Source organism: Podarcis liolepis (genome assembly GCF_965112155.1).
Source record: "Podarcis liolepis genome assembly, chromosome: 3".
Classification (NCBI taxonomy): Eukaryota; Metazoa; Chordata; class Lepidosauria; order Squamata; family Lacertidae; genus Podarcis; species Podarcis liolepis.
This window is the reverse complement of record NC_139557.1, coordinates 82,416,703-82,488,791: the sequence shown is the minus strand read 5'-3', so window position 1 is coordinate 82,488,791 and position 72,089 is coordinate 82,416,703.

Genomic DNA, 72,089 nt, shown 5'->3' with positions numbered 1-72,089 from the left:
ATCCTAGCAAGGACCAGTGATGTCCAATCAGGCATTAGATGAGTGCTGCTGCCCCACCACACTGTCTTCTACTGATAATTACCATTATAAATTCTATGCATTTGATATGACATTAAATAACTGAAGTGCTAGCCCTCCATCATTTTTATTTGAAATTAATTTGTTACATTATTCAAAAACATTGACAAAAACATTTGAAAATAGAATTGACCGTTATTGCAATTTGCAATTTTACAGTGGTGCCCCGCAAGACGAAATTAATTCGTTCCGCAATTTTTGTCGTCTAGCGAATTTTTCGTCTTGCGAATCACGAAATCCCATAGGAATGCATTGAAAATCAATTAATGCGTTCCTATGGTCAAAAAAAGTCCAAACAAAGCCAAATTTGGTACAACAACAGTTTATTAACTGCTCTTTAAAGTCACACATACTGTAAAGAGCAGTTCAAAAATTTAAGGGAAAATAAATTAACTTTATAAACAAAACATGTCTTTGTTTTTAGACAAAGAAAAAAAAGTCGCGAGACGTTTTCGTCTTGCGAAGCAAGCCCATAGGGAAATTTGTCTTGCGAGGCAAATCGAAAACGGAAAAACCTTTCGTCTAGCGAGTTTTTTGTCTTGCGAGGCATTCGTCTTGCGAGGTACCACTGTATCTTCAACGCATCCAAGTTTGGGCTTTTAGATCATGGATAAAAACCTTCACACACCCACACATGGAAAACCTCTAAAATTGCATTCCTGCTCTCTTTTATTCCAGTGACATCGTGGAGGGACTCACCACTAGTTTCACCGAAACAAAGTGCTTGTTGAATTGTCTCTGCTGTAAAAGAACAGCATTCAAAAGTGCTGTTGAGAATGAATGCTTGTGGAAGAACAATGGGGGGTTGGGAGAGAGGCATTCCCACAGTGACTGGAGTAATTTATAAGGTATCAGTTTGGATAATGTGCCTGCCATAGTGAACTTTTGCTTAGTTCTTTATTGTTTGTAATATTACGCAGTCATTTTGTTTTCCATTTTGGGAGGTGGGTTTCTTGTCTTAGTTCCTAGGTGCTTGATCTTATAAGGTGGCCTTGATACAGTGCGCATAACGGCAACCTGGTAGAATGGACAGCAGCAGTAAAACATAGTTACCTCAGGATAAGGTCATATTGGAGGTAGTGTCACTCTGTACATTAAAGTGGGCAAGCTGGAAATCCCAAGAGACAGACACCTCCACAGAATCATTGTGGGTGGTGATAGTGGCCCCCAAGAGGAATTTAGTACAGTTGTACCTTGAATCCCAAACGCCTTGCTACTCGGACATTTTGGCTCCCAAATGCAGAAAACCTGGAAGTGAGTGTTCCGGTTTGCGAACGTTCTTTGGAACCCGAACGTCCGACGGGGCTTCCACAGCTTCCAATTGGCCGCAGGAGCTTCCTGCAGCCAATCAGAAGCCGCGCTTTGGTTTCCGAACATTTTGGAAGTCAAATGGACTTCCAGAACAGATTCCGTTTGACTTCCAAGGCACAACTGTACTGGGGAAGTGCTATTGTGCTCCTTATCAAAATGCTCAGGGAGATCTTGAGATGAAGAATGAAATCAAGGAAGCATCCCAAAGAGAATATATTCTAGTAATGGGTGACTTCAACGACCTCCACATAGATTGGCTATGTATGTGTTCCTGTCATGATTAAAAGGAAAACTGTCTAGATACCCTAAATGAATGTGGCCTTGAATAGTTTTGGTCTTAGGACCAACCAGAGGAGTGGCGACCCTGGACTTCATCTTGAGTGGTGCCCAGAACCTATTGTGAGATGCAAGTTTTGTTGAGTCACTTGGGAGTAATGACCATAGTCGTACATGTAAATGGTCCTGGATTACAAGAGATTCAAAGGTGTGCTAAAGGAGGACAAGGATATTTCCATCACTGTGAGAAGCAAAGCTACAGGGAACCAGGCAGAGGGCCTTCTCAATAGTGGCGCCCGCCCTGTGGAATGCCCTCCTACCAGATGTCAAAGAGATAAACAACTACCTGACATTTAGAAGACATCTGAAGGCAGCCCTGTTCAGGGAAGTTTTTAATGTGTGGCATTTTAATGTATTTTTAATCTTTGTTGGAAGCCGTCCAGAGTGGCTGGGGGAACCCAGCCAGATGGGCGGGGTACAAATTATTATTATCATTATTTCAGAAACGTTCAATGAATTATATACATCAGCAAAAGATGTGGGGCAGATCCCAGTGCCTGATCTAACAAGAAATCCAGTTCTAGGCCTAATAGATAAAATAAAATTGATAAATCACAAGGTTGAAGCATTTGGTACTAACATTATGTGTGGCATGTAGAAAGTGACTAGAGAAAAGATTTTCTCCCTCTCTCATAATAGTAGAACTCCTGTACTTCCAATGAAGCTGCATTCTAGAAGATTCAAGATGGATAAAAGAAAGTTAAACTATGGAACTCACTCCCACAAGATGCAATGATGACCATCAACTTGGAGGACCTTAGAAGAGGATTAGACAAATTCATGGAGGATGAAGATACTGATGGATACTAGCTACGATAGCCGTGTTAAACCTCCCCTGCCAGAGGCAGCATCCGTCTGAACACTAATTGCTGTGAATCGCAGGTGGACAGAGTGTTGTTGTGCTCGGGTTCTGTTTCTATGCTTCCCACAGGCATCTGATTGGCCACTGCAAAAACTGGATGCTGGACTAGATGGGTCATTGGCCTGATCCAGCTGGCTCTTCTTATGTTCTTATGTCCATGCCTCTTCTCCCCGTTCCCCTTTTATTCTTGAATCTCCCTTTCCTTTTGTTCATGGGCCATTACATGTGATGTAGTGTTTATCAAATAGCAGTCTGGTTCAATTCGGTCTGACAAAGCCATTTCCGACCTGGGAGGAGGTGGGGTTGCGGGCAGAAATCCCTCCCACATCCCACGCGGGGGCTGGCCATTGCCCCCGCGAGACTAGGGAATCCCCGGGCGTGTCAGCGACCCGGCCCGCCAATTGGCGGACCGGGGAGGCGGGGCCTAGCCTATTTAAGACTAGGCACGCCCGGGGACCGCCCTCTTTGCCCCTTGCCAGCTGAGCAGTTTTTTCCCAAATTAGGTTTTAGGTAGCTTTGACCTTGCTATGGACTTCGGTTGGTCGCCGCAAGGGGCCATTTTTCCAAGTTGGCACACTTCGAGCCTTTTGGTTTTTTCGCCTACCTCGTAGCAAAGTCACAACTTTTCGGTGTTGGCGGTTAGGCATTGGCAAGGGTCTATTGTTATGCAAATGAAGGGGGAAGGAAATGCCATCACCTTCCCCAAAAAGAAATGGGTAGTCCGGTAGAGGACTCCGGGGGGCGTTGCCTTGTCCGAAACCTAGGGAGGTAAGGGCCTCCGGAACGCCCCAGAGCGGTGACACCCGTTGGGATCCTAGTTGGCGTACTTCAACAGGACTTCCACGGCTTGTGGACAACCCTTCCCGGTCCCCATGCCGGGTAGTTGATAGGAGCCAATGCCTAAGGCCAATACCTTCCAATTCTATAATCAATAAAGTTGTGGCCTTTTATGCCCATTAACCTTAAATACTGTGTCCAGTGTCTTCATTTCACATGGGGGAGGGGACTTGCCACGCAAATGCTGATACTGTGGCACTTTCTGAGTGACTCTTTAAATTCATGGTATGACAACATGAAAAGAAAGCTGTCTCAATGGTTTCTCAGGCAGTGCACAAACAATGGATAAAATTATGGATTCCCTAAAGTCACTGGCAAAGCGCTCGTGGATTTAAGGACGCCAATACTTTCCACTGTTTGGCCTCCTTACTCATCTGAATTTCTGCAGCACACAGAGTTTCACTCATCCAAGCAAGTTACATGAAAACTGGTAGGCTGTGGCATTCACAGGTGGCAATCTGTTATCTGTAAGACTTTAAAATGTACTCTATCAATGGAACTTGTTCCAGCTGAGATTCACACACAACCCCTGACACATTTTAGAACCTCGATTGTGCATGTATGGGGTGGGATTGTCCACAAATCGAGGAGACACTCAGATAGTCGCCCTCACAAATTGGACAGTGGCAACAGGGGGTAGAGATAGTTCACTTAACCCTAGTGCTCCCTTCACACAACAACGTAATGCCTCATTGTAATGCCTTTAGAGAGCTTTAGAACCCTGCATGATCAGGGCTTTAAATCACACAGGGAGCCTACATCAGTTTTCTTAAATCTTGGGTCTCCAGATTTTGTTGTATTACACATCCCATCCTCCCCCACTAGGGGTGGGGAAGAAATTTGTTTCCTTTTTAATGTGAGGCTACCCAGTTTGCAGTTACGGAACATTTGAATTGGCATTGTGGATCCACTGGAAAGTTACAGGTTCGCTTTGGGCACTGAATTTCAGATCTGGGGAAGTTATTTTAACAGTGGGCCACTGTTAAAATATTGGTCAGATATCGTTGTTGTGCTGTTTTCCTGCAGCATCAATAAAACAGCACAATATTGATAGGTTAGGATTGGTAGATCCTGGAGAGGAATATTTATTATCACAAAGGAAGATGGAATACAATTTGATACTTTTTCTAGCAAAGGACAAATGATGCGGACAACTATTGAACAAACAACCGGAGTGTGTGTTATACATCATTTAGCAGCAGGAAAGGAAGAGATACAGAAATTGTCATGTGGGAAGTCATAAAGATTATTTGCAGTTGCAGGAGCCAAGAGCAGAATGCTCATTTGATAACAGAACTTTGAAATACAGACCATAAATATTTGACGCATTTTTTTATAGACTTCTCCCCCTCCCTACCATTCCCCAACTTGGTTGTGATTATGGTTTTGACTATTGTTGGAACCAGAGCTGTAATTTTTCAAAGGTGCTTAATCTGTTTTGCAGAGCAAATAAAAGAAATGAAGGAAACATGAATGCTCATTGAGGTATGCTGTTAGCAAATGCTAATGTTTGCGACCTCTTCCATCTGGCGAAAATAAAGAAATAAGGATCCTCTCAATGCAAAGTTTTAGCTTCTGAAACTACACTCCCCATGTCTTGAAACTGCCAACACAGCTGCAACACACAGTGAGCCAGAATGATATAGGGATTAAAATGTTGGATTAGAACAGAGGTGAAGAACTTTTTTTTCAACCAAAGGACCACATTCTCTCCATGGCAGTCTTTTGGGGGCTGCATAACAGTGCAATGAGGATGCAAACAGACCTAGTAAGGGATGTGGCTATGGCGGGAGCATGGTCTGGAGAGAGTCACCAAGGCCAGATAGAGAGCATGACATATGGGCCTTGGGTCTGATGTTTCCCATCCATGGAATCAGACTTGAGAGGCCAGGTTCAAATTCCCATTCAGTCCTGAAGCCTACTGCATGATATCGGGTCAATTATTCTTTCTCAGTTTAAGCTACTATCTGGCTTTAGCGTTAAAATAGGATTGTGATGTGCCCCACCTCTCCCATTGTGAATGTGGCATTTATGTAAATAGTATTTGGGGGACAAACAGAACCTCGTGGGTTGGGAGAGCTTGGGTTCTGATCCAGTTTAGGAGAATAATCCAGACCTTAAAAAGAAAAGCAAGATTAAGCAGTGTGCTTTGACTCTTAGCAAGGGGGAAAGCTTGTGTGTCCTCCTCATCAACACAACACAACACAACAGACTTCTGATCAGGCTATAACGCTGCAATTCTGCAGGTGTGCTTGAAAGTAATTAGCAGCCACTGAAATTAGCAACTTGATCTAAAATCATGTCCTTTTTTATCAGATCCATTGGGTAACATTACTCAACAAAGATTTCTTAAATCAGGTTGCAGCCCTCATTGTCAATGTAGAATATCCTTATGTCGGCATGTTTTAAGTTTTCATGGAAGATTTTGTCTGCAAATTTAAAACTCTCACCATTTCCCACACATTTCCTATTCTTCCACAAGGAATGTAGCAGAAAGGCTGTGTACAGGAAAGAGTCTGTTGTGTTTGTGTATAATGCCAACAATAACCCAAGGAATTGTGTGGACTTTGCTAAGTTAATGAAATGCATCTCCCTTTGGATGAAAGCTGAATAATCCTGAATCCAGCTGTTTTGAATCTCAGTTCTGAAGACACTAAGCTGATTAGGAAGCATGTCTGAGCTTCTTAGCAGTAGTATTTTCCTTTGCAGTTGGAAACTGAGTTAAATATGGCCTGCTGAGTGCCACTTCACACTTTACAAGCTAAATTGGTGATTGAGTTAACCCTTGTGCAGTGGAGAGCTCCTTAAACAATGGTAGAAAGAACTGGCAATCTGAATACTGAGAGAAGCAGCAGCTATTTATTCAGTTACAAAAATTGCCATATTTTTGTACCACCTTTCATTAAAAAAAATTCAAACATGTTTACAGTTAAAACACAAAAAAGGAAGGAACAGTTCAATAAATGCACAAAACAGCACAGTAAGCAGGCATTGTTAAGACTGGTATCGGGGCCAGGAAATGTTTGGGCAAATAAATATGTTTTCAACAGCCAGCAAAAGCACATTATAGTTGGTGCCAGCTGTTGTGTGAGTCTGTGGAACAGTTAGTCTGTTAATGTGGGGGGGGGGGGACAATGAGAAACAGGAGGGAATTGAGAGGCACTGCTGAGATGGTGGCTAGCCATGGAAGATAAAGAGTTGGATTCATGCTTTACAGAAGAACAGGGGTGAGGGAACATGTGGGCCTCCCACTATCTCTAACAATTGGCCACAGTGGCTAGGGATGACGGAAATTGGAATCCAACATCTGGAGAGATGCAAGTTTCCAACTGCTGGAGCAGAGCTATTGAAATCAGAGGGACTTAAAGAGTGTTGGGTGGATTTGGAAGGTAGGACAGGATATAATATTTCTTATTTATCCTTCCTCTTACTCACTTGTGAAAGTTTAGCATCTAGTTAGCAAAGTTTAAAATTGCCATCTCTTTGCAGCATAAAATGTGGAAACTTCTGGGACTGTGTTGCTTAACCTTATTAATAATTATCTAGGATGTATTATCAAACTAGATCTTCCCCTTTCAACCCCCTTAATAAAGGAATCACACAACAGTCTGTAATGTAAGAATAAAAATATTTTTTACTCACATATATTCTCATATTTGATCCCAGCAGAAAACAGCAGTGTAAACAAGACAGGAAGAATTTACGTCTATGTTGCAAACTACATGGTTGATACTCAAATTTCCTCTCTTGACCAGACTTTCTTCCTTATCAGTTACAGAGAGGGGAGAGAGAGAGAGAGAGAGAGAGAGAGAGAGAGAGAGAGAGAGAGAGAGAGAGAGAGAACACTGGTCTCTGACAGGGGGAAGTAGTAAGGATTATTTTCCTTTTGTTATATTTCCCTCCAGGAAAGGTAGGGGATATGACCTCACAGACTACCTCTTTAGGAGTTTACAAAGGAACACCATGTGTCTTAACCCTTTGCTTATCTAGCAAACATGAAATTGTGTTTTGACTGCAACATTATTTCCCACAAAGAGGAACAGCTGGGAAGAAGCAACTTGCTGCAATCAGCATGAGATAACAGTTATATGAAGTGTGATTTACAGTATGCAATCATCTAAACAGATTATTTTCCCCTTTCCCTTCCCTCAGAAGCTCATTGTGTCTCATGTCTTTTAAAGGTTGTTAGAAGGTAGGCTGAGACTTTTCTTTTTTCCTATTTTTGCATAGCACATACTGTATATTAGGCACTTCCTTACTAAGTAAAGATGGGATGTGGGTGGCGCTGTGGTGTAAACCACTGAGCCTCTTGGGCTTGCCGATCAGAAGGTCAGCGGTTTGAATCCCCGCAACGGTGTGAGCTCCTGTTGCTTGGTCCCTGCTCCTGCCAACCTAGCAGTTTGAAAGCACACCAAAAGTGCAAGTAGATGAATAGGTACTGCTCCGGTAGGAAGGTAAACGGCGTTTCCGTTCGCTGCTCTGGTTGCTCCAGAAGCGGCTTAGTCATGCTGGCCACATGACCCAGAAAAACTGTCTGTGGAGCAGACAAACACCGGCTCCTTTGGCCTGTAAAGCGAAATGAGTGCCGCAACCCTAGAGTCATCTGCAACTGGACTTAACTGTCAGGGGTCCTTTACCTTTATCTTTTACTAAATAAAACTGGTGATGTTTTAATTATCCCTTGGAAAACCTGTCTGAAAGTTAATTTGGCTCTTTGCATTCCCAACAACTGTGCTATACCAACATAAATACATACTTTTCCTTTTTGTTTTACCCCATATACAAATATTTTATTATTGTTTTACATTGATGGCCTTGTGAATATTGTCTATATGCCCAGCTCAGGAAGGCTTTGTCTTAGAGGTTGGAGCTCTAAGGCATCTGTTGCTTCAGCAGTGACACAGCTCATGTTGACAACCTATATAAGAACTAGAGGCTCCACCCCTTCCTGGCTCTCAGCCTGTTCCAGGCAGCTGCTAACCCGCTTCCATCTTCCCAAGTAGCCTCCTATGCAGCTGGTCTGGCGTTTGGCCAGTGGCCCTGAAGCCCCTGCCTGGTTCACTGGAATCTCTGCTCCATGGTCCTGGGGATGACCAGGAAATCAAGCAACTGATGTCAGGACCTCTGGCCTTGGAACAGGAATGTCTGGCTTCTCAAGATCACCGGCAACAGGATCAGCTCCAGAAGGGTACCAGCATCCCTCTTTTCTCCTCCCTTTCCTCCTCAAACCAAACCTCTCCTCTTTTTGTGGAGTTATTTGCTGTTGCCCTAAACCAACATAATTTGAACGAATGGCATTAACTGATTGATTGATTGATTGATTGATTGATTGATTGACTGACTGACTGACTGACTGACTGACTGACTCTTCCTTCTAAGCAGGAATAAGGGCATACAATGGGCAGGTAAGTGACATATTAAGTGAGTGAGTGTGTAAATAAGTGTTGCAATGCAACCCTAGCTAAATCTACTCAGAAGTAAGTCTTACTGAATTCAAAGAGCCATACTGCCAGGTAAATGGGATTAGGTTTGTACGCTTACTCCTGAACAAAGAATCTTGTTCAAAAGCTGCAATAAACCTATGCATTCATAGGTTGTATCTGTATATTCATAGGTTGTATCTGTGTATCTGAAGAAGTGTGCATGCACACGAAAGCTCATACCAAGAACTAACTTAGTTGGTCTTTAAGGTGCTACTGGAAGGAATTTTTTTATTTTGACTATGGCAGACCAACACGGCTACCTATCTGTAACTGGACCTATGCATTCAGTGAGACTTGGGTAAACCAGTACAATCCTAAGCATGTATTTACTTACAAGTAAAGCCCCATGTTTGAACCCAGGAAGGCTTATTCCCAAAGAAAAATTATTCTTCTTTGGCTATCACTCATAGCCGATTAGGATTGTCTTCCATGAACACGGTCTTAACAGTGAGTCTATGAGTGACTGCGGAAGCCAATTTTGGATCCACACATCCTTCCACAGTAGGAACATAAGTTTCTGGGCTGATCATGGTGAGGGTTTGCCAAACATGCCTTCCCCTTAGCACATTTCTCCCTTTCATTCTGAGTTCGAGCATCTTCAAAATCCATTACACCTTTGGTAAAGCCTGTTATCCAATTTGAGCGCTCGCACGCCAGTGTTTCCCGGTTGTCGGTGCTTATACCACTTTTTTAAGATTTGCCTTGAAAGAGTGTTTAAATCTCTTTATGCTTTCCATTTGCTTTGAGAGAGTCTTTAAACCTCTTTACGCGTTCCATTTTTAAGTTCGGAATAGAGTAATTGCTCTGGCAGATGATAATCAGGCATCCACACAATATGACCAGTCCAACGAAGCTGATGTTGAAGAATCATTGCTTTGACACTGGTGATCTTTCCTTCTTACAGTACACTGGCATTAGTTCACCCAAATGATATGTAAAAAGTTTTGGAGACACTGTTGATGGAATCTTTCAAGGAGTTGGAGATGGCGTTTATAAGTGTTCCACATTTCACAAGCGTACAGTAAGATTGCTAGTACCATAGCTTTCTAAACAAGCATTTTTGTTTCCCTGTGAATGTCCTCGTGAAATTGTTTTGTAAGTTCAATTCCACCCACTTTGAAGACTTCGCCAGGTATCCCATCAGGTCTGTTAGCTTTATTGTTTTTCATTTGGTTAATAGCTGTACACAACTCTCCCAGATTTGGAGATACTGCAAGCTATCTGCGGAATTTGTGAGAGGACCTCAGCAGCTACAGGGGAGTTGCAGTTAAGGAGATGCTGGTAATGTTCTTTCCAGTGCAATGCAATAGCTTCTTTATCTTTTAGAAGTGTGGTACCGTCTGTTGAGCATAGGGGGCATATACCATGATTTATTGGCCCATAGATGGTCTTTGTGGCTTTAAAGAAAAATAGAATGGATCAGGCTGTGAAACTGCCATAATCTTATCAGAGTACATTTACTTAAAAATTAATACTACCATGGCAGAAGCCAGAAAGCTTTATACACTGAGTAAAACTGCTCAAGCTCCACAGCTGCAGCAACAGAAACCCTATCAGTGCTTTTAGTATAAAATCCTCTACAAGACTGAACAATTTTGCTTTGACTTCTTCATTGGACCTTCCACCAACCTTCATATGGCTGGGCAAAGGAAGAACAAATCTGCTGCACTTGACATTAGGAACAGACATACACAAAGTATGTGAGAGTAGAGAGGGAGGAAGGGGGGGGAAGAAAGGTTTCCTACAGAAAGAAAGAAAAAAGCCTCTCTCCTTGTTGAATTGGGTTGGTCTGTTGTGAAAAGCGGACAAAATAAATACCTTCTCAATCTCTAGCAAAGACAGAAAGCCTCATCCATGGTGTCCATGTTACTTTCAAAGGTCTTAGATCTAGGCCTCCTTGCAATGTTGTAATCATTAGCAACTATTTTGGATTTCACTCACGTTGAAGTGCTCTTGTTGCAACCTTCTGCAGGGTGTCTTCCCTATCTGTCAATAATGCCAGATTTGTTTCCTAACAAACCATATGTTAAACCCTCAGGGTAGTTAAAGGCTGCAACCGGGCTGCCTGTGGAATTCAATGATATTCTGAATTGCACAGCTGGAACATGCTAATTAAAAGACGGGAAGGAAGCTGAGAAGAGAAACAATAGCTTTTAAACAAACATTGCAAATAATCCGAAGCACTGAGGGCAAACCCACACACGTGAGAGGTGCACCACCCATGTGCAGAAGATTCCAGTGGGATGAAATCAGCCTTGCTTCCCACTTTTGCCATCTACTTGGGCCCATGGCCCATGCACACAGTAAACATGATCGGACGTTAAGGGGGTGATGTGCTCCCCCTTCCCCAAGTGGCAAGGGGTTCTACCATACTAGTTCTACTAGAAGTCCTTAGAGACCCAGCTTCTTTGTGAGATATTTGATTTATTCACAATATTCAAGTATGTCAAAGGAGGAAGCACTCCTAGCAGGAAGCAGACCTGCTACCACACCAGATCCCCAGAAAACAGAACACCTCTACTGCCATGTCCCTTTTCCTTGAAAGATGCCGAATCCCATCTTGCTCTCCCCACCCCCGCCTGCCTTCTCAAGTCTAGTTTCTTTAACACAAAGGCTTTTAACCCACCCTTAGGATGGGGGTTAGGGAAGATGAGCCATATTCTCCAAATGGCTGTCAGCCTCCAGAGTTGATCCTGGCACTGTCCTGCTCAGCAGCTGGTTCACAAAGCTGGGAACCTGTTGCCCTCAGATACTGCTGGATTATACCTCCCTTCATCCCTGAACATTGGCCATGTAGGCTGGAACTGATGGAATTTGAGGGTTATGGGATTCCTGCTCCTGCTGCAAAGAGACCTTTCCATTTCCTAGACATCCTTGACTCCTAATATGAAAATTTCCTAACAAAGGATATGGCTGACCAGCAAGAGAAATAGGAGGACACACACACCCCATATCCATAACCAGCCCTCCTCTTCTCTATGGGTGTTCCAAGTCACTTGTGTTCTGAGCCCTGATCAGCTGGAGAGGGAGGGCAGGATGTACACAGGTCCCAGTACATCCCTTCTCCTAGTGGAAAAAACAACAACACACACACTGCTTCTGCAATGTGCCACAGAAATAGCCCTGAGCATATTCCTTTAGGCCATGGGAGAAATGGTCCATGCTCCCCTGTGTCTTCCTGTAAAGAACCATAAACACGGATGAAGTGATACATGTTGATGGTTATCATCAACATCATCCCTTCGCTTCTTCCCTTCTTTCCTCCTTCCACTCCATGCTCTGTCTGCTGAAACTTGTGGCAGTTCATCTCCAGATGTGTTAGAGAATCCCTAAGCTATGCTTGTTCAGCCTAGTTGGAGTCTCTCAATGATCTGGTTTGGGAAACCTGATTTTATGCATCACACTATCATAGAGTCGGAAAGGACCCCCAAGTTCTTCTAATCCACTGTCTGCAGATACAGGAAACCCACTTCAATAGCATTTCTGATAGGCAACCTCTGGCCACCCAGACTCTGCTCAAAATCCTCTAATGAAGGAGACTCCACTATCTTCTGAGGCAGCATGATGCTGAATGTCAGCTTTAACGGATTAATGTATTCACGCACAACCTACACAATTAAAAATATGAAATAGCATACTTTTAATCTCCCTGTAAAAAATCAGACTTTTCAGGGAGAAATGAAAAGCAGACATTTCATAGACATTTCCCGCAGACCTTTCACAGATTTGAACTTCAAATCTTTTTTTTTTCCCTAAAGAAAAAAGAAACAAAACTGTCACTCAGAAAAGTAGAAATATACCTTGCAGGCACCATAAAGAATGACCTTTTCACAATACCTGAATTCTTGCCGCTGTTTTATGCTGTCTGCTGCTCTCCAGTACAAACATGAACACCACACTGCTGCAGGTGAGGAAAGGGGAAAATTAAGCAGATTCTCGTGGGTGGATGCAGTGAGTCCAAAAGCGGCTGAGAGAATCCCAGTTATCTGGTAGGACAATCTGGCAATACAGGACTTAACTGTAAAGAGAGAAGAAGGAAGAAGCTAAGGCTCCTACAGAGGAGTCCTATCCCCTGAACCTAAATATGTGGTTATTCAGGTGTGAGGAGATGCACACTGCACATTCTCAGGGTCAAAATGCTTCTCAGGTTTTAGAACTCAAGAGCAGGCATGCCAAGGCCACCTTGTGGGGCACACCAGAAACAAGACCTGTTACAGCAGCTGTTCTGACATAGATAGCAGCAATATTGATAACATGGGATCATATCTGGGTTGGGAAAGGAATTTCAAAAAGAGTGGGGGAAATGCAGATAATACTTTACCAAACAGTGCCCCAAAATATACACCTGGACTTGTTTCGATTAATTTCTACAGGAGACTTTGCGGGTTTTTAAAGTCATAATTGGGAAAAATTGTAATAATCACATATAAAAGAAATAGTATACAAGAAGTAAATAAGGAGGCCATTTCCAGGATAAAGGGTGCCTTTTATTTTTATGTTATGTTTTCTTTGTGTAAGGGGACAGGAGTTTAATTTTGATGATTAAATTGTCAATGGTGGTGGGTTTGTTTGTATGTATGAGTTGTTGTGGACTATGTTGTGAATAAATTATAAATAAATAAATAAATAAATAAATAAATAAATAAATAAATAAATAAAAATAACATGGGATCATAGATTTGGAGGTGGCTTTGAAGCCATCTGGTCCATCCTTTTGATTGAAGCAAGAACTCCCAACAGATCATAAGAACACCAGAAGAGCCTGCTGGACCAGGCCAATGGCCCATCTGGCCCAGCTTCCTGTGGCCACCCAGATGACTGTGGGAAACCTGCAAGCAGGATCTGAACACAAGAGCACTCTCGATCCTGTGGTTTCCAGAAGAAGAGAAGAAGAAGAAGAGTTTGGATTTGATATCCCGCTTTCAAAGGAGTCTCAAAGCGGCTAACATTCTCCTTTCCCTTCCTCCCCCACAACAAACACTCTGTGAGGTGAGTGGGGCTGAGGGACTTCAAAGAAGTGTGACTAGCCCAAGGTCACCCAGCAGCTGCATGTGGAGGAGCGGGGAATCAAACCCGGTTCACCAGATTACGAGTCTACTGCTCTTAACCGCTACACCACGCTGGCTCTCCAGCAACTGGCATTCAGTAGCATAGTGCCTCCAACTGTGGAAGCAGAGCACAGCCAGCAAGGTTAGTAGCCACTGATAGCCCTCCCCTCCATGAATTTGTCCAATACTCTTTTAGAGCCATCCAAGTTGATGGCCATCAATGCCTCCTGTGGAAGCGAGTCCCAACTTGTCTGCATTGTGTGGGAAGAGTGTCTATTCATTGCCAGCCAAGGCCAGGACTGTACATTACTGACACATGTGGGAAGACATGCTGTGACTAATGGGGTGATCACAGCGTAGAATAACCAAATAACAGGCCAAAGATTAATCAGTAGAAATTCTATAGTTAGCAGACCATGATGCATACAAACAGAATGTATATCTCTTCCTTTCCCTTATAAGGGTTGGCTTGGATGCTTAAAAATAGCCTCTAGAGTGTATATTGGCCCTAAGGTGCTGCAAAGGTGTTGCAGATATAAATTAATGTACATCTTAGATTAAATTAATCTATGTGAGCCTGATCAAGATACTCATGAAACCTGTACGAAAGGAATACGTTGAAAATTATGAGCTTTCACTCACAGACACTTTGAGTTTTCATTTGCCGCCATGAAGAAATTATTGCCCGCCTAAATGAAACAAGCAGAAATTCCTCTGAGGGCTGAAGGTGTTGGCAGCTCTTTTAAGCGGTTGTGATTACTCACCTCTTAGATTTTAGTAAATGTATTTTCATGTGCCATTAGTTACTGCTAGTTTAAAAGGCAGACATTAGTCTCCATTTGGGCTGAAAATCAAATTCCCGATTAATGAATTAGACTCAATAATTTTGGAGGGAAAATGAAGTACCTAAAACAGAGGCAATGGAAATCAATCCTCCATTTGTGAGAAGGGAAATAAGTATCTGTAACCCCGTGGCTGCTTTTTCCCCGAGTTGTGAACTCTGTGCTGCTACTCGGAGAAAACCATGGACATTCTAACATGGACACCTGTGCCTATTGCAATGTCCTAGATTCTCTCTGTGTGAATAATTTGCTGCAGCTGTTGACTGTCTTATCTCTTAGCATGGTGAGCTGAGAAATAGCCTACCCTTCACAGTTGGGCAAACTCTCCCTTTTGTAGCCTTATCTTTCTACTCCATGTCTGTGTACTCTCTGTGACCTTGCATCCATGCCCACCACAGTAGACTGATCACAGCTGTACATATAAAGCAGCCTTGCTTAAAGGCAAAGGAGGCTCAGCAATTGGGGGGAGAGGAAGTGGTTCTCTATGCATCACCCCATACAGTGGCAGTCTTACCAGTCCCAATAATAATAATAATAATAATAATAATAATAATAATAATAATTTATTATTTATACCCCGCCCATCTGGCTGAGTTTCCCCAGCCACTCTGGGCGGCTTCCAACAAAATATTAAAATACAGTGGTCTGTTAAACATTAAAAGCTTCTCTAAACAGGGCTGCCTTCAGATGTCTTCTAAAAGTCTGGTACTTGTTCTCTTTGACATCTGGTGGGAGGGTCTTCCACAGGGTGGGTGCCACTACCGAGAAGGCCCTCTGCCTGGTTCCCTGTAACTTGGCTTCATGCAGTGAGGGAACTGCCAGAAGGCCACTGGCGCTGGACCTCAGTGTCCGGGCAGAATGATGGGGGTGGAGACGCTCCTTCAGGTATACTGGACCAAGGCCATTTAGGGCTTTAAAGGTCAGCACCAACACTTTGAACTGTGCTCGGAAACGTACTGAGAGCCAATGTAGATCTTGTAGAATGTCAGCACTCAAGCCCACAGTGGGTTTTGAAATGGCAAACTATGTGAGTAATGTAAGTCAGGGATTTAGCTGGTGTGCCCACACCTGTCTCTGAAGAAATAAATAAAATAAAAATGCGAAAACCCTGGATATTAAATGGAGAATATGGGGGCAAATATGGAAGAAGAAGGTCTCACGCACCCCAGAGTAATAAAGTATGCCTAGCCTGATTACAGGGTTGTGGTGCAACACTTCAGCCCTGAAGCAAAGGATTCTCTGCCATCTCAGGGAATTGGCTATTATAGTTTTACTTTTAAATTGTATTAGATTTAGGTAAGATGTGCAAAAAGAGGGGAGGTGAAAATATATATATATGAGAATATATATATATATATATATATATATATATATATATTTGTTTTCGTAGATTTTCACGGGTACAGGAATGCAGGTTTTGGTGTCCTCGGGTGTCTTCCCGTGTAAAAGTTGGGGTGTCTAAACGTCGAAACGTCGAAACGTCGCCTAGACACCCCAACTTTTACACGGGAAGACACCCGAGGACACCAAAACCTGCATATATATATATATATATATCTCCTAACATTTAACAAAAATGTTAATATAGGAAAAGTTGCCCCCCCCCATCACATAAGACCCCATATTTTCCTATCAAATGGTAGCATAGATTTTAATAAAATTAAAGAAACACCTAACAGATTAATTTCATTCCTTGAAGAAAATCCCAGTGGATAAAATATGCATTGAGGTCTCTGCATTCTGCTTTCAAATAGCACTTCTTTCTGTACTGGCAAATTGAAGTTCTCTAGAAATGGAAATTACTGTGAAAGTATTGCATTTAAAGTAACTTTATCTGTCTTACCTCTTGGGTTGTTACCTGCTTTTCATGATAAAATATAGATTATAGTCTATAAATTGAGAAGTTTATAATGATGTGTTTCTGTGCTCACTTGTGAAGTGACAGAACGCCAAAGTCTACCCCATTACCCTCTCACAGTAAGCAGACTAACATGAAAACGTTATATCCCTATGTTAAGGTGGTGTGGCCAAGCCTCATGCTCCTATGCCAGGACAGCAACAGATATTGGCACTGTTTTGCCAGCACTTTTAAATTTGCATTAAATTTGCAAATGTGCCTTCCAGTGATACAGAGGCAACAGCAGAGCCCAGTGCATGACTTTGCAACTGAATCAGAGAACAGAGGCCCTCTGACAGATGCCAGTAACGCTCTGCTGCCATATGCAGAGCTTGCTTCCCCTCATTCAGTCATGCAGCCCCCTACAAGCAGTACAATAGCAGTACAGCCTGGGTACAGTTTCACCACTTCCTCTGCAGTCTCTCAGTACTTGGACCGACCAGCCGTTTGATTCCACGTATTTCTCCACTGCAGCTGGGAATAACCACTGCACCTGCACAAAGAAGAATGAGGGGATGTAATGAGATTTTGTTTCCGAGAGAATCCTATAGTTAAGCAACTGACCAAGATATAAGAACAAATTTTGCTTTGTGAAGGTGCTTATTTACTTTGTATTCTGGTCTGACTGTCCCTCTGTGCTAGCAAGATCCTGTTAGCCTAAAAAAATCCAAAAATCAATATCCAAAATGTCCCAAATCCACTAGATAGTTAGCAGATGACATTGTTTTGAATATCTAAACAGAGTTTCTGCTTCAGTGGGGAAGGGCAGTGGGGGAGGGAGGAGATTCCTTTTAAATCCTAAACATGTTTAATTAAAATACGGTAATTATTGTAGGGCTAAATTTGAGCAGACAATACAGTTGCAGCAATTATCTATAATTATGCGGCTCCGATCACGGAATAATAGAGGTTTCAATGTCACAAAGCACAATGAGGATAATTACCCTTTCCGTTATTCTGATGGGCATGTAATTAACAACTTTTCTCCCCCAAAAAATATTCACAGAGATATTACAGCCACACTTTAATTAAAGGATGGTGGTGAATGAACAAGGTAAGCAGCACGATGGAAAAAAATGGCATCTCCAGGAGGTTCCAGGGTCCCCCATAAACTGAAGCATGACCATGATGCTAGAGGCACTCACACTGCAGAGACAGGTTGATTCATTCTTTCAAAAGCCAAGCTGCAATTTTTCTGTAGACACGTTTTCTAAAAATATTTCTGAGGTTTTTCTTTTTTTCAAATGCACTGAAAGTGTGAGGTGAATGAATGCCTAACAGAAAGAAGTGGAAATACCTAGAGGCGGAGCTAGCTGCTCCGGCACCCATGCTGTGCACCGGGGGTGGGCTAGCTGCCTGCGGAGGCGGGGCAAGCTTCCCAGGGGGTGGGGCAGTGATGTCACACACCCCAGGGATGACACCCAGGGCAGACCACGCCCACCGCACCCCCTTCCTCCGCCAGTGGAAACACCTTGCAAGTAAATGAGGACAAATGCTCATTATCATCTAAGTGCTCTGTAAACAAATCAGAACAAACACTAAATGAAATCTGGGAGCGTCTAAACACTGCGTAAGATTTCTGCAAGCAAATCAGGATGAATACTCAATATAAAGGTCGTCTAAAAGAGCCTTATGTCTTACAATGCACTAGCCTACATACCAAACCTACTGCACTATTGCTCAGAAGCAGCTAGAATACATTTCATGAAGACCATGTGAACTAGCTCTTTTGTTGCCTCTGTTCCAGAGCAGACATTATTGTTTGCCATGAGATAGCCACCAAAGTGACCTCCCATGGAAAGTGATCCCCAGATGAAATTACTTACTAAGTGAACAATTGCCATCACCTCTTGAGTCCTTGCCTTGCTCATCCAAAGCAGTGTGGTTCATCTCGAGGGCCTTGTGGACCTCCAGGTGCTGTTGGGTTCCAATCTGCAGCAGCCCCAGACATCATGGCCAATAGTCAGGGATGGTGGGCACTTCAGCAACATCTGGAAGACCACCAGTTCCCCACTGGTTTGGTATTTTGCACCAACAATTTTTAATTTAAACTTTGGGAACTGACAGGATTTTTGCCAACTCTGCCTTTCTAGTTTCTCTGTCACACTTTTGTGCTTTTCTAATGTCCTTCCAAGTTCGAACACTAGACTGCTTCTACTTTATTACACTGGTTATTGCTTGTGCACTTTTCCCTGAGAATAGATTATCATTCCTGCTCTTCTGTGGGGCTGTCTTAATGGTATTACTGCATGGCTGTGAATTACCACTCAGATTCCTTTGACCATTTTCACCATTGCATTACCATTTGTCTTCTATGTTTGTATAGCAAGAGACAGCGCTATCAAGTAGCTGTGCCTCCTCTATTCCTTCTACTGTATTTAATTCTGGACTTTGAACACTTCTCCTTTATGAGGCAAATTCTATTACGATAACTCTGTGGGATCTGTCATGCTGGCGACTGCTTTTGTATTTACAACAGTTAGCACCAATACCTATTCTAGTGAATTGCATCGTTGCCTTTCTCTATTAATACTTTTTGATATCCGTCTGTTCCCCTGGGCTTCTAGCACAGAGTCCACTTATGGAACAAAGTGTACACTGTATGGCCCAGTTCCATAAGCCACAAAAACAACAGAAACAGACCTGGTGAAAAATGCGACAACAGGGAGCCCTAGAGGCCTTGTCTCACACTGCACTCGGATGATTAAACAACACATGCAAATGCAGGCCGCAGGCTTCCCCCCTTACATTTCCAACACTGGTGCTTGTAACATTCATCCATTTTTTTGTCCTGCTTGAGCTGTTCAAATGGCATACATAACTTTATCCCATTATAGTATTGTTCTGTGAATTAGATGCCTTCCTTAAGGCAGACATATTAACACAGTCTAGGAACACAGGGGAGGGGAAACTGCAGAAAAATCAGGCAAGAGCCATTGTTTCCCAGAAGTGTTTGCTGAGCGCACTGGCATGCTGCAAGAGATATGCTGATGTGCCAGGATTAAAGAAATTAAAGGCTCCCATGAGCCCAAAGTCCTCCAAACAGAGAAAGCTGCTCACAGCAGCTCTGCATAATTTATTGCTCTGCCTTGCCTACTTTCAACCAGTCTCTCCAGAGGAAGGTATTCCTGCTTTATCACTGCACTGAGGGGGAAATCGGATCCAGGGGAGGAGATGCAGCAAGTGACCCACCCTCAAAAGGGGCTGCCTGTCACATTTCTTTTCATACTCCTTATCGGAGCAAACCCAGGCAAACATTCAGGAAGAAGTTGGGAGGAGAGAGTCTAGGCAGCAAGTAGGAATAGTCGGAAGTGCTGCTAGATAACTTTAGACTTAATGGTCTTTCTCTTTGGATCACAACCTCAGTGGCGTAGCGTGGGGGGTGCCAGGGGTGCCGGCCGCACCGGGCGCAACATCTGGGGAGCGCGCGAGTCCAGAGGGAAGGGACAAGTTCCTTCCTCCGCCGGGCTCCCCGCTGCCACCACCAGCCTTGCGCCCTAGCGCGCGCGCGCCCCCCACCGCCGCTGCGGCTGCGCTCCACTCACTGCTCGCAGGAAGAGCAGCCGCTGCAGCAGCGCCGATGCCGCCACCGACGCCTGGCCGGGCACGGGCAGCCTCCACACCCCGACGTCGACGCCATCCCCTCGGCCCAGCCACAGGCGGCGGCTGCTTCTGCCGACTGGGAGGGAGGAGAGCTCCGAGGGGCCTCGCCGCGCCCTGCGCTCCCCAAAACCCTCCAAGAGGAAGCCGGCGGGCGGGCGAGGGTCTCCCGGCAGAAGGGGGTGCCGCTGGCTCCGGCTCTCAGCGCAAGTCTCAGCCGCGGGGGGGGGCGAGGATGGAGCACGGCTGGAAGCCCCCGGACCCGGCCGGGAGGAGGAGAGGCACTCGCCAAGCCCGGATCTGGAGCTCCACCTACAGCCCAAGGAGAGGAGGGGGCGGGGAGGCGCCTGAGGGGAGGGGGCTTCGGCTGCCTCGGCCCGCGGGGGCTCCACAAATAATAAATTTAATAAATTCCTGCTGAGCCTTGGGGGGGTCCTTGGCTCCTTCGCTCGCCCCCAGCCCCAGTGGCGTAGCGTGGGGGGTGCAGGGGGGCCGGGCGCAACATCTGGGGGGGTGCTCGCACTCGAGTGCTAAAATCCATGGGTTAGGGGGCGCAAATTACTTGCCTTGCCCCAGGTGCTGACAACCCATGCTAAGCCACTGCACAACCTGCATTAGTTTATGTCCTGCAAGGGAAATTTCAGCTGCTGGACAGAAAACACTGGAAGGAGAAAGGTTTCAGGCAGCAAAGAACCAACCAAACCTGAGCCTATATATAAGTAACAGCAGCCAATACAGCCTAACCAGTAGCCTCACCTGTACTGAAAGGTGCTACTTTGCTTAAAGGGGGTCTGTCTTCTCCAGTAATCTCCTACTGTGACAGAGCAGAGACAGCCTCAGGTCTTCCTGGCTCATCCGCAGTGGAGTTCTCCGAGTCGAAGGCTTGCAGTGCTACATCCTCAGCTTTGCCCTGCATTCTCCTCCCCTTCAGGTTCAGAAATCTTTGCCTCCATCGCCTGACAAGGAGAAATCTGACACTGATCGCTGACAGCCTGCTTCACAATGTGGTGAGCCAGACCTGCCGCACTTGGGACCTCTTCTACTCATTCTGCTTGAGTGAGACCCTGGACTTTTGCACTTGAAGTCCTGTGCTGGTAATGGCACCACTGAGAATACATGAGGAATCTCGTGTTCCAGTATGAAATCACCCTATTGGCACCTTTCAGGCTTGGCTATCCATCAAATTTCACACTTCTCTAAATGTTCTCATCAGTTTAAACATATCAAATATATTTTGAGATGAAATACACTTTTAGATGCATATTTTAAGGGGAACTGTGTGTGTGTGTGTGTGTGTGTGTGAGAGAGAGAGAGAGAGAGAGAGAGAGAGAGAGAGAGAGAGAGAGAGAGAGAGAATATAAAGTTATGGTTAAAAACAGTCAAAAGTAACACAGACCAGAAATAGACAAATTTACAGATCAACCCAAACTCCTTTTGTGCCAGGCTAGGGGTGGGGGTATTGGATCGGACAGTGAATCTGTAGATACATTTTTTTCTATCTTACTGCATTTATATTCCACCTTTTCTCTAAAGAGTTCAAGGCAGGGTACATGGTTCTCTCCCTCTTCATTTAATCCTGACTACAGCCCTGTGAAGTCGGTTAGGCTGAGAGACAGTGACTGACCCAAGGTCACAAGTGAATATCGTGACAGGGGATTTGAACCCTGGTCTCTCAGGTCCTAGTCTGACATTCCAACCACTACACAACACAAGTTTATCAGTGGTGGCGGCGGGAGGTAATAGTATATATTAAAGAGGAAAATATATTCCCCCAAATTTCATAATACATCTGATTATGTGCAACTCATTGCTGCTTTTCCTACACAAACAAATACATCTTTCCAGCTCTCTCCACAGGGCCATCTGCTTGTAATCCACATGCTATAGCAATCCTATACCCCAGTTTTATACATAGTGGCTCAGTTCTGAGAGTCTTTCACCTATACAGCTTTTCACAGGACTGAACAAATAGGTGCCACCATGACACAAGAGGATACTTAGTTTGCTTCTGCTGAGGCAAAAGACCAAACTGAAGTTTCTTTTGCCCCAATATACTGCCCCAAGATTGAAATAATGCTTAACCCTCATGGAGAATGGCAAATATTCCCACACTGAAAAAGACCAGAAACAGAACCCACAAGGAGAAGACCAGTAAGCAAAAGCAAGCTATTTATCTCCTTTCTGTGTTTCTTCTGAATTCCCAGTGTACCTCAACAGGCCAAGCTGGTTTTGTATTGTGGCAGCCAATACCAATTTCTATGTTCTCCTTCAGCAGGAAATAGTCCTACCATATTATGTATCTAATGGCTGATGCCCTCTAGATATTTTGCACACCAATTGCCATCAGCTCCAGCCAGCATGGTATGGCTAACTGTGGTTGTAGACCAAAACATATGGAGGGCACCAGGGAAGGCTGCTATAGACCAGAGACAGACGGAGAGGGAGAGAGACCTTTTTTCCATGTTATGAGCAGAGAGGTTCAAGATATGAAAGATGTAGAATTAAAAATGTATTGTGCATCATCTTGCTGCTGTCTCTCTCACACTACATGCAGCAAAAGTAAAAAATAACAATCATCATCATTTTTCTCTCTGAATAACTCTGTAGACTGATTTTTCCATCTTCAAACCGTATGGCACCCTCGATTATTGAGGTTCACAACCGTTGCACTGCTCAAGTGTCATGGAAGTGGTTGTGGGGGTGAGAATAAATGTAGCTTGCTAGAGGAGGCACCTGAAAAGAAGGGGGAGAAATGTCTCTGGATAAGTAATGATCAACCACACACTGCTATGCTGTCAGGTTGTACAAAAGGACAGAAGAGAATATGAGGAAGGATTAGAATAGAAAGAAAGTTATATACAGCTGAGAAACCTGACAGGCTGGTGAAAAAAGAACATGCTCTCATACTTCACAGAAATTACAAATAAATCCCTGTGGTTTGGTAAAAGAAAGAGGTGAACATAACCAAGAGTCCTTTGTTATTTCTCCCACCTGCCTTTTCCAGTTGACACATATAATGTCTAAGGTGCTCTGTCTGTTGCTTCCCCCCACCCCCACCCCCATGCCATTTCTACATTTAATGGAAACAATTTCCTTCTAGGTATATACAGCCAGAGCAGCAATGCCATCCTCCTTTTCTTTAACTTTTATGCACTGGATTATATTCAACCGGTCTCAGAAACTAAGTTAATATATTTTCTAATTTGGACATCGTGGGTTTTTTTTTACCATGGAACTTTACCATTTATAAAGTTAGGGCAAATGTGTTAGAAACCATTTTGTAAGTTTGGAACCAGATGGAATTAGCTCTCCAGAAGGCAGTTCAAAATGCTGTGAGAGAAACTGGCAAACAGCACAACGTTCCCTCACACTCCAACTTCACTTGAGGATGAATCAGAAAAATGGCATGGTTGCTTCCAATCTGGCTGAGGTGGTTAGTAAGACCTGGATATTTATTTATTCATTTAGAACATGGAAAGGAAATAAGCTTCAGAAGTAGAAGAGTGGCACTGAAGGGTCACATTTTGGGTAGCATGGTTTGAGTCAGTAAGAGAAGAAGAAGAGTTTGGATTTGATATCTCGCCTTTCACTCCCTTTAAGGAGTCTCAAAGCGGCTAACATTCTCCTTTCCCTTCCTCCCCCACAACAAACACTCTGTGAGGTGAGTGGGGCTGAGAGACTTCAGAGAGAAGTGTGACTAGCCCAAGGTCACCCAGCAGCTGCATGTGGAGGAGCGGAGACGCGAACCTGGTTCCCCAGATTACGAGACTACCGCTCTTAACCACTACACCACACTGGCTCTTCATTCCTAGGAAGCCTCATTAATCTGAGGCCCACACTAGGCATGAGATAGGAAATACACAAAAGGGATCTCTTAAGTTTTAAGCATTAAAACAGCCCTGGGTCCTCTTTGGCTTGGGATCACAGCACCGAGGGAGGAAAGATCTGTCTTTTTATTTATGCTGTTTGCCCTAGTGAAATCCTCCACCCCCGTGTGTTTAAGAGGCCACCAGATGATATGAAATTTCTGTCTGTGCTGATTCATTAGTAATCCCACATAGCATTTGCTACTGAAGACGCACACAAAAAGTCACTAGAATGCTGCTGCACTCCGGTCCTGCTTTTGGGCTTCTCATAGACATCTGGTTGGCCACTGGGACAACAGGGTGATGGCCTGTTCTAGCATGCTTTTCTTACATGGCCTTACATTCATGTGCCCATGTGAACTATCCCTAGTTTGTTAGCTTAATTGGTCAGACTAACTCTTCATCTCAATGTGTTTTCCAGCTTGACCTCCACGATGAGAGAACGTACAATTGCTTATGACTTTCATACCCACAAGTGTCCTGGAGGAAACAGGACATCCCCTTTTTTCCACATGAGAGCATGATGGCCGTTTTGGGCACGTGATCTTACGCAATGTCATGAATGTAGGTTATTTAGGCTTATATCAATGTATCCCCTCTTGGAACTATAAAAAGGAAGAGGTGATGGTTTATCCAAGAATATAGCTCTTTGGTGAGTGAAATAAGCAAATGGTGCCTGCCTTAAAAAGCTGAATGTGCAACTAGACAAGATTTCAGGAGATGCTATCACTGTGTGCATCTTCAGTTAAGTCAGTTTATCAAGGGAGGGGACACGTGGTTAAACAAGGGAGGAGTTTGTTTTACTCGAGCTAATGGGTTAAGCAAGAAGTGGGTTTTGAGAAGGAATTTTATGGAAGATATTTCAATGACATCGTGTAGAAAGAAGTTCAAGAAATTGCTTCAGTTCCATCATCACACATTGTCTAATGCAGGTGTTATGTACTGAGTTGAATAGGATCCAAAATGCAACAGTCTGATTGGTCCTAGAACAATAGGATCCAAAATGCAGCAGTCTGATTGGTCCACAGGAGCCACCCAATCCAGCTCCAGGTGGAAGTGATTCCACAACCTGATTGGCCTACAGGAGAATCCCGGAATTAGCCAATCACGTGCAGCCCATTGTGTAAATAATGTATATAAAGCAGATATTGTGGGGGAACTTCCATTCCTCCTCACCACTATGAGCTGAATAAAGAGCATGAAATCCACTCTCGACTCCGAGTATATTTCAGCAGGCTTCCTCAGCCTGATGTTGTCTGCCAAATGCTGTGGGACCATGAACCCCATTCACCAGAGCTAGCAAAGCCAATTATTGAGTTGATGGGAGTTGCAGATCAGGAAAACATTTGGAGAGCACCAGGTTAGGGAACTCTAACCTAATGTATTAACATTCATTAGTTTGGTTAACATTAGGCGGTGTCTGGGCCAAGAAGCAGTATATAAATATGTCATAAACCATAAGAAGTATGGAAGCAATTAATTACAGTTTCCCAAATATCTGCAATACTGTGCTGTAAATACTAACAATAACACAATATCATACATCAGCTAATTGGACAGTATCCAATATATTCAAACATCTACTGACAACAGAAGTTTCCGCTGCTTCAGATGCTGGGAAGTGAGAATTCATAATATTAAGAGGTACTTTAATCTTTAAATGCTTCAGAAAATTGTATCACAATTAGATTAGGATAAAAAAGTTGATGAACATTACCAGTGAGGTATATGTTTGGCCAAGAATTCAGTACATACTCACCAAAGTATCATCATTAAAGTGAATACAATTGTAGGTAATTGCCATGGTAATATAATGGGTAAAAATGTATTTCAAGTCCCCCTTCATTATAAATCCATTTGGCTCCTATTCTAATTGTCAAGCTATACTCAGAATTTATGTGATGTTCCTGTGGATGTCATATGTGCCTGGTATTTTTATGCTACTTCTACTGCAATCTAACATTAATTAAATTTCCCATTAAAGTACTATAAAATGCTGTCACCCGGACTGCTTGGATTTTGCAAATGAGAAAATAGTGATCCTTTCCATTTTACTTTTATTACCACTCCATCCCATCATTTCCCCTCTTTTTCTGTTCATTTTATTGATGTCCTGAGCACACAAGAGGAATCATTTTTCTTATGGAGGATTAACATAATTAGTTTCTTGTTCCAAGAACTCCTCCCACTTCAAGAACCATTCCCCTGTTTTACTACTGTCTTGAAGCTTTTCAAAATTAACTAGGCAGAAACAAACTTTAATTTTTTCCCCCCACTAGTGATGTCTCCCACTGGAAATTTTGAATTGTAGGCTAGTATAGAAATGTTTACTGAATAACCAGAGAGTGTACACTTCAAGGTGGACCAATATGCATCCAATGTCACAACAAAGGAAACTGCAAACTCCATTAAAAGACTACTTTAGATCTGCAAACCACACATTTAAAGCACTCTGGTAACTGTAGATTGTTAAGGGTTCTGAGGGTTGTTAGAAGATGCTACACAGAGCAACAATTCCCAGTACCTTTAACAAACTACAGTTCCCAGGATTCTTTGGGGGAAGCCATGTCTGTTAAAGTGATATAGGGGTGTTTTAAAAGTGTAGTACAAGCTGTTACGTCTCAACTAAGGGTGGGGAAGATTTTTTTTTTTCAGTTTGCATTTTAATGCAAACCTATCTATTTCCCACTTCCTTAACCAACACACAACACAATTCTTTCGAAATTCAAACTTCTACAAATATCATGATGTAGCTCTTCAAACCAAAAGGGGATACATAGATTTATTCAATGTATATATTGCTACCGACTTCAGAAAGCCCCAAAGTGATTTACAACCAGTGTAAAAATACAAATTTTTTAAAAAAATCACATGAGCATGTTAAAAGCAAAAACCAATTTGTTGCACTAGCAGAAGCCAGTGCAAGGATTCCCAGTAGTGCAATAATATTTTCTCCCCCTCTCTTCCCCTCACACATTGTTGCACCCTCCCCAAATTTGCTCTGGAAGGTTGGGGAAATCCCCAGAAAAGTGAGGGGGGCAGGCCAGCCCAATACAGTTTGGCACCTCAGGTGAACCACAAAAGTGGGGTTTGGGGGGGATTTGTTGTGATGACTTGCTGAAAGAGAAAGTGACATAAAAAGTGCATGGCTCCGATGCACATGTACCTCTGAATCCCAGCCATTAACTTCAACAGGATATGACAGAGATTAAAAAGACCTTTCTTTCTGCATCTTGAGTAATACATATCTTGGTTATTTTGTATCACATCAAAACAACATAGTAGGACTCTGACATTCGTATTTTGAGGTTGAAGTCTTGGAAATGCCATTGTTTGTCCCGCGTTACTGTTATTTAATAGCATTTCATGAGCCACCAACCCTAGAGATGTGCACAAGTCCTGACATTTGGAACCAGGGAAGTGACATTTTGGGTTTACTCATATTCAGAAACCGGAGGCTTTGAATAATAGCACAAAAGAAAAGACTTTGTATGTGCTGACCCCTCTTCTTTATTATCTGAGACAGCTCCGCTTTTCTATGAAAAGTTCTTTTTTTTCCCTTTTTCGTGAACCACAATATCCCATGATATTTGAAAATCCCCAACGAGAGAGAGTGAGTTTATTCTATTCCAGATAGCCAACAAGAAGCATTAGCCCAGGAATGGGGCAAGTGTGGCCCTCCAGATGCTGTTGGACTTCAACTTCCATCAGCCCCAGTCGACATGGCCAGTGGTCAAGAACAATTGGGTGGTTGGTCCAGGAACATCTAGTGGCCAAAGGTTTCTCACCCTTGCCACACTAGATAATGATGATTCAGACCAGTGTGTGTGTGTGTGTGTGTGTGTGTGTGTGTGAGAGAGAGAGAGAGAGAGAGAGAGAGAGAGAGAGAGAGAGAGAGAGAGTCACATTAAAACATATATATACATCCAGACTCATCTGGGGTTAATAGATGGCCTTCCTAAACTAGCATGAAGAAGGTGGAAGCAGCAATAAGCAGCTAGAGGTGTAAAGAAGAATATGAAATGCAGCAGGAAGCAGGTTTTGCTCTCCTGACAAGAGTTAGATGGTACAGAGACTGATACATGTTGGGGGGGGGAGGAAGAGGAAGAGCTGCATAGCTGTTCTCTGAGGCTGGCGATTGGCCCAGGTGGCAAGGGAGGAGGACCAGCAGTAAGGAATCAGAGGAAGAGCACCAAAGAGAGCTGGTGTGTGACCCACAGAAGTATAAAAGAACCACGGTGAGGCTGTGGCTCTCTGGCAAGGAAAGGAGTGAGAAAAGGCAGAATGAGCATCATGGTGTGACTGTGGAGAAAGGGAGGAAGATAGAAAGTGCAAAAGTTGGTGCATTGGTGTGTGAAGGCCCAAGTAGAAGGCGGCAAGAAGCCATGACAGAGTAGTAGGCTGTATTAGAATGTCAGAAGGAATGTGTGCATGGCAGTGAAGGGGAGATGGCAGTGGAGACATCTGTAGAGCAGTCAGAGAGGCAAATACAAGCTAAGTTCCATTGGAGAGAAGCAGAAGGGAATTGCAAGACACATCAGGGGAACATGGTGGCTGTGATAACAGGAGGGAATGCAAACGGGAAAGGCCAGTCCAGCAAAGGGTCAGTTGTCCAGTATTCCTTTGGTGGGAGAGAGCCGACAAAGGCAGGAGGATGTTAAGGAGTTCTGGGGTTGGTTATCTCAGTAGCAGGCCAAAGAATAGGTGTACCTGGACACCTGATACAGAGGGTGTCCTATGATAAAAAGAGTCCCTAGCATGCAAGGGTGAAAGGTTCACCAAGAATCTCTGATACAGAGCATTGCATTGGGTTTCTGGGAACCCTGGGACTTACAGGGAGATAAGTCTCACAAAGCTGTACTCCATTCTGTGTCAAGGGTTTGAGTGCAAACCACTGGATACAGTGTTCTGACTTCTAGCTTTCTATATGGTCTGGGACTGTGTCTGAACTATGAGATTTTTCTGGTATGCTTTTGTGTGTTCCTTCACTCTGTCAGGTTCAACTCTTGATTCCAGGCTCCCAACTTGCTTTTGATAGTTGCATACAGCTCAGCTTTGACAGTACGTGCACCAGTTGCAACCTTCGCAAACGCCCAAAATAATGGTTTAATCAAGCCCTTTTACTTTCGGACCACTCGGCAGCATAAGTTCAACAAATGCACAGAGGGCTGTAAGCAGCAGGTCGCACCCCAGCGGTACGTGCATTTACTGACATGCTTGCAAACTGATTTGCAGAAATGCCAATAAAAGGTGTGCACAAGAGGCAGAAGCTGCTACTGTGGTCCTTCCACCCACCCAACACACTTGCTGCACGTCCATGGAGGTAAGAGAACTTCTGGCCGTGGTGGATAACTCAATTAAAATGCTGACCCAGTGTGCAGCAGCTGTGAAAAAAAGGCAAATGCCAGGTTATGGATCATTAGGAAAAAGATAACATGTAGAATTATTGATGTTGTAATGCCTTTATACAGATTTATCATCTTGCCAGGCTCCTTTTATGTTCTTAACTCAAACCTTTGGAATATGGAATATTTATTCCATATTCATGCATATTTCCCTAAAGGTAGCTGCCTAAAAAAAAAGTTTGTTATAACTTTGGAAAATTACTCAAGTTGACTAGTCAAAATAAAAAAAAATCCTTCCAGTAGCACCTTTTCCAGGCAGACCAACACGGCTACCTATCTCAAGTTGACTAGCATTTCTATCCACTCATTTTCTTTCTTTCTATCTATCTATCATCTATCTATCTATCTATCTATCTATCTATCTATCTATCTATCTATCTATCTATCTTCTATCTATCATCTATCTATCATCTATCTATCTATCATCTATCTATCTATCTATCTATCTATCTATCATCTATCTATCTATGAACCTATGAAATATACTTCACCTTTCCTCCCAAAGGAACCCAGGGTGGCAAACATCTTAAAAACAGATTTAAGACAACCATGCCCCCCTTGGTTTGGTTTGGTTTGGTTTGGTTTGGTTTGGTTTTTATATGTTTATTTCATGAAGTTATATTTTGTATATGGGTCATATTATAAAAATACTTCTTAAAAACCCAACCGGGTGCAGATGAAAAAAAGTAATTTTTTTTATTATAAAAGAACTTTCTTATTTTATTTTTAATGGGGGGGGGAATCTATGGGGAAACCTAGCACTGGGAAATTTCCTTCCTGCCACAGTCTATGCATAGCAGCCTTCTCCAATATGGTACTCTACAACTGCTTTGGACTACCATCCCATGACCATTGGCAAGAGTGGCTGAGACTGATAGGAGTTGTAGTTTAAAACTTCAGGATAGCAGCAAGTTGGAAAGGGCTGATGCAGAATTTTAGGAGAGTTGTTAACTTAAGATCTTCTCGTTTTGGAAAGGTTTGGGGTTGCCTGATGGGGAGAGTGAAATTATTAACTTTTGCTATGCATTATTTACTTTGTGTGATGTTGTACATTTGGTGGGGGGGGGGGGAAGATTTTCAGCCCAATGGCTGCATCCCGACACAGGGAACCTTTTGGGTGGATGGAGCCAATGGGTGGAGTAATTGATGTGATGCTTTGTACAGTAGGTTACATTCCCAACAACACACAAAAGTCTCCTTCCTCCATCTTCTATCCAGGCAAACAAGAGTCCTTATTATAGTTCAAGGACACATTATTGCCAGGCAAATGCACAGAGCAGAGCCAGTAAGCTGGGAATAGTAGGTATGGACCAGGGAGTGTCTCAAGGGCCAGTTAAAAAGACCTTGAGGACCACATTCAGCCCTTGAGCCTGAAGGTCTTTCCTTGTCTCTGGTTGTAAATACTGTTAATGATTACTGTACTTAGTTATTGTTAGCTGCACTTTGGGGCTGCTTGTCAAGTCAAAAGGTGAGCTGAAATATAGAAGTATAAACAAACAAAGAAGCAGAGCCACAGCTTGCAGACAGCTCAGCTTGAGAACTTGGCTTTTGTCATCATTTCAAACGGCTCATTTTCTTGCTGCGACGGAAGTGGCATTTCAAAAAATAAAATAGAAATGAAAGCAATGCAAAGAACAATATCCAAGATTATTCAGTGCAACAGAGAAAGGGGGCAGCAGGTAAACACTAAGTGCATGTGTGCCGTTTCGCTCCTTTCTTTTTAAAACCTACTATTGACTGTTATTTGTAGGCATATCCAACTCTGTGTAATAAAGAGCACTCAGTCAGGGGAAAATGGAAGCAAGACCATTATTGGCAACCTCACTTGAAGTGAAAACAGCATCATTAAACAAAGTCTGTCTGCAATCAAACATCTCTTTGGTAACCTGAATCCATGCAATTTTGGAAAGATAAAAGCTGCTGACACCTGCTTAAATGAGTCATATTGACATTAATAGATCAATTACGTTTTTCCCAGAAAGGGGGGAAAAGATTACAGCCAATGCAATTACTATGAAGGTACAGATTTTCAGTGGGGCCAGAAGCATATTTGTATAGGGATAAATTGGATTATTTCGGTGTTCCATCCTCCCTGCTGCCTAGCACACTCCTTCACTGAGTTTACAGAGATTATCTTGAGTCTTGTTTTGGATCTCCATGCACTGCAGCTTTTAGTCTCTGGAGATTTCAACATCCACAGTGAGGGCTTCCATGTCTCCAGGCTCTCTGTCCAGTTGGAGAGGCGTATCTCGAGTGTTTGTTCCTGGCATTAGGCAATTGGGATAGATTAGGAGGGATTCTGCTGGTTTACCACTCGCTTCACTGCCCAGCAGTCTCTCTGCTTGAGCTGACAGAGCCGTTTTTGGAGGAGGTATTGAGGACTCTTGAGACTTCTGGTTTGGGTGGACATCTATCCCAAGGCAACTGGCTCTGGGGTGGCTCAGGACTTCATGGCTGCCATAACAGCCATGGGTCTGTCCCAACATGTCATCGGCCCAATTCCAATGTCATCAGCCCAGGACTCCAACTGTCCTGTTTTAAACGGGACATCCCAGAATCACAAAAGCCAAACCTGGCTTCTCTTTGAATCCCATAATGTCAGCAGGGCACGACCCTGCTGATGAGCATGAGAGCACCGGACCGAAAGGTGCACCCCTTCTGACATTCTGATTTTAGGCATGAAAATGTTGGAGGGTATGCCAACACCTGGGACATGCCACACTCAAAACCTTGTTTTTTCAACTGGGCAGAACAAGGGTGGAAGTGGGGGATATTTAAATCAGCCCCCAGTAAAGAGGTGCAAATACAGGAAGCTCTCCAACAAAGTTGCTAGATGTGCCTGTAGCATCTCATGGCATTCTCAGAGTTGTCCCTTTCAGAACATTCTTCCTATGGAGCCATTCAAAGAAAGCATAGGATCACATCCTGAAATAGACTTAACACAACAGAGTCAGTACACAATGAAATTTTGAGGTAGCTGAAGATGTTCTGGGTCACACTGGTTACTTTGTCAACATGAATGCATCCCTGGATACCGACAGGGCCTGCTGCGTGTAGAAAATTGTACATGTCAGAACTGTCCCTTAGCATTGCTTGTACAAAGAAAAATAATGTCTCCCGTGACACAATTCATACAAGAAAGTCGTTGTGCCTGTTATTACCACAATGAGTCGGGTTGCTGTGTTCTACTCACTCCCTGTGCTTTTTTTGCATCCATTCCGTTGTTTCTTTTCTCAGACCAAAACAGGTATATTTTTAAAAGCAATTTAACAAGAATAATTTCTGCACAAAATCATATCTGATGTTTCTTTTCTCAATCAAATGTATGGGTTGCCTTGATTAAATATATAGTTGCCATAACAACTTTGTACTGCACCTTGTTTAATTATTGCCCCATGCTATTAGCATTTGAGTTGCCATGACAACAGAAGACTTTGTTTCATAGCTATTTTCCCCAGTTGTGTTAAGAACAAATCAAGCTCCTTCACCCACCCACCCCCCTTTTTTTTTTTTTGGTGAAGGAAAAAAAGCCAAGCAGAAATATCTGGAGAAAACAGGAACAGCCAACAAAGAAGCTGTTTAAAATATTTAAATATCATCAAATAATGACGCACTACTTTGCTGGTGTGTGTCTTCACCTTTAACAAACATTTGGATGCAAATACATAACACAGAGGAAATGAGACATACAAGCACTCCAGGCTCTGTCTGAGAAGCACAATAAAAAAAAAAAATAAGCAAGCAAACAAAAGATTAACGTAAAATGTTTTTTCATGTAGCATATGGAAGAACTTAATCCCACTCCTCAAAACATACAACTTTCTGCCATGTTTAGCCATTTTTCTTTCTTCTTTGTGAGCTAAATAACCATCCTGATGATTGATGGGATGTGCTGAAAAGAAGGACTTGTATATTACAAACACATATACAAGCACTTCCAGCAAGGAGCATGGTCCCTCTTTGTGCTCAGAGAGATATTCTAACATCTGCAATGTTTCCATGAGAGCCAGGACACCCTTTGTTGGATTGTTTGGCAGATTTGTCTCACCTGAAACCTCCTCCTCGAACAGTTCTTTATTTTATTTTTCCATTGGAGTGAAAACCATCAATTTCCCATATGGGAGAAAGTATTGTTCAATATAAAATAACGAAGCATACAGAAGAACAAGCCTTACTGAAGCAGAGTCAGCATGGCTTCTGCAAGGGCCAGTACTATCTCACAAACACATGAGAGTTATTTGGGAGGTTCGACAAGCATATAGATAGAGGTGATCTGGTTGACTTGCTAGTGAGCAACCTAGAGTTAGGAGTGAGCAATGAGATGGCCAGGTTTGCTGGTGACACTAAACTGTTCACAATTGTTAAAGCAAAAAAGATTATGAAGAGCTCTAAAGGGACCTCTCCAAACAGGCTGTAAAATGACAAGTGTAAAGTGTAAATCTTAATGTCACATGTATACCCACGGGGCCGGGACTGGCAGTGACTGACCAGGAAAGAGACCTTGGGGTTGTTGGAGATGGTAAATAGCTCAGTGTAGGTACAGAGTGTAGTTTCTCAGCAGTTGAGAAAATGGCAAATTCCATGCTATGAATCATTAGAAAAGGAATTGAAAATAAAACTAACCCCCCCCCCCCCACACACACACCCTCCATCTAGGCAGGCAGCAGGTATTGGTGTTTCGCAACTTTCTGACTTGTTGCAGGACCTTAGCCAGACCTAGCAGAGTATACGCAGAGTTCACAAAAGCAATTGGCAATTGGCTGCAGACAGGATGGACAAAGTAGGAACCAGTAACTTGTACTTAAAGTGTTTATTATATACAGTGGATTATTTACAGGAACAGAACAGAACACGGATCTTTGACTAGCTCTCTCTTACACGACTCACCACTCTCAACCTCCAACTCCTACACTCAGCTGACTCTGACTAACACATTCCAGTTAGTAGGCCATAAATCATTATTCCTGTGAGAGAGCTGGACCAATCATGGAGCTGTCTCCATGCCTCTGTATCACCAGGCAGATTTAACTCCTTTACATTGCCTTGGCTGTCGGCCAAACCCTAATTGACTCTGTGTGAAGCTGCACGTATTACCACAGTTCAAGGACACATTCAACTAGGCAAAAGCATCTGGGGAGGGCACAAAGCAGAGCCAGTGGAGGGGGGGCAATGACCTGGGGAGTGGAAGGGTAGCCTGGGCAGGGGCTTTGGCCAATGATTCTCCCAAGGGCCACATGGAGAGTCCTGGAGGCCATGCACTTAGTTCCTATCCCTGCTCCAGGTCCACCTTGCTCTGAGGAAGGACCCTCTTGGCCCTTCAACAGCGTAGCGTAGAAATGTAGGAAAGAGAATGTTAGCTGCAGAAAGACAATTAAAATGTAAATAAGGCAGGATGATGGGAGGCAGATCTGATGTCCACCTGAAGCAATGCGAATTCTTGCACTAGGCCTGCTTGCAGCTGCTTTCCCAACCTGGTGCCCTCTAGATAATTTGGACTACAACTTTCATCATTCCTGATCATTTACTATGGGGCTCATGGCCATTACTGTCCAAAATATCTGGAGGGTTTCAAGTTGGGGTAGGCTGCCTTAAGGTTTCCCACCTTCCACTAAACTTTAGTCCAATAATCATAACCATACACTGTAGTCCACATGCTGATAATCTCAAGGCTGGAATAATGCAATGTGTCCTTGGCCTGGTTCGGAAACTCTAGCTGTGTGGAATGTGGCAGCCAGACCACTGATAAGGGCGCATAGGCAACAACATGCATCATCATTGTTAGGACATCAGCACTAGCTGCCCATCTACTACCAAGTCAGGATCAATGTCCTTGTATTAATTTGCCAAGTGCTGAAAACTTAGGACCAGGGTACCTTAGGGACTGCCCAAACCCTTATATCCCAGCTCAATCGCTGAGATCTTCAGGTTGTCCTCCAAGCTGGTGAGGCTCATCTGTCAACAAGGAACTGAGCCTTTAGTGCCATTGGCCCAGTCCTGTGTAATGCTCTGCCAATAGAGATTCTGCAGGCGCCTTCTATTTCAACTTTATAGGCCTGCTGAAATCTCTTCTGTGCTTCCAGGCTGATTCAGGCAACATCTTTCTATGGCAGTTAGTTGATGGTCTTTGATTTAAAATTCTTATTTGTTTTTGTTATAGATATTTTTTATGATATAATGGCATATAAATATTTTGTATAAATTAAAAAATAGAATCATCATCATTATTAATGAAATAATTTACATATTGGCTTCCATTTCATGAAAAAATGTGAAGGTGGTTCACAAACAAATAAAAGCTAACAGTACAATAAGAAAAGTAAAACCAATTATAAAAATGCAGGTACCTGCATTTAAAATATATAGTAAAGTGACTACATTAGAACATCCACAATTAAAATATGCAATGAACAAGCACATTAAAATGTAACAGTTAAAATAATAATCAAAGCAAAAGATTCAAGGAAGGAGATCAGGGAAAAGCTTGTCTAAATGCAATTCTATGTATAGATAAAATAATTTTAAAAGGCGCACATGACAGAAATTGCAAAGGATAATTACCCTATTGTCAGCATTTTTAAAAAAGAAAAAGAAAAAAATCTAACATAAAGGGAAGGTAGGTGGATGGAAACCTGTCTTATATACAATGCACCATGGAATAAAGCAGCGTCCTCCAATTAAGAGAATGCTTCAGATGAAACTAAATTAGAAGGTAATTGTCTAGCAGAAGAAAAACTAAGATGGAAAAGGACTGAACTTCTTTTCCTGACAAAAGGAATTCTCAATTGCTTTTAATCCTGAGCTTTGTCACCAGTGCCAATTTATTGATTCTCAGTTTGCAGCTAATGCCACCAACAATCACTATTTCTGCCAAACCACTGAACAAAAGCTGTTTATCTGTATACACACACGAGTACACAAAAAGATAGGATTAAGAAAGAAAACTTGACAAATGAAGTTTACTTAGCACTGCAGAAGCCACATCAATCTCCCTTATGTGTTGATTGTAAAGGGAGTGGTTTGTTTTCGTTTGGGTAGCAGCAAGGCTTCATATTCGTTCTCTGTTTTATGAGCTAGATTGAGCTAGAGTGAATATATAGCTCAACGCTTTCATTCATCAGAAGCACCCCACTGAGCCTCCAATTCCATAGTGCCTTGCTGTTTCAAATGGGTCTTGGTTCCCCATGGCAAAGTACCATTCCTATTGCAAATCAACAGCGTCACCATATGCTCAGATACTTTGTTTGCAATTTTTTCTCTTCCCCCCCTTCCTTCTCCCTCCCAAAATTATTATTTTAACTGGCAAATGGCGTCGTGACGTTAGGACAAATATCAGTCTTCTTCCTGCTCCATGCGTTTCCCAGCCCTTCAAATTAAGTCACAATGTATTCAGAGCAAAATATTTAACACCTTATTTGTATGCCTTTGAAAGTCGACCAATTGAAATATTTTGCCATTCATGTTGCCCACCGCCATGCTGATTTCTTTGATCAGTGGGGAAGAAAATCAGCTGTTTGCTTTTGGCAAATGCTAAAGCTTCATTTTCACATGTTGGGCAAAAGATAAATGGCAATGTGAGTCGCAGCTGTGTCTTTCATACCACAGTTGTGTTTGTTTATGTTCTGTGGGAGTGGGTAGCCTCCCTCCGCCCAAGAGTAACAACAGAAGATGGAATGTATTGTGTTCAAATCAATTATACCAGGTAAAAATATGACACTTCCTAAAAGTACAGGTTTTTTGTTTTTTTAAAAAAGGTAAAAGGAACAACTTCCCTTAAAAACAAAACCAACGAAGGCACTGAGCTCAGGCACTCAATAGCCAGAGTGCCTAGGGGAAGATGTCAGGAAGCAGTCTTCCCTTGGGGCTTCTCATATCAGGGAGCTGGGAAGGCTACAGACATGGACATAGCCAGGATTTATTTTGGGGGAGGCAGAACTGAGTTATCTGGGACACAATTGGTCAGTTAGTTAAGTATTATTATTTTTTTAATTTACTTGATTGGGGGTGCTGCACGCCCCTGGCTACACCCATGGCCAGGGTCGGATTTAGGTTTGAAGAGGCCCTAAGCTACTGAAGGTAATGGGTCCCTTTATATGTCCAGCTGTCCTTTTTCAGCAACAAGTTGTTGCTGGTTTTTGTGTTGAATATATGCTATATGGTAATTTATGGACCTAATAGTTATCTAAAGCCATTTGCACATAACAAATATGAGCCTACACAACATAAACACCGTTGCTGTGTGTCGGTTTTATTTTATTTGTTTTTTATCTTATATTTTGGAAATGTACATCCAGTTTTTTTCCCTTTAAACTTTTTGGGGGCCCCCAAAAGAGTGGGGCCCCAAGCTATAGCTTGTTTTGCTTATACATAAATCCGGCACGGCCCATGGCTACAGCATGCCAGGGAAATGTTTAATAGGAAGAACAATAAGGTAAACTCAACCCCACATGAACCAATATTCTAAAGTACTCTGCAAGTGAGGCAGAAAAATAAGAAGCCTCTTTCCCAGAGGGCAGAAAACTTAAGAAATTGCTTTCCAACATGCCACTATTTTAATTGCCACTTTCCATATTTTGCCATTTTTGGAAAATGTTCTCCTTCCTTTTCTCTCTCTCTTCATCCTCCCTAACTTCCATTAGCTTTTCATTATGATATATAGTATTTCTTCCTTTACATGTATTTCATACTTACAGTAACCATGAATAGATCTGATACTTACCTGATTTAAAAACTAACCATTGGCTAGATAGCATGATGCCCTAACGGCATAAGGGAAAAGGACTGGCCATACCCCTATAAGGACTTCTTAATATTTGGGTGGCTTTTCATCACAGAGCTACATGGTCCATGGTTTGTTCCACCACAGGGGTTCTCAGATTCTTCTGACCAGAGAGGCACATATTGCTTTCATTATGTTAATAAAATAACAAGGCACAACTCTGTGGCTCTCACTGCTTTTGCTGCCATCCTTTCCTGTCAGAGCAAAGGCCTCCCTTCACGGTGCACTTAAGCCATCATAATTAATTTGCCAAACTTAGTCCTGCAATCATTTCTTGTCTGTTCTGCCTTTTCCCAATAAACTGATGCATCTCTTTGATAGAGGTACTAATTACTCCATTGACAAAAGGCAATTAAATTAACACAATCACAATTTGCCATTGACCAACATCAAGCAATTTACTTCAGATGGCTGCCAATTACTTAGCTTTCCCCCAAACACCCTCACAATAATAGACATGATTGCAGACTTCAACAGCAGAGCTAACAAGTACAAATAATATTATGATTACTTATTGGAATGTGCTTGGAATGAGGATTCCATTAGGTTAGTTTGAAAGTATATTTCAAAGGAAATCTATTTTTCTAGCACTAACCACTGCTCCTAATTATATCAGCAATTAAACAAATGGGGGGAGGGGGTATTTTAAAATGCCATGCATTTTTTCAGCCTCTTACTCGCTGATTTGAAATTTTCCATATCTGTAATGTCATCCATTGATGGTTTGAAAAAGAGGTGTTCAGAAGTTCTCTCTAAACAGGAACAGAGAGGTTTCATTTCCAGATCTTAGTGATTGAGCTATTATATCTATATCCCACCTTTACTGAGTGGGGATTTGAACCACAGTTTCCAAGGGCTTCGTCCAACACTGTGACCACCGCACTACACTGACTTTGCTAAGCACCACATCACAAAGACCAGAGATAAAGATAAACACCCCCCTCAAGCTGAGGATGAGTAATATTAGCAGCAAGACTGCACTTTCAGTTGGGCTCAGTGGCCGGTACGTCCCTATTTTCATTGAAGAAATGTTGGAGGGTGTGCACACCTCGCCCTACTAGAATCCAGGCACAAAGTCAATGCTCAGAGAATTCAAGAGATGCACACTTTTCAAGACTGAAAACCAGCTGCAGCCAGCACTAAAGGGCATCAAGGTATTAGGCAACAATAGTGATGCATGACATTGCTTAATGAAATATACATTTTCAATTAAAATTTCATCCGCTGAAGGCTTATTTAAATTACCCTACATATTTTTTCTCCTCAACTGTACTGCTGGGTGGAATGTCAGAGAATGTGATATTTGGAAGCACTCATGTATGCAGCTGAAAAATCACAGTGCATTCCTACCACAAGGCAAGCAACAGTATTACTCGATATGAACACACACTAAAACCCATTGCTCCACAGAACTGGATCCCACTCAGTGTTTTTTGGCACCTGAAAGGGACAAACTTATACCTTAATAAGGAGGGTCTTGGTGTTGCATACCACCCCATCTATTTTTATTTCAAATGGTTTATTCATTGCTGAGAGCTAAAGGGAAATTAAGCTTCATTAAAAAAAAAAAGAGGCTTCCTATTCAAGCTTTCCAAACCGGAAGGAATTATTATCTGTCATTTTACTTATGCAGTTCTTTCAGTTCTGGGTTTATGGAAGAGCACCTTTCAGATTTGTTTCTTCCAGTCTGAGCAGCTGATTGAGTACTGCAGCTAAAGCCTCTTCATCTTAAAAAAAAGCTTTATTATCGGCATTGTGGATGCTCACACTACGATCAAGAGTCCAGTAGCTTTAGCCATTACATCAGACTGGAATCAGGATGGATAAAAAGCACGGAGGGGATATCTTGCGGCTACATAACAATAGTTTGTGATGCAGTGGATGAACACAAATTAACATAATGATGCCATAATCTCTTAGTGTCCTTGGAAGAATGTGAATATCAGGACTTGGCATCTTATTAGCATTCCAAAGCCATGTTTTAAAATATGTGAGGGATTATACCTATTTTTCAAAAAGGCAAGGAAGAACATTAGAATCCTACTATGTGAAGATAATATAGTACAGTCGCTTTATATTTGGAGGAGGCTTATCCAAGAATCTGCCATTTGAGGCTCCCTGTAGGGCTCAAAACAAGAGGATTACTTGACCCAGAGATGTGCTCAGCCTTCATGAGACCCTAGTGCTATCTGCCAACATAGTACATGTGAAGGCACACGGCTTAAAAGAGTACTTGTGTACTTAGCCTTCTTCAGCCTAAGGGGACTACAACCCCCATCATCCCTGACCATTAGCCCTGCTGGAGGACACTTTGGTGAGGAAGCCTGGTGTAGGGCATAATACTAAAGCTTAAATGTCCATCATCAGCTACCAGAATTTAGCCAACAAACGCAGGTTCAGAATACAGTGGAGGTATATGCAGTTTAGGAAGGAGTATCAGGGGCAAGGGACAGGGTGGTGCTGTGGGTTAAACCACACAGCTTAGGACTTGCCAATCAGAAGGTCGGCGGTTCAAATCCCCGCGACGGGGTGAGTTCCTGTTGTTTGGTCCCTGCTCCTGCCAACCTAGCAGTTCGAAAGCACGGCAAAGTACAAGTAGATAAATAGGTACCACTCTGGCGGGAAGGTAAACAGCATTTCCGTGCGCTGCTCTGGTTCGACAGAAGCAGCTTAGTCATGCTGGCCACATGACCCAGAAGTTGTACGCCGGCTCCCTTGGCCAATAAAGCGAGATGAGCGCCGCAACCCCAGAGTTGGCCACAACTGGACCTAATGGTGCCCCTTTACCTTTATCAGGGGCAAACTGATTAGCAGCGGATGGATTTAGTACTCCCATTGTTTCCCTGACACAAATTGACACCTCCCAGGATACTTTGCAATGGAGTCAGGGTTGTCAGGGCTTCGTTACCTGTGGTTGTAGCACTAGTAGTTTGTGCCTTTCATCTAATTTGTTTCACCTCCAGTCTATTATGAAAATGCATGTCTATGAAGAGAAGGAGATGTGGACAGAAATCAATTCATGTCCGCACAAGGAGACACATTAATCCTGACCTACAGCTAAACCACATTGGGTTCAGCTGTTCTTGGCAGAAAGTTAGAAGGAAACACTAACTTGAAGGCCTTCTATGTACAAGAAGATCTACAGATGATCCAGAAATCAATGTTCTCTCCACAGCTACAGTTAATTAAAGTAGCACATGGCTTTAAGAACTATCTGTATGATTTACCAATTTGTTCATTTAGGAAGGCATTTCTGGCTCTGCATTTTTAGACTATGCCCCAAGAATATTTAGAGAAGAAGAAGAGTTTGGATTTGATATCCCGCTTTATCACTACCCGAAGGAGTCTCAAAGGAGCTAACAGTCTCCATTCCCTTCCTCCCCCACAACAAAGACTCTGTGAGGTGAGTGGGGCTGAGAGACTTCAAAGAAGTGTGACTAGCCCAAGGTCACCCAGCAGCTGCATGTGGAGGAGCGAAGACGCGAACCCAGTTCCCCAGATTACAAGTCTACCGCTCTTAACCACTACACCACACTATAGAGTGACACTATAGGAAAATCCCGGCAGAAAAGCAACTTTGTACATGTGGCACTCAAGCAGTTGAAGCTTTGTACCATTTACTATGTTGCCCTCTGTATTCTGAACCAAGAGCTACCGTATTTTTCGCCCTATAGGGCGCACTGGCTCATAGGACGCACCTCATCTGGGGGGGGGGGAATGAATAAAAAAAATTTTTCCCCCAGCCGCGGGGCTGGGGTGGGGGAAGCCCGAGTTTCCCCCAAGCCCAGCCCCCAGAACAGGCTGCTATCCTCAAGCCTTGTGAGCCCGGCGGCAACTCCCGCCGGGCTCACAAGGGTTGCGGACACGTGCGCAAAGCACGGGACATTCTCCGGAGGGCGCACTGTGCTCTGGGCTTCTGGCTGCCGCCCGCAAGCCTTGCAAGCCCGCGGGAACTCCCCCCAGGCGTGCAAGGCTTGCGGACACCTGTGCAAAGCACGGGGCGTCCTCCGGAGGGCGCCCTGTGCTCTGGGCTGCAGGCTGCCGCCCGCAAGCCTTGCACGCCCAGGGGGAGTTCCCCCGGGTGCACAAGGCTTGCGGACTCTCGTGCTCTGGGCTGCAGTCTGCCGCCTGCAAGCCTTGCAAGCCCGCGGGAACTCCCCCCGGGCGTGCAAGGCTTGCGGACACCTGCGCGAAGCACGGGCCGTCCTCCAGAGGGCGCCCTGTGCTCCGGGCTGCAGGCTGCCGCCCGCAAGCCTTGCGCTCCCGGGGGGGTTCCCCCGGGCACGCATGGCTTGCGGACACCCGCGCAAAGCACAGGGCGTCCTCCGGAGGGCACCCTGGGCTGCAGGCTGCTGCCTGCAAGCCTTGCGCGCCCGGGGGGAGTTCCCCCGGGCGCGCAAGGCTTGCGGATAGTTTCCTGAAGCCTGGACAGCAAGAGGGGTCGGTGCGCACTGACGCCTCTCGCTCTCCAGGCTTCAGCGAAAGCCTGCATTCGCTCCATAGGATGCACACACATTTCCCCTTCATTTTTGGAGGGGGAAAAGTGCGTCCTATAGGGTGAAAAATACGGTAATTGTTGTGTTAGATGACTGAAGCAGACAACCAAATGAAGATCCCGTATTTGCTGTCTGGCTTTGATAAGTTTGCGACAAACAACGTGGCAAGATTTGAGGTTGCTGCCCCAAAACCGAAAATAATGTTAATCAAGGATAATATGGTGGACTGTAGTGATGACCATGATAGTTGACCATGATAGTTGCAACAACAAAAATAATTGAATAAAATTGAATTGAAGGAAACATACATGCCAAATTCTCAAAACTTCAGATATATGCAAGCAGTTTAAGTTTATAATGAGGGGATTACTTAAGCAAAATAAAATACCTATTGAGATCAATTTGGTTGCCACGGGAAAGGCAGTGGTGATTGAGATCTACCAAGTCTGCATTCTAGCCACAACCAACTCACCTGAGTTCATGTTTTGCAGTGTTTATCAACGCACAGAAGTCCGCCCACCCAAATAAAGAAAATAACATTATGTGCCTATAGTTGTATCCGGATTCTTGGGGGGGGGGTATCAGTAAAACACTACATACACACAAATCTTAAGACAATCTCACCACTATTTCCTTTTGAAGGGTGGGTGGAGGTGAAAAGGAACTAACAGCTACAATGAATGGCGCACGCTCCCGTTCCAGAATTAATGTTAAAACCTCTCACAATTAAGCTGTAATTCAGGAGTGTGGACTGCAGGGCAGAACAAACAAGGGGAGCAGACTAGGAAAAATATCATAGCCCTTTTCTAAACCTTATTTGCCCAATTATCTTTTTATATGGTCAGCGACTATTCTCACAAACAGCAGAGGAATAATTGTTTCTTTGAGACATATTTGATGTTCAGCAGGTCTTGCATACATATGAAATTCTACCAGCTGTGATTTAATATGGCATTTCTAGTTAAGGAAGGGAAAAGAAAATAAATAATACATTATGTGGAAAATTGACCATTCTAACTGCCACTATTTTATCTGTGTACTTATCTATGCATTGTAGTAGGTGCATACTGTTTCATATTGCTTTTATGCTTTGAATTGTGAACTGCCTCTGGCCCTGAAAGTTGGTAAAACAACAACAACAACAACAACAACAACAACAACAACAACAACAACAACAACACTAAATAAATAAGATTATCACCTCTAAGCAAACAACCCCACCAAGTTGGGGTTTCTTTTTTAAAAGAAAGCTGCAACAGCTTTCTGGGGGAAATGGCACAGATGCCCTGCCATATGATGCCATAATGAGTGGTGACTCGCTTTTCTCACAACACTTTCATGCTGAATCTTCATTTTCTCTGTCAGCAACAAACACTGGGAAGCTCTCCTATGCTCCTAGAGTAAAGGGGATGCACAAAACATACATTAATGCTGGGGTATTTGGATGCAATGACCATATTGCAGGAGCTTCTAAACTGAGTTCCTCATGTGGGAGCAATTCCAGGGGAGGGAAGATTTCCTGATTCCAGTCCTAGTTTAGAACACTTTTGGAACCTCAGCATGATTTTAAAATACTTTGAAGTCTCAGAATACAGGAACTTATGCACTTTTCAACGCAGTACCAACGCTGATAAGAAGTTGTGTGTGGATGAAACCAGGGAATGCATTTTAATTATCACAGCTGGTACTTTTGGAAATATTTATATGAGTGTGAATCTGAATCGCCTTACATGTTCAGCAGCTTTCAGTATGATCAATTTCTAACTTCTCAGACCTACATTTTCAATGTCACTGAATCAAATGTATAATTATGGCCCACTAGAGCGCAGCCCAGCAAAACCGCAGGTACATATTGCTTTCCATTTCCCCAGTTACAATGATGTTTTCATTGTCAGTCTCTTTTCTTTAAGCCCATTTTCTTCCTTCAGAAGATGCTTTCATCCCTGTTGATCTTAGATAAGACTCGGCAACCAGCAATGGCAGGAACAGCCTGCTGTGACATTGTGCTACGCTAACAATGCCAGTTCAAAATGACCTTATATCAGGGAGCTGATCACAGAAGTCCTTCTTTCTGGAATAATGAAATATTAATTGTTACTCTCCAAACAGCCTTGTAGCATCAAAGCTATAAAACCTTTTATTAGAGATAAGTTTCAGAACAGAGAAAGAACAATGTCACAAGGTGCTTGCTACATATTCCCACAGAACGTGAGACTTAAACTGTGTCATGGCGGCACTGTTCACTCTACAGAAATATGTTTCTGATGGTAAACAAAAGCATGAAACAAGCACGAAACAACTGTTGTCTACATATTAAGGTGCCCACAGCAGACTCAGCAAAGCCTCAGGAGGTTCAGCGCTCTTGTGATTATATCCTGCTTATGGGTTATGCTCAGACATCTAGTTGGCCACTGTGAGACCAGGATGCTAGCCTAGATGGGCCATTGGCTTCATCCAGCAGGCTCTTATGTTCCTAATATTGATGGCAAGAGTGGTCATGATAAATAATCTCTTCCACTGCACTGCCAAGTAACTCATGCCATTCACAATGGACATGATGCCATGAGCACATTAAGCAAAATGTTAAAGGCGCCTTCAGTACAGAAATCTAGCACTCCATATGCAGATGCCAAAGGCTACATACGGAGTAAGGAAAACAGTGGGGAAGTCATGGAAAAGGTGAGTTTTGAAGAGGAATTTAAAGAAACAGAACTATAATGCCAACAGATCAATAAACTGCCAGGCCTGATAAATCCAGATTAAGTAATTATCTTAGTGTGGATATTATTGTACATGTCTTGCCAGTGTGCTTAGAAATGCTGCACTGTCTTAAAAAGACTTTGCAACAGAGATTTTGAACTGCTGTGTTAGACTTGCCTAAATCATCTACGATTCTACATAAATAAAAAATGCTCAAAACTTGATACAGGAACTTTGTGAACAAGTCAAATGGTTTACGAATGATTGAGTTTGAAGCAGGGATTACTGCGAACAAGCTTTGTACATTTGAAAAAAAGGGGGGAAGGGGGAAGCACAAATAACCTGCACTTTCTCTCCCATCAACTTGTTTTGATCTTGGCTGGGTTGTTTTATTTCTCTTCTGCAGTAACCTGTGGCTTGATTCACTTGCTTATGCATCTGGTTGCTATGCAAGCTTCTTGCTTTGCGCCTGCACTGCTCATACAAAGGTGTGTTGTAGAACACATAATTTGCCTTCATAATCAGCATCAACACCTGACATGCTAAAGTATAAGTGATGGGAAAGTTTTTTTCTGGGACCCTCAACCATTGGCAGGCAGGGAAGACAATGCTAGGCCACAGGGACAAAGAGTCTGACCTGGTTTACAGCAACTTCCAGTGATCCCACTCAGATCACCTGACATTGCACAGAGAGAACTTCACAGTGAAAGTGCATTTTGCAACAATGTTTGTGTGATTAACTTTGTGCAGTTTGCTACAACTTCTTATATTTGTATTTCAGTATTTATTTAAATATGAAAAACAACACTGCCCACTGCCAGGGGTCAGACCACAGTCTATGTACTTGTAAAGGGAAAAGGTAGCACTGTGGTCTAAACCACTGAGCCTCTTGGGCTTGCCAATCAGAAGGTTGGCGGTTCAAATCCCCACAACACGGTGAGCTCCCATTGCTCTGTCCCAGCTCCTGCCAACCTAGCAGTTCGAAGCATGCCAGTGCAAGTAGATAAATAGGTACCACTGCGGCGGGAAGGTAAATGGTATTTCCATGCACTCTGGTTTCCGTCACAGTGTTCTGTAGCACCAGAAGTGGTTTAGTCATGCTGGCCACATGACCCGGAAAGCTATCTGTGGACAAATGCTGGCTCCCTCAGTCTGAAAGCGAGATGAGTGCCGCAACCCCATAGTCGCCTTGCACTGGACTTAACACTCCAGGAGTCCTTTACCTTTTTGCCTTTACCTACTTGCCTCTCTGCCAGGTGACGTTCATTCAAGGCTTGGTCATCAACAAATTTCCTATTGCCTCAACGCTCCATTTCAGCTACAGATGTTGACTCTTTGGAAGAAGTAGGTGGGTGGAATGAACAGGACTGGCGATTAGAGTGCTGTTCTATGCTTTGTACAGCATGAATTGCTAAGTCCTCCATGATTTTTATGTTCCTTGTAATGCATTTTGAATTTTACCTTTAGCTGAGCTCAGTACAATAGATATTTTAAACACAGATTATACCTCTCCTTTACTTTTCCTCTCAACTTTTGCACTTGAGAAGGCTAAATGGCATGGATGGGCTTTAAAGAAATAAAATAGCAATATCACACCATCAAACTGTTGGCATGCATTCAAGGGCAAAGGACTCCAAAGTTCTCATTCTCTCAAACTCATTACTCTTGCTTTTGACCTTAATGAGTTTTTTTCTCCTCCCAATACAGCCTTTAAAGGCCTCTGATGAATTCTAGTGGCAAACATTTCACTTTTCAATAGGAAATCAGGCCAAACACAGTATGAGGTGAGCAAAATTGAGGAGTACACCCTGGGAATAATTGTAAAGACCATTAATGGAAGCTCTGAATCACCTGGTGTTAGGCTTTTCTAGCAAATGTCATGGCTAAATCAGAACTCTTTTGTTATTGGAGGTGAGGGACTGCAATGAAAATCAAATTCCAACAAAAGCCACCATTGATTTTGGAAGCCAAGATGAAAACCTATTAATAATGATCCCAGCAACTACAGGCTTGACAAATATTTAGCAGCATCAACCACATACATCCCATGTCCTTGGAGAAAATACAGACAGCCAAAGGTTAGTCTCAGACCTTTTATACCCATTAATAGCTCTCATTTAATTAAGAAGCTGTTTCTCCTGGAAGATGTTGATCATATTTAGAAACTGGGATTACTGAAATGACAATTGGGTCACTGAAATAATTCTCATATTCATGTTTGGCCCTGATTCAAAACTTCAAAACTAATTAGAGGCCATTGGGGCGGTTTATTTTAATACTTGTTGCAGTAATCATCATGGTAATTCAGTAAGAATAAAAAATGATTCACTTTCTTAAATAAAGCAAAGCAAGTCTTGGTGTAAGCTAAAGGCATATTCCAGTATGTTTGAGCATATGGTGGAATGACAACTTTGATGAGAACTATCCACCCGTTGGGCACCTGACATATTCTGTCATAAGCAGCCCCTCCTTGGTGTGGTAGAGGAGCACAGGCAATCTTTGTTCAAAGACTGAACAATCTTTAAACAAATTGCCCATGCATAAAACACTGCCAAGTGTTAAAGTATTAGCATCCCCCATCTCCTGGAAATCTGTATAGGAAATAAAATGGAACTCAGATTGTACATGCACATTCCCTTCATTGAAGGTTCAATATTAAAGTGTCACACACATTTGCCACACACACATCTCCAGTCTACACGAGGTCTTGTCCTATTAATTGATTCATTTACTTGCCATGTTTATAACCTGCACTTCACCTGAAGGACCTAGGAAAGAAATTCATAAAATAATAAAACCAAAATCACCCATCAATGTCAAAACAGGCCAACATAGATTCCATACAAATAAAACAGCAAAAATCCAATCCAATGTATCTCACCCTTCCTTGAAAGCCAGAACAAAGCAGTGTGCCTTCACCCAGCGACAAAATGACAGCAATGTCATAGCAAGATGAACTTCTGAGAAATCATTCCAGAGCAATGGGGCCACCAGTGAGAAAGAGCATAATGTGTAGCACCAAGGAACATTAAACATCACCATATCTTAGAGAGTGCTGACATGATGGTGACATACATGATTTGAACATGAAAGGTGTTTGATGGCGCACATCATACAGCAATAATGAGGATGCATAATCACACGGAAGCATTCCCAGCAATGTGTCTGATCTGTAGGTGGAACAGCCATCATTCTCATTCTCAGGTTCCACCTGATACTATTACTTAGCAAGCACATCCCTAGCTCTCACCTTGCAACCACCTTGCTATGCAAGCTAATGCCCTGAACTTCTGGATCATAGCCCACCATCTGGACTTCTGTCATCCCAAGCTCAGTCCTTGGTTTGGGCTGTCATTCACTTGTTAAATATGTGCAAAATTGCTTTTCTATTTTCACAAATCTTGGGTGTTTTTTCTTCCTCCTTCCTCTGTTACCTACTGCCAACTGTCTTCTACTTCAAGTTCTTTACACCCGTTATGAATTTTAACAATGCTTTAATTAGGGCTGCAAGCTTAAATTGGTTTAAATGGTAGATTAATTAACTGACATTTCTTTAATCAGTGGGACTGTGAGCGGTACAGGCCATCTGTTTATTTTTGAGGCTATTTTGGATGTGGTGTGTTACCATAATTGGGGATGAAAAAGAAAATATTAAAGGTGGGCTTTCCTTTTAGCAATGAGTGGGTTTTTATTAAATAATACACTCATTTAATACATCCTTCGGTGTTTGAAAACTATACTGAGGTTAAATCAGAAATTGATTTAAATGCAATCAGTTAATGGATTAATCAATTTAAAGGCAGATATTTAATCTTCAAGACTAGCTTGAAAGGAGATAGAGTTTGAATATCAACAATATTCAAATTACAACACAACCTCAACCAACACTTCCATGTACACAGTAAAAAGGCTGGGAGACCTTGAGGAACCCTGTGTCTCCTAGAAGCACCTGAAACTAGACCTCCAGGAAAGAATAAACTGACTACAATGAAGTGGTCTGCTCTCTGAGTATAGCCCCAAATGGCACCCCAGAGAAATATCAAACCTAGTAATATCAAAAGCCACCAGGAGACCCGTCTGAGATACACTTTTACTATTTATACAATTACATTTAAATGTAATTGTTAATGATCTACCTCACAAGGCTGCTGCATGTACATATGAAACATAGTTTGTAAACCATGTTGCACACTAAAGTGTGCCAGGAGTATTTAACAACAAACTGCAAAAACTTTGTAACTAGCTGCCTGGATGCTCAAACTGGGGCAGGAGCACTAGGTTTCAGTTCAAAACCTTTTCACCATATTACAAGTATTGTTCTGCATAAATACCTAAAATAACCCATTACAAGAGAAAAGGTAAAGCAGTGGGAAACCAATTAGAAACAAGGCAATAATGAAATGAACAGCTGGATGCTGACAGGTTCTGCTCTGATAATATAGTGTCAATGTGGTGGTGTCAGAATAAAATTCTCCTCTGTGAAGATAACTAACCTAGAGCAATTCATCACGGCAGTCAGCTCAGCCTGCTGCTTTAAAGGTTGTCCCATTTTTGTGAGTGCTGTGATATCATGGGGAGCAAAAGGATGAAGTTTCCATTGACATACTGGACCAAACTTTTATAAACCTTCAATGTACTGATATGGATTTTGTCAAAATTGCTGTTGAGTTCTGACCTTGAAGGACTCCATAATATATTTCAGGCTTCCCCAACCTGGACCTTCCAGAATGCTTGACTACAGCTCCCATTATCCTTGACCATTGGCCATGCTGGCTAAAGCTGATGGGAGTTGAGATCCAACAGCACTCAAGCCAGGAAAGGTTGAATATAGCTGAATACTATCACACACAACTTTTTATTATGTTATTAAAGCATTTGCTTGCTGCCTTTCTCCCATGAATGACACTCAAGACAGCTAACAACAGGTCTCTGAGACAAAATTTAAGCAATCATAAAATCAAAACATCAAGCAAGCTCTGACAGGCACCAAGGTTTTACAAGATAAAACAGGACAATAAAGGAAAATCAACCTACCAGAGGCCATTTATACAATACAGCCTTCACCTGGTGCCCAAAGGTAAATAAAGGAGGCAGGCAGTTCTCTCATGGCACGGTTCCATTGTTCATACAGGCCAGAGAAAAGTGAAAGATGGATGGAGTCATTGCCCTGATCATGAGAGCAAGGAGGGTGACAAGGAATGCAATGAGGCAACGAGTTTCATCCCATCCAGTGTTCATTGCAATCAGCACTGTTTCTGTTATGCTGCTATTCAGCTTCTGCTACATCCTATGTTATTCATCTTGCCAAGTGCAATGGCTGAAACTAAAATAGTTACGGAATTAATTATGGAATTAATTTCAGTGCATTTCAGTAGCAAGGAAATGTCAAAAAACAGTGCAGAAAATAATGTAACTATGTAAAGTCTGAAGTTTGAAAAACCCAACAGAGAATACTGCTCATATTCATGTGTGTGATTTTCATTCCTGACCTCAGCCAAATGTGAACTGTGGCAATTACTGCTCCCATTTCCATTTCTGACTGGATTCTCAAACATCCCTAGTGACAAGTTGTCAGTCTCCAAATCAAGGAGGGACAGATTAGTTTCTGAAGTGGGGGCACCAGGTTGGCCCAGGGGAAGCCTGGAGGCACCTTACCCAGCAATTCCTCAATCCTGGTGCTAGTCCTGTCAAGAAGCTCTCATGGAAGGAATCAAATATCAGAAGCTGCACAATTTGAGTTTAAGTTTCTTAAATATTTTGTACTGTAATTAGTTCACGCACACACACACGTGGGTCAAAAGTAGTGAAGGGTATGATTAATCAGCTGTGTAGCATGGCTAGCTAGCTGTAAGAGCTATGCTTAACTAAAGGTTCATCTGCTGAACCTGCCCAGTTAAGATCATCATCTAAGTCCTTTCTCTGGATGCCTTCACTCTTTGAGGTAAGACAGGTGACAGCTAGAGAATGCAGCATCTCAGTTACATAGCTCCATCTTTGGATCATTTTCTCCTAGGGATGCTCACCCAGTTTCAAGCACTGGTTGAAAACTGTTTTATTTGCCCAACCCTCTTAGTTACAGTAGTACCTCAGGTTACATATGCTTCAGGTTACATACACTTCAGGTTACAGACTCCGCTAACCCAGAAATAGTACCTCGGGTTAAGAACTTTGCTTCAGGATGAGAACAGAAATCGCGTGGCAGCGGGAAGCCCCATTAGCTAAAGTGGTGCTTCAGGTTAAGAACAGTTTCAGGTTAAGAACGGACCTCTGGAACGAATTAAGTACTTACCTTAGGTACCACTGTACTAGTTTTGTATTTACCACTACTGCCAGTTAAGTTGTGCTCAGTTTTCTTTTTTATCTGAAATCGATTTGCTGTTTTCGCTGGATTATTATTATTGTTTTTTTTTTGAAGTTTTATTTTTAAGTGTTGTAAAATAAAAAATTCCTTCCAGTAGCACCTTAAAGACCAACTAAGTTAGTTCTTGGTATGAGCTTTCGTGTGCATGCACACTTCTTCAGATACACGTGCATGCACACGAAAGCTCATACCAAGAACTAACTTAGTTGGTCTTTAAGGTGCTACTGGAAGGAATTTTTTATTTTGACTATGGCAGACCAACACGGCTACCTATCTACTGTTGTAAAATAGTTTTAGATGTAAGCCATTTTGGAAAATAAGCCTTTCAATGTTCAATTTGTCCATTCATTCATATATTTCCTATCATACTAGCCATTTCGAAATGCGAATAATAATACCGAATGAGCAAGCAGTCAATAGCTTTTTTAAAATGAGGAGCACTTAATCACTCATCAAAAAATAAAGTTATGAAAATCTTTTAAGCTACCAGGCGTCTTTAAACTGTGCTTCATTCAACAACATTCTGCATTCTACTTTTTCCTTCAAGGATGCATAAATCTTTGCCAGGCTCCTGCTTCTTTCCTTCCTCTAAATATTTTTAAATTCCTTTATGTGGTAGTGCTATGTTCTTATTTAGATCCATTTCTTGCAGTAGTTCATACAGAAGTGGAGTGGGAGTATACTAATGAGAAGAAGGGTTCTACTGCTCATTCCCCCCCCCCCCTCTGCTCTAAGTCCCAAATGTGCTCTGTGAATTATGTATCCAACAGTTCCTCAAGTCGCAAGCTCTTTGTCAGTGTCAAGCCGGCGCCTGATGTATCATTTCATTGACTGCAGGATATCTGTATAATATTTCACAGAGCCATAGGCAAACTCTTAACCTGAATGGGCATGTTGATGACTTCACTTTGACTTATTACAGTAGGGACAATGCGCTTTGCAAATTCACTCTGTTGAGGAGCGACTGCTGTAACCATAGACACTGTATTCAACATGCATTTGACTGAGCCTTGGTTCATAATTTAACCATGGCAGCTCTGCAACCTGGCTATGTCCAAGGGAGATGTGAAGATCCAAGGCTGGGCTTGTGCAGGACCAATGACCACTTTCCTCTTCCCTCCCAGAACTGTCTTGCACAGGGACCATTCCACTTGGTGCTGAGCCTCATTTTCATGTTAATTATGTGAAAGGGATCTGTGCGCTGAAAGGGGCACTGCAACTGCACCAATGGCTTTGCCCTGGGGTTGAATGGCTCCCCAATTCTATCCTCTGACATCTGAGCCAGGGATGTGGCTGCCACAGGCATGAGAAGCTGCCACAGGCAGTGGAACCCTGATCATACAGGATTCTTTCTTTCTATCTCACTATATCTCTTCCACAAAGAGCATTTTTCTTTACAAACACATCACTTACATCATGTACCTCCCTGAAGCTCAAGAGAAGGGTGTGTCACCTTTTGACGCATTTTGCCATGGTTGGCTCCACCATTTGATGGTTCTGGGAGGCAGGAGCAACAACATCTGAACATCCCTTGTCATTCCCCTCTGTTCCCACACAGGGCCTCTAACCTGGCCTCCCGCCTCAAATGTGGTACAGGATGCTATCACGTCCCAAGCGCTGAAGTAAGATTCAGTGCCGTGTGGACTGAGACTGCTCTGACTTTGTTTCCACCACCTGTGGATACTTTTATCTGGGATTTTTATTATGAATGGTATTTTTGATACTGATATTCTGTTAACTTGTGATTTTTGTTTTGTTTTTTGTTTTGTTCACTTGGGTATTTTTCTCTGTGCCCCAAGACTTTCGGGTCAAGGCTTGTTTTGCAAATAGCTTCAATAAATTAAACAAATAACTACCCATTTGCTTCACTTGTGTATATGGATTGGAGAGTGGCGGCACCATCTTGTCCTTCAACTCAGGCGGCAAAATGAGTTGGCTCAGCCCTGGCTTTTGCCTCCCATTGTGCAGAGATGCCAGGTGTATTGCTAACCACTAGCTCCCATCATAAACAGTAATGGCCCTTTAAAGTTTGCCTGACAAAAGCTGTGGCCCAGCCCGCAACTGTAACAAGATTTATTATTATTAATTTTAAAAGGGGGAAATGTATACAGAATTAAAACATATATTAATAAATAGAAAAGGAAAGGGGACAAATACATCAAACAGTACCATTGTAACAAATGATGGAGAAAATAAAATATAAAGTAGATTTAAATAATCAAAATCAATATGGAAATATTCTGTATGAATAACAAGTTTCCTATATCTAATGCTGAACTTCTAGTGAGCTGATAGCATTGTAAAATTAAGGAACTACAGTGGTACCTCCGGTTGCGAACAGGATCCGTTCCAGAGGTCTGGCCGGATCCCGAGGTTTCCACAACCCGAGGATCATTGTTTTGAGCATGCATGTGGTGGTAGACCGGTTTTGCGCATGCGCATGTGGCGAAACCGGATCCGATATTTCTGGGTTTGCCGCTTTTGTAACATAAAGTTTACATAACCAGAGGGTTACATAAGCCAAGGTGCTGCTGTAATTAGTATATTATGTAGCTGCTTATTTCTAAGTGTCAAGGTTAATATGTAACAAACTGGTTCTTGTATATAACATGCCATAATTTTAACATAGCTGAGAAGAAATAATAAGAAATATGATTAATAATATGAAGGGTTAGATGTTCTTGTAAAAGAAACAGTATATTGATAATATAGGCTGCTATTTTTGCAGATTCTATTAGCTATTTTTACTTCCACCACATGTTAAAAATCAGTTTTTAGAACATTAAAATACCAACATCATCCATTTCCCAAATTTAGAAATACCTTCCTAGACTAAAGTTGGAACAAAGTTATTCAGCATATCGGAAGTATGTTATTAACTAGGTTTCACACTTCCTAAACATTTTGGCACAGTTTTAAAGACATATTTTTTTGGGGGAATACATTAAACAATGAAATAATTTTAAAGAAAAAAATGTTTAGAAACACATATTTAAATAGTTTTAATGCAGAAAGAGGACAGAACACTTACAGGTGAAACATGTGGAAGTGATTTAAACTGGAAATTGCTTGATTCACCCCCCTCTGCCTGAATTACATAATTATAAGATTTTCCAATGTATTAAATGCTACTGAACAGCCATTTTAAAAGTTTTCAACCTCTTTTTTTAATTAATCCATCCTTTTTAATAAAAAACAAAACCTTTTTTGAACATAAATGAGACCATGTTGGACTTCCTTGAGAATGTTCTACTTACATATATGTAAGTGGGATCCCCTGGCATGTTTCCTGAGGAGAATTAAATTTAAGTGAGAGCTATCTGAGCATCCCAGCTGCTCACCAAGTTTTAAATCCTTCTTCAGTTAAAGGAAACCAGAGGGGGAGGAAAACAACCTTTCCCCCATGTTAAAAGGTTGTTTAGGTTAGATGGGCTGTTAATACATAAAAGAGGCATTATAATTACAATCCCTACAGTGCTTGTTCAGTTGTTCACGTAGCTGGGTGCCTCTATAAACCCTTCTTCCTCTCAGCCTGCGGTTTAATGGATCCTCTGAAGTATCTCAAATTGAGATGCTGCTGCCATAAGGCTTCCTTTCGGTACCTCATTGTAAGGAGTTCCAAGTTATATCTGTATGGAAATGGGATCTTTTTGCAGCTCCCTTAACATTTCCCTCCTTCTTTCACCTAATCCCCCATTTCCCCCCTTGTAGACCATTATTCTGGCCCTGAGCTCGTTCCTGAATGTCAAGCTCACATTTGATTATCAGACACTTTTGGAGTTTTTGCTTTCTTCGTACCTCCTAACTTTTAACAACCTGAAGCAAATACCATAGCAGCGAACTGGGAGAGAGAAATGGCATCAGCTTGCTGTGTAAATAATTAACCGTACTATTCTTTTTGATTGCATTATGCAGAGAGAGAGATCTAATTTATCCGACATAGCCATTAAATATTTCATGAAAGCTATCATACAGTTGTAAAATCAAATGTCCTCCTGTCTCATGTCTTAGTGAGCTTGGCAGTCGAGAATAATTACCTCTGCTTTTGAGGGGCCAGCACAACCATATGTTTGCACCCTCTTTGTCACAACCCACCCACCCCCTACACGGCCACATTGTTCTAGAAAATTACGATCCGCATAATTGCAAACCCCTAAATGCTGAGGCAGCCAAAAACCCTAGTAACTTGCTTCCTTTGACCATATAAGTACAGTGGTACCTCGGGTTAAGTACTTAATTTGTTCCGGAGGTCCGTTCTTAACCTGAAACTGTTCTTAACCTGAAGCACCACTTTAGGTAATGGGGCCTCCTGCTGCTACCGCGCCGCTGGAGCACGATTTCTGTTCTCATCCTGAAGCAAAGTTCTTAACCCAAGGTACTATTTCTGGGTTAGCAGAGTCTGTAACCTGAAGCGTATGTAACCCAGGGTACCACTGTATATATTGTTGCATGCCACCTCAGTCTCTGTGCGGTGCAAGATTCCAGGGGTTCTAGGCTTTTACCCAAGGTTTCATTAACACCCCAAAAGGGTCTTGCTTCTACCATAGCCTCAGCCTTGGATTCAGAAATCAGGCATGTCTCTCTCTCTCTTTCTCTCTGGCTTCCACCTTGCGCGCACACACACAACTCAGCTCTCCACTCTCACCTTTGTCTTTCTTAAAAACAGTGCGCAGAGGGAAGGGAGTCCCACCCATTTTCTGTCTTTGTTTCCTTAATGGCCCATTGCCACACCAGGAAGCTAATTTGGCTATTCCAGGAATTAGAAGGGTCTTGGCGTACAGTGGTACTTCAGGTTACAGATGCTTCAGGTTACAGAAGCTTCAGGTTACAGACTCAACTAACCCAGAAATAGTTAAGAACTTTGCTTCAGGATGAGAACAGAAATTGTGCGGTGGTGGCATGGCAGCAGCGGGAGGCCCCATTAGCTAAAGTGGTACCTCAGGTTAAGAACAGTTTCAGGTTAAGAACGGACCTCCGGAACGAATTAAGTTCTTAACCCAAGGTACCACTGTACAGCCTACTAGGCCCTCTAAATGCATAACGCAACCTCCCCGCAACAACCAGGTATCTGTCCCCAGGTGTACAATCAAACAGCAGAATACAGCTTCCTTGTGGAAAAAACAGCAGACAGGTTAACAAAGGCATTAAAACACACCTAATAAAAAACAGATAGCCAGACACAGTTCCACTTTTAACCCAACACCAGTACTGTGACAGCTTATTCCTTTCAAGCAAGTTTCCAGTTCGTCGTGATCTCTTCCTCTTTCATCTTGCTGCACTCTCCCGATTCTGTGTCCAAAGTAGCTTCCCAGTCCCCCACACTTGGCAGTGCAAGATGGTGAGTTTAGACATCTTTAAGCCAGGGTGCAAGCCTCAGTCCCAGAGCTGCATTACCCAAAGGCCTTGCTCATTCTTTCCCTTGGGCTACTATACCACAGAGTAGCTTTCTAAGACACACACACAGTTATCAAAACAATTCCTAAAAATCCTTAAGCTGCTCCCATCGCCATGAAACATGCAAAAAGCACAGTTCATCAGCATTTCAAAAAGCAATGACAAAACCTTCAAGAAAGATCCGTACAGTAAATCAGTATTTGCCATCTGGCACAGAGCCACTCCCTTTTGTCTCTTAATAGCCCATTACCTCACCAGGAAGCTAGGCCAGCTATTCCAGGAATTAGAAAGGGTCTTGGCATAAAGTCTGCCCCCTGCCCAAACTCATAACAAGCAGAACAGTCTTTCTTGGTACAAAATTATTGATACCGAACTCCAGGAGGGATTACCTAGCCAGTAGGCTCAATAAATCAAAGAACTGTGGAGTTGGAAAATGGTCTATATATTGTTACAAATCTCTAATAGAATCCTAGCTGGCCAGTCTAAATGGAAAAGAAAGAAAGTAGCGGTTACTGAAGAAACTATTGTTTGTTGCCCAAAATTAATGTTACTGATTTTTTTATTACTATTACACCAATGTAAATACATTGTCAAAAGAATTGGTCTTATATATTACCTTGGCAACACAAATAGTAATTGCAACTCAATGGAAAGCAGCCCAGAATCTTACACTGGATGATTGTACCGCTCACTCTGGAATATAGCTAAAATGGAGAAAATAATGCATAATTTGAGATTTTGACAAAGACTAGATGATCTGATAAAGGTGATAGTCTTTACTTGAACTTTGTTATTTTAATTCGGGTACAACTACTCATTCTACATACCTATTTTATAGTTTTGTTTTTCATGTTTTATTTGTTTCGGTTCTTATAATTGTTCTCTCTGTTTTATATACTTTATAACATGAAACAATAATAAAAAACTTTACAAACAAGAGAAGAAAGTGGCAGCATTATGTTGAACCGCAGCTCTGGCTTACAAATATGTTAGTTTGTGGTTTATAATAAAGGCATCTAAAAGTGGCAATAGGCATTTGGCTGCTGTTTTATCTGTGAACTTACCCAATTTGCACATCCCAAAACAATATACAAACTGAAATGCAGCTATTCTTGGAAATTCACACTTCCCAGGGTTCTGTAGAAAGAAAAATGTGTGAAAAGAAACATATCATAGTGTAAAGTGAGCATTAAAAATGCATAGATTGGTGAAAACGGCACACAAAAGTACATTATATAGGACAAGTTACTTGCAAAAAAAGTATTTTAGGGGAAATGGGCAGTAAAATGTTATTGAATAAATATTCAGTTCAGGAAATCCAAGAATATTTTAACCCACAAAATGGTGAACTGACAAAAAGTTGGAGAAATGAGAAACACAGAGAAACTGAACTTGACACATTCGTCCTTCTCAATCATCCTTGCTCTGCTGCTGAGGGAAACAACCTGCTTCAGGCAGCCCCTTTGGTGGTAGGGACAGAGGCAAAGCAATGTTAAAGCACTAGCCAAAGCTGGGAGTGGAAGAGAATCGACTGGATTCTGCTCCTGGAAACAAAGTATTATAGTCGTCAGACCCTGACACATAAATACATGGAAACAAGCAAGATGGAAGCATTTGGGGTGAGCAGCTAACATGCTGTATTTATTTGTCTCTTCCTCAGTCCTGCTGCACCTCAGCAGACTTCTGTGCATCTCCAAGCAGACCGAGTACGGCTATTTCTTTCTTTTCATTTCTCATTGCTTCAGTCTCTTTCTCTCTCTCCTCTACTCCCAAATAGTTTATCACTACATAGCCTTACAGTCCTCCTACACATAAGCCTCCCTTCAGAAATGGCTGCTATGAAGTGCTATCTATAATTTAAAGCACATCAGTTTCTTTTTCTGCCAGCTCAGAGCTCCCTTACTTCTGCTTCTTACACTGCTCCTTTTAGTTTAAGGCTTTGTCTCTTTCTGCACTCTTGGCGGTTTCTTATTCCCATGCAGCAACCAGCACAAAAGTGCTGACCTGACTCCACTCCACGTGGTTCCCTCAGAGCCACCAAGAACATTTGGAAACAGCATGGAGACCAACCACACAGCAAGGACTCATCCACAACCTCCCAGCAACCATAAACTGTGAAAAGCATATTAAAGCAATTACTGTTTTGGAAAATGTCTCTATAGAATAACCAATGTCAATCCACTTTGAATGTCATTATAAAATTTCTTTCACATTGCTGTTTGCCTTTAATTAGCACTGAGAAGGAAGGAAACGGTATATTTGACCCTATGTTGACATTCACACACGAAGTTCTAATTTTCAACAACCACAAGGCTTGCTCTGCAGTAGTCCACCACAGTTTAGTATCAAGAGCACAACTGTTTATGCCTAACCTTGAAGGTAGAGAGATTTGGTGGTTATCTATTTACATAATTATTATTAGCATTTTTATCCCACTCTCAAGAAAAGAAAAGAAAAGAAAAAAGACTCCCAGAGCAACTTACAAATTTCAGCGATAAGGCTTACAAGCACATGACATGAAAGGAAAAGGAATGAGGAAGGGAGAGAATAAAAGCAAGTTCAAACACTATTTCTTAGTTACAGAGTTATGGTATTGACCAACTAGAATGGAACAGCTTGATATTACTTTCCACTAAAACTGTGACAAGAGATCTTCAAGCATCTCTCTTTCATGCATCCATTAGTAGAAAGAGAACTCTCTCTTTCAGGAACTCAGTACCCTGAAAACTGAACAATTCTATACTAAAAAAAGAAGCAGGAAACTCCCCCTTCCTGAAAAAGTTTTGTACTCATTTTTATAATGCCTGTTTGCACAGATCTGCATTTTGGAATTATATAAAGATAACAACAAGAGAGATGTTCCAGTTAACCTGTAATGTTTGTAGGTGTTCTGCTCAAATACCTGAATGCAAATAAGCTGCTTAAGTATCAGAGTGGAAAGGATTATTTCCATTATGACATAATCTTCCAAAATAGATTCAGATTCCGTGAATATTTCCTCAAGCATGTAGAGAGCAGCAATTTAAATGATGATAATCAGACCTTCCATTCCAATTACACTTCAGCAGATCAGGAATTAAACATGTTGAAAAAGATGCAGCACAAGACAAAAAGGGGAGGCTTGTGGCTAATCATGTCTGGCTGTGGCGAGCAATGCCACGGGTCCTTCTCATACTCCATTGAAATGAATGGGAGTTGCACAGAGCATATGCATACATATGGGAAATGTTGCCGCAGAAGTCTGTGTAACCTCTCCCACTCCCGGAAATTTAATAGTCTTACTGAAACACCTCTGTCTTCTCTTCAGATTTCTCAGATATTTTGCCTGAGGAAGAACACTCACATTCACTTTGAATTCCCCACTAGAAGAAATCTCAGAGTAAGCCTATATTCCCCCAGATTTCATGAAACCAATTTCTGAAATCCACATCAAGCCATTAGCATAAGATGGGCACTCCATCAAACCAAACAGATAAAATTAAGGGTGCATAGTAAAATCCACTAGAGCAGAGACTGGCTGCATGATTTAAAACTTGACATAAATTCTTTTACTGTAGCCAACACGGGCAGCTGCAGTGCCCAGGCTGCCTAAGTAATAACTGAAAGCCACAGCAATTTGAATTCCAACCCAGTCAAGAGCAACTGACTCACTCTGTAACCTTGGAAAGTTGCTGATGATATTTTGCCTCAGGCAGCCAAGTTGTAAACTAGAAAACAGGGAGAAGGGAGAATTTTTTAGTTTTGTTTTTAAAAAGAGAATTTAAAAAGTCTTAACACTACATCAGAATGTAAGCTTCTGAGGTAAAAGCGTCTCAAAAAGCATTTGAGCCAGATCCCCAAACGACATGAATCAGTAACATTACATTGATTTCAAAGTAGTTTGGTAGAATATCAACATTTGTATTCCAGTTGGCTGGCTGAATTTAGCAGACTTTCTTCAAAGCACAGCTAAGCAATTATTTTTCTCTATACAAGGCCACGCAGCTCAAAGGGAAAGAAGACATTTGACATAGGCATGGGCCACAACTCAAAGGGGAATGGTGCATCCATGATTGCTTCTAGGAGACAAGGGACAGGATGACAGAGATGATCCAAAGAGTGAGAGGCAAGAGGCAGTGCCTGCCTGGGAAGAGGGATACCTGCCAATGTGCTCCATAGTACAGAGGCAAGGTTCTGTCCTTCTTTTTAAAGTAACAATATTTAAAAGTTTATGTTAAGCATTTTCTCTCTCTGATCTGAATAGTGTTTTGATAGACAATTATGCCAAATAAACAGGCATGTCATTTCTCTGTGGCTGCACCCGTGATAGAAAACATCTAAGCCCATGGCTCCATCTTTGATTGGCTTTCTCCAGACTATGAAGACCTGTGGTTTTTTACTTAAAAAAAAAAGGTTTAGGGGTACTCTCATTTTCCTGCTCATATTGAAATACTGCCCCTCAATGAGGCCAAACTTAGATTCACAAAATGTTTAGGGGTGTGCATACCTCTGCATCCCCCCAGAAAAAAGCACTGCTGAAGATTATTATTATTTAACCTTATTTTTCGTTATTGTGAGAGGCTTTTTATTTGTAAGGATGAGTTGGGTTTTGTGGGAAACTGTTTTACCCAGTGCTGTGCCCAAACCTTCTTCTTCTTCTTCTTTTTAACTTCTGTTCAGAGGCCTTGGAGCTCTTAGAAATAAGAGTCTGGATTCAGACTAAGCATAGTAGGTGTAAAGTTTTCTTTCCTTCCTTGCATTCAACCACAAGCAGACTAATACTCTTCCTTCCAGAATCCCTCTTGCCCTGCCAGGCTAGTATATGTCCTGGAGTGAACTAATCTGTGCTTAACCCAAGGCATTCTGAAACCCTGGCCTGGATAGAAGACAGATTAGCCTCAGGCACAACTGCTACCTTCCTTGCGCCATCTGGCTCAGTGCTCCTGCCTCTGCTTCATGCTGTTGTCCTAGCTTGAGGACTGCACTTAGAAAATGCAGTTGCCTCACATCTAATCAGGATGGAGACAACATCAACATAAAAGAAAAAGTGTATACAAATCCTCCTGTGTAATACCTATCAAACCTCACTCAGCCATAACTAATGTGTCTCCTGGGCAAAGGAGACACATTAACACCTAATGAAATATCAGTGAGATGCCAACTGCCAACCAGCTTAGGAGTGTCCCTGTAGAAAATGTTTGTTCTCACTCTGCAGCTTTTTCCATCCAAAGGACTGATGTAATGTGCTGTGTGTTTCTTATTCCATAACACCGCATAATTCTAAGCACAACCTTGAGATCAAAACAGGGAGAAAAGAAGTTGGAAAGTTTCCCAGAAAGGTCTCTAAAGGAGACCCATCCTACTTAGCAATTGCTTAGCAAGTAACATATGACTACTGTGGGCCTGAGGAGCATGAAGCAAACTCTTTGCTACAGCATACATTAATCTGTTTTTTTCTCCAGATACGTGTAGTCAAGTTACCTCAGTGCCTCTTTTACTTTTATTAAAGGATTAGGTGACAGAGAAGCTTGATCAGAATGTGCCAACTTCTGGAGAGTCACAGGCTATAAGGTTGTTCAGGGAAACGGGAAAATATGGAGATACGGTCTAAGCAACCAGGTCCAGCATCAACACTGGACACATCACATGGTCAAGAGAATGGCCATTGATACCACTTTAAGTTGTTTAAATGGCTGACACACTGCTAAGCAAAGCACTGGCTAGGAGTGCAGCTGCTTGCAATCTTCATTTTCCCAGAATGCTTCAGCATTAAAATGGCATGGTTCTTAAAGTTATGCCCAACACACCCTGTGGAAATATATTGGGCAGTAGGAAAATATGGAGTACTAGAATTCTACATAACTGGGGGATAGAAAGAAAGAAAGAAAGAAAGAAAGAAAGAAAGAAAGAAAGAAAGAAAGAAAGAAAGAAAGGGCAAAGAGTAATACAGCTATTCTCCATTAGCTCAATGCTTCATAACAAGCTATTCTTCCCCTGCCATCCAGCTATAGTGAATTCAGCTGATGAGAATCAACAGAAAAGTAGACAAAATAAAAGGGGTGTTTTATCACCTCAAGGTTTTCCGAAGCAAAAAATTATTATTTTTTCCGAAGCGCAAAATTTATTTCCTATGGGGAAAGGAAAAACCCCTAACAATACAATGAGGACTGGACATATTCAGCAGAAACAAAATTAATGTTTGTTTGTTTTTGAGGAATAAGGGAAATAGAAAACTGGGAGAAGAGTGGAATGGAGTATTCTAGAAAAGGGTGTGTGGCTGGCTGAAATCCTAGATGTTGGAATGCTCCACACGGCAAGATTTTGTTTGTAATATTTCCATATTTCACAGAGATGGTGGCATGTCTAAAGTCAAGTGAGTTTGTGGATAAGCCCCCATCCTGCCCTGCATGGTATGAGTTTGCCACAGTGTGCTTTATAAGGAAGCACACCCTTAACATTTCCTCACAATTAAATGTTTCTCATGGATACATTATGCCAGCTTGACTTTAACAGCAAGGCAAACTGATCACCATCACTTTGCAGATGAGCTACCCATAAGAGACTTTTTAACTAGATGTAAAATAATGATTCTTACTTCCTCAGTCCATAACATAATCAATTCTGTGGAAACAGGCCAGTATTGCATTCTGCTGTTTTGAGCTGCGTATCATAATGTTACACGTTTTATCTTTGGATCGTCTCAAATTCTCAGTATTTTCCTGCCTGTTTGCAAAACTTTCCACTTTATCTTCACTTCTACCCTTAATTAAAATGCTGTTTGGTTTTTCTCAGAGATCGTTAATCAAGATACTCAAAGAAACATGATCAACACTTTTCGCTCTGAGACCCTTCTGGACTCTCCCTCTTACAACTCTGTGCATTTCTCAGCACACAGAGAAACTTGACTGCATCTAGTTACAGATGAATCCTGCTTCCTAGTTCTGACCTCACATCCAAAGCACCACCCAAATGAACTAATCCACTTGAAACTCCTTCCTCGTGAATTGAGCTGAAAAGAGAAATGTTTTCTGAATACAGTTGAAACACACAGAAGGCACTACATCTGAGCCAACTCCCACTTTCCATTTCCCGAAAAAACAAATACTATTGTATTTGAAGTGACATAATCATTGTTATCTGTTGCACTGTCTTCCACAATGGTGCTGAAAAATATGAAAATGTTTTTCCCCCGACTACGCATAGGGTGGTGGTGAATGAATCAATCCCCCAAAAGAGTGTGTGTGTGTGTGTGATTTCTCCTACATTTTTAGGATGTGGTTGGCACTTATTTGTATTCATCCTAAAAAAGTGGCCAAGGGTTCTCCATTTTTTCTTACTTTTAAAGCATTTTTAAAATATAAAAAACCTCTGCTGTTCCCAAGGGCTCATGACTTTCTTTGCAGCTTTCTGATGTCCACACTTCCTGTCATGCTTTGGGATTGACACCAGGTTGCATTCTTCTCAGAGCATTCTGGGAAATATGGTCAGAAGCAGTGTCAGGCTCTCTCAAAAGCTTTCCACAGGCCACACTTTCTGGTGACAGGTGATAAAGCAAGTTGCAGCCACCTATTCTCCAAGAAAACAGCTGAAAATCACATATATACCATATTTGGAAGAAGAAAATATTTGTAGACATGTGAATGTGAAGGGATGATGAACAGTTTGCAAAACATGAGATCGTCTCATTAATGATGGGCAAACTGATCCCATCATAATTGGCAATTTGCTCACCACATTTCAAATCTCATATTATGAACTCCATCAAAAGTTCTATTTATTATTATTATTATTATTATTTCTACCAGTTTGTTTCCCTTAGGCTGCTGCCATTTTATTCGGACAATAAAAAGGACATAGCGCACAAGCCCGGCTGTACGAGACAAAACAGCCTGCCTTTGAGGGCAGAGATTCGGCTAGCAGACGCCCGGCTGGACCCGCTCGAAACTGGTTTTTTTTTTTGAAAGACGATTTTGAAGGGTTTTTTTTCTGCCTTGTTTTTGCTTCTGGACTGATTTTGTGTCGTGGAGCCGACCTTTCTCCCGATGCCTGCGCCCTTCTTTTGGAACTGGAAGCCGACCTTTTCCCCTTAGAATTCGAACTTTCCCATCCCCCGAGAGGAGCCTATTCAGACTCTGGCGAGCAACTCCGAAACCCCTTGGACCGCTGCCCCCGTGTCTGTCCGGTTGCCCCCCCTCTGTCCTCCCCCCCTTTCCTTACACCCTTACATCCCTCCGCTTCATCGACACCACTGACCCCCCGATCTCTGACTGCACGTAAGGTATTATCAATAGGATTGGAGCCTGCATTTATGCGGGAATAGACTAAGCTAAATAAGTGGTGGAGAACCAAAGAGAAATCTCCGTGCTACCTGCCCTAACCGGATTCTATTGTTTTTTATTGCTCTCTTACCGTTTTTATGTTATCCTTTTCCCTCTTTTTCTACTATTTTGGTATTAGGTAGATGTAAAGATCTATAGATTAGAGGGGAAAGTTTTTTCTATATTGTGTAAGGGAGCAACTGCGTACTGAGTGTGAAAACAGACGGGATAGTAGCATACTGATTTAAAAGACAACGGAGATATTACATAGAGAGGGAGGAGAAATAAGTCTGAGAACACAGGAAGAGTGTGCTGATTGAATCAGGGGGCAGGTTATAACCCCTCCCCCCGGTGACAACCAAAATATCCAAGAGTGTGTGTTATTCCGTAGGGAAAATTACAAAAACCTTTAAGTTAATCTATAGTGAGAGGAGGGGAGGGAAATAGGCAGATGGCGGGGAGGGACGGGAAGAAGTCTGCGGGAACACCAATGGACAGGAGAACCTCAAGGCAAGAGGAAATAAAAGATCTAGATGCACTATGGTTGAAAATAAAAGAGGAATTCAGACAAAATGAAACACGCATAGAAAAAAAGCTAGAAGAAATGCAGGAATCTTTTGACAAAAAGATCGAAGTTGTCACAGGAGAACTCTCAAATAAGATAAAAGATCTTACAGTCAGAACAAAATCTTTAGAAGAAATAAACAAAAAAGTGCAGAAAGATTTGAGAGACCAGAGGAAGGAAGTTGAAAAAGCCAAAGGAAACTTTGGGGAACTGAGCAAAACTCAAGATCAGGTCTTAGATAATTTAGCCTTGATGGAGATGAAACAAAAGCAGTTAAATTTAAAATTTAGAGGAATAGGGGAAGAAAGAGAGGAAGACATAAAGGGGAAAATGATTAAAGAACTTGCGACGTGGCTTGCACTGAAAGAAGAAGAGGTCGCGCAAACGATAGAAAATGCTTTTAGAATAAAAATAAGACCGAAACAAAACAGATTGAAAAAAGCCCCAGGGGACTGTCTAGTGATTTTCAAATCGATAGAAATGAGAAACATGATTCTGAGAGAAAGTTACCAGAGGAAATTGGTAATTGATGGAAAACCAATTATTATTTTTAAAGAAATTCCAGTTAGACTCCTCCGAAAAAGAGAGGGCTACAAACAAATAGTTGGTATCTTAAGGAAAAATGGTATACAACACAGATGGGAATTCCCAGAAGGGATCTCCTTCTTTTACAAAACGAAAAGATTTAAGATAACGGAAAATCAGGAAGTCAGTAAATTCCTACGTAGATACGAGAAAGATCTCGGGGGGGTGGGAGAAAGACGTGGAGAGAAGGAGGGAGAGAGAGAGGAAAGAGGGGAGGCGAGCTTGAGGGGGGGACCAGAGAGGGAAGGAGGAGCAGAGGGTGGGGAGGAGGAGGAGGAGGGGGAGGAGGGGGAGGAAGGGGAGGAGGAAGAAACCGAAGAGCAAATAGAAGAAGAACCCAACCGAATTTAAACCGGTAAAACCTAGACTGGGAATTTACTGACTTACTAGCAGATAAAAATGACAAGGAATCTTAAAATCGTGTCTTGGAATGTAAATGGTTTGAACGAAAAAGCTAAACGGAATAAAATTGCGAATGTGTTGAAAAAGAAAAAAATGGATGTAATCTGTATCCAAGAAACTCATGTAACTAAAAAGCATAAACATATTTTAACAAACAAGTATTTGGGTACGGAATTTATAAACTCTACGGAGGAGGAAAAAAAAGGAGTGGCAATATATGTGAAGGAAAAATGGGAACCAAAAATGATATATAAAGATGAGGAGGGGAGGATACTAGGGGTGCAAATCAACTTCCAGGGAGAAAAGATTAACGTAGTTAATATATACGCTCCAAATACAAATAGACCTGAGTTTTTTAAGAAATTGGAACAAGCCCTAACAGACTTAGATGACAACAAGACGATACTATTGGGAGACTTCAATGCGGTGCCGGTACCAGAAATTGACAGACAAACTGAAAATAGAAAACGAAATCAAGGAAAGTTACCGAAATCTTTCCAAGATCTGGAAGAAAACCTAGACCTAATAGACATATGGAGACATCTACACCCAACAGAAAAACAGTTCACCTTTTTTTCAGAAGTGCATAAAAGTTGGGGCAGGATAGATCAGATCTGGACCTCGAGAACGCTCACCCTAAGAGCAACAAGTTGTGAAATCCACCCAAGAACACTCTCAGACCATAATTTGATAACTTTAGAAATTAAAGGTGCAGCACAGGGAAGCTTCAGATGGAGACTAAATGAATATCTATTAGAAAATGATGAAGTCATCGAAAAGGCCAAAATTACCCTAAAAGAGTATTTTGACTTGAATCTGAACACAGGAACAAACATAGAAGTGGTATGGGACGCCAGTAAGGCGGTAGTAAGAGGCTTATTTATTCAGCAAAATAACTATATGAGGAAGATAAGACAGCAGAAGAAGGAAGAAATACTTAAGCAATTAAGAGAGCATGAGAAAAAACTAATAGATCACCCAAAGGACGAGCAAAGCATTCGAACAATAAAAATCCTACAAACACAATTTTCGATGCTGACGAGTCAAGAAGTTGAATGGAAAATCAAACAAATGAAGCAAAGATATTTCGAGTCAGCGAATAAAATAGGGAAATTCCTGGCCTGGCAACTGAGAAAAAGACAGAAGCAGAATACGATAAACAAAATAAAGGTAGAGGAAGATCTGATAGTAGACCCAATAAGAATACGAAAGAAGTTTCTCGAGTTTTATGAGGAATTATACAAGAAAGGGGAAGAGGATACAACACAAATAGACAGATATTTGAAGAGACATAAAGGGAAGACCATTACAGTGGAAGAAAGACTCCAACTAAACAAGCCCATAAGTATAGAAGAGGTCCAGAATGCCATTAAAAAAATGAAAATAGGGAAAGCTCCAGGCCCGGGTGGTCTCTCGGCTAAATATTATAAAGTCTTAGGAAGTCAATTATCACCGACGCTTTGTGATACCATGAATAATATCTTGAGGGGAGGAAAAATACCTGAGTCGTGGAGAGAAGCCTTCATAACATTAATCCCAAAACCGGATACAGATAAAATGCATATTAAAAACTACAGGCCAATATCTTTACTGAACAACGATTATAAAATATATGCCGATATTATGGCAAACAGATTAAAAAAATGCCTGATACATTTAATACACAAAGACCAAGCAGGCTTCTTACCGAATAGATTCCTGAAAGACAATGTGAGACATACCATAAATTTAATCGAATATTTGGAAATCAACAATGATATACCAGCGGCTTTGATTTTTATAGACGCAGAAAAAGCGTTCGACAATGTCTCTTGGTCGTTTTTACTAAAGACCATGGAAGAAGCGGGAATAGAGGGAGAATTTCTGAAAGGAATACAGGCAATATACTCAAAGCAAATGGCCAAACTGGTGATAAACAACACTCTTACAGATACATTCCAAATTGAAAAAGGAACCAGGCAAGGCTGTCCCCTCTCCCCGCTTCTATTCATTATAGTATTAGAAGTCCTGGCAAATACAATAAGATCAACATCTGACATTCGAGGAATCAAAATAGGATCAAGGGAGTATAAACTAAAAGCCTACGCAGACGACCTGATGTTATCTTTAGAAGAACCGCAAAGGAGCATCGAGAAGGCGCTGGAAATATTAGAAGAATATGGCAGACTAGCAGGATTCAAATTGAATAAATCAAAGACCAAGATATTAACAAAGAATTTGAGAAATGAGACAAAAGAAAAATTAGAGAGACAACATGGAATTGAAGTAACCAAGAAAATAAAATATCTAGGTATTTGGCTCACACCTAAAAATATAAATTTAATTGAAGATAATTATACAACGACCTGGAATAAAGTTAAAAAAGACCTGGATGTCTGGAATAGAGTAAACCTTTCGTGGCTCGGCAGGATGGAGGCAATAAAAATGAATATCCTACCTAAGATGTTGTTCCTTTTCCAAAATATTCCGGTTATTAGAGGGACTAAAATATTCAAAGATTGGCAGAAAGTCCTCTCAAGGTTTATATGGCAGGGAAGGAGGCCAAGGATTAGATACAAACTACTCACAGATCGAAAAGAGAGAGGAGGATTGGCGGTACCCAATCTAAGATTGTATTATGAAGCAGCCTGTCTATGCTGGGTGAAAGATTGGATAACTCTGGAAAATAAGGATTTACTGGAACTCGAGGGGGTGGAAAACAGGTTTGGCTGGCATGCCTACCTCTGGTCAAGTAAAGGGAAAGTACATAAGAGCTTCTCGAACCACATTATCAGAGGTCCGATATATGAAGTCTGGGAAAGAAACAGAAAACTGTTAGAACCCAAAACACCCTGGTGGTTGTCCCCAACAGATATTTTATCACTTAAGAAAACAAATTTGGATGAACAAAGCTCAACATATGAAGATCTACTGACAAGTTCCCATGAAGGTTGGAAATTAAGACCGTACGAGGAGTTGAAAGAAAAGTTGAAGGGTTGGCTACATTACCATCAAATCAATGCAAGATGGACGGAAGACAAGAAAGTAGGAATGAGTGAAAAGAAATCAAAATTCCAAATTGAAATAATTGAAAGTAAATCTAAGTTACTATCCAAAATGTATAATATTTTATTTGAACACGACACAAAAGATGTAGAAATTAAAGAAGTTACGGTAAAGTGGGCAAGAGACTTAGGATACAATATAGAACATGAGAAATGGTTAAAATTATGGAACGAGGGAATAAAATTTACAGCAAGTGCGGCAATTAGAGAAAACTTAGAAAAAATGATATACAGATGGTATTTAACCCCAGAAAAACTAAATAGGATGTATAAAACCGGTAACAAGGCCTGCTGGAAATGCAAAACAAATGAAGGGAACTTCATACATATGTGGTGGACATGTGAGGGAATAAAAAAATTCTGGAATCAGATATATGATGAATTAAAAAAGATATTTAGACTCACATTTCCCAAAAAACCAGAGGCCTTTTTACTAGGGATGGTGGGAAAAGAAATACCGGAAAAAGATAAAACCCTGTTCCAATATGCAACAGCCGCGGCTAGAATGCTAATTGCTCAAAATTGGAAAAACCCAACTTTACCAACGGTGAAAGATTGGCAACTGAAACTTTACGGCTTTATAGAAATGGCAAAAATGACGCAAAGAATTAGAAATCAAAAAAATACAAAGTTAAAAGAAGATTGGAATAAATTTATGGTATACATTGAAGGCAATCTTAGTAACTTACCAACTACAGTAGGTCTGACCTAAATCTTCCAATGTTACAAACTTAAAACCTACACCAGCTGTATGATGAAACCATTAAAGGTAGAAATCCGAAATCAGGAGGGAAGGAAGTTGCTATTAGCAAATTGTCTGTATGTACTCTTTTTTCTTTCTTTCTTTTTTTACTTTTCTAATTTCTCCTTTCTTTTTTTTTCTTTTCTTATTTAATGTCTTTTTAATGTGTAGTGGATGTGTTTTTTCTTGGACGTATGTGATGAAGAAAACTTAATAAAAAGCATTTGAAAAAGAAAAAAAAAGTTCTATTTATTACAAGATTTAGTAGCAGCATCAGATTTAAACTTATAGGAATGCTAGTCCAGGGGCTTTTTAACGATTTTCTTTCTTTCTTTTTAATTTCCTTTAAATTTCTTAAAAGCAAAGGCCTCTCTGAGACACTAGGAAGTGCAGCTGCTTCTGCACACTTTCGAAATGGAATCAGAAATGTCACGAGATCTGGACACTAGGTGACTGGGTAACATTATTTCCAGAGGAAAAGATGGCTGTGTGAAATCTTAAAAGGTTAAAATGATTTTAAAGACCCTACATCTCCTCACATGACTGTCAGGAGAATCCCCTGTAAGTATACAGATGACATAGTTAAAGAAAATATAAATTAACTCATAATCAACTTTTTAAAAGTGTCAGGGTTTGTTACATCAAGATCAGGGTTCATTATACATTTGAGAATTATGAACATACAAGATTCTACTTACCAACAGAGTCATTTAAAGTTTGGGGATGTGATACAGGCCATGACTGGTTGCAGTTTCTTGATGAGCATAAGCTGCATATTTGGGAATGCTCATTACTCCTTCACATGCTACATTTACCACAGCACACACTGTGCAAATGCTAGTGTACACCCAAAAATGTGAGATGGTCCATAGAAATATGAGTATATGGGAATACATATATGACAGCATTTTGATTATGAGATTATATATTGAGTCTACGGGGAGCTCAATTAACCAGAAAGTGTGGGTAATTAAGTTCAGTATAATGATGCAACTTTTTATTGACCTATATATTTCAAAACTTAAATTTGCTTTATAGTTATTTTCTGTGCTGTCCACTGGGACTAGTGATGGTAGTGGCCCGTGGTCTAAGTTCAAAGGTTGTACTAGGAAAGCCAGAACATTTGATTTGTATGATCAAACACATTGTAGAAGTGTGAAAT